Consider the following 55,795-nt stretch of genomic DNA (forward strand, 5'->3'; position numbering starts at 1 on the left):
AGAATATTGTACCGACATGATTTCTGATTCGGGAAATCAGTCTGATTGAAAGAATATGTTGACATGTTTTCCGAAAAACATGCTATTGCTATTAATTTGTTATTCAAACAAGAAACAATGACCAGCCTCACATAAAATTGATTTCTGAATATGTAAGAGAGCCCAAAATCAAACTTATTTTGCTTTCTCTGTAGATTCGATACAAAATTTATTTATTAACAAACTTATTTATTAATTAATTTATTTGTTTATTTACGTAACGTTATCAATTCAAGGATAAACTCGTAAGTGTCAACTTAAACTATGCATGTAATCGCCTAACTTAAGATAATAATTAACAATTTAAGAAGTAATTAAAGTAAAGAACCCAGATTGGCGATATCGCGGTCAAACACCGGGGGATCTAATGGCCGTTAATGAGAACATGGTCTACATCTTAAGTAGTGGACGCAAGGTTCCACTGACGGGCACAAATTCTCTCCGTCGTTGTCGACTTGTATAAAACATTGCCCACTTCCTTTGCCCGAAGCAGAACCGGGGTCGTAAAGCCGGGTGTCGCAGCGTAACTTGTGGAGTACTTGCATTCGGTCGCATTCACAACAACTGAATAACAGATCCGCGGATCAAATATGACGACCCACTTAAAAGGTTGCCGCTTAATCCCCTAAAAGATACTGAATAGATTCCCCGCGGGGATTTCGCGACAAACTTTCAATTGGGTCGGGCATAATTGATCCGCGGATCTGTTAGTTCGCAGTTGTGAATGCGGCCTTTGCCTCGACGTCGTCTTTCACACGTAGATAAATGAATCGTTGTCGACGCGGTCATGCAAGGTCGTTGGCACAGATCTTGTTGCGTTCGCGCACTGCGTTCGTGGGAAGTGGGTGGTGCGTCCACACGGTGAGAAACGGGCTAATCGTCCTTGTTGTAGTTAGTGTACAGCAAAATGGAATGGTTTTGCTGCGCTGGATAGATGCTGCAATAGAGACTTTTGTGATCAGACACAGAAAAAAAGGATGCTTTGTTTCGCTCACAAAGAGTAAAACAGATAATCGTTGATTCACTGGAAGTTACTTTATCAGCATCGCTGTGTTCAGAGATTCCAGTGTTATGATGCTTCAGTTTTGAATTCATTATATTGTTAATGTCAAATTCATCAATCCATCTTCGTGCATGCTGTTCGTCTTTAAGATGATAAACAAACACATTTTGTTTTAATTCTAGACTAAATGCTTTGTCAATAAATAGTTACTCGGATTTCGACTATGATGGTGATGTCGTGTCTACCTTACTTTGCAATAGTAGCCTTTGACATTTTAGAAAGTTTGGGGCAAGGAAAATTATTGGGACGCTGAGATTTAAACTCTTTGGGTACGACAATCACAATTTAGGCAAGTGCATGCATTTAAGACCCACAGAAACGAGGCTAGCAGATTTTTTTTCTGAAACAATGCTTATTAGACTTAGTCTCGGTAGGTTAACATGACTTTAGACATGAAAAAAAAAATTAAACTTGTGTATTTGTGATAACAGCCGGAGGTCCAAACATCTATCTCATCTTTTTACGATTCACGTAAACGGAGTGAAGAGATACAAAAGACAGCAGCACGCGAATCTTTTATCACACCTACAATTTATTACACATTTACATACAGTTTAGCATGTACAGCGCATGAGGCTTAGATCAACTACTACTTCCACTGTGATAATCCATTCGCAATTCAATGAAGACCCTTCTCTCCACCCCAAAACCTCATTCTCAGCTGCCACTGAATGTCTGGGAATGGTAACACTTGCATCGAGGATGAGGTTCCTGGTTGGAGGGCGTGGGAGGACTCTCTTGTTTGTAACTACCTATCTACCTAAGTTACATACTAGATTCTGCATTACACTTTACAGTTTTAACATTTATATATAACAAAACTAAACGTCGCCCCTCTTAATAGCGGAGACTTAATTTTTGAAGCATTTTGTCTTCCGAGCAGTACGTCTTTTACCCGATTCAAAATTTAAATACCTTCCATGATTTTAAGCACAAAAAAAATCGATTCTGTTAATGCGTCTAAAATGACACTGCTTTAAAACTACATTAAAGGTTCCAAAAAGCTGCAAGTAAGCGCTTACAAAATTACTGTGACTTACAAAATAAAAATGTACTGTGATTTAGAACTATTTGCCAAGCGTTGGACAATTCTAAAGTCGTTTTCAAACCACTGTTCCTTATACTACACGAATACACCTGTGATGCTAGCGATGGTAAATATATTCATATATATTAAGCATGGCTAATTCTAAAGTAAGTTCAATAACCAACATAAAGATATACGAAAATATTTTCAATTTCTTGAACACTCCACACCTTGACACATGAAAGCATTCACAAAGGCCAATTTTTAGAGTACACACAATCTTGATACTGTACAAAATTTAGACTAGCTCTTTCCGTACAAAACAAAACACATTTGATTTGGCATGGCATTCCGCATACGAAACGGCAAAACGATATTTCGTATACGAATATAGCAGCAAAATATAAGTTCAAAAACGTTGAGCATGTCGAACATACAGGGTTATAGTATTACGCCAGAGAGCAACTTGTCTTCAACTTGTATAGATGCAAACTACACTTACAGCGCGTCCAGATCAGATAATCTTCGGTCTAACAGATCCGCGGACTAAATATGGCGAACTCCACTTAAAAGCAAGCCACCTTAGCCTTTGATAGTCTCCCCACCTCCGCACGCGCCATTAAACGGATTAAATCTCAGCTATGAGGTTAAATTGCTAGACCCCTGCACGGACGGCGTGTATGGTGGCGGGGAGACCATCAGGGGATTTAACGGATTGCTTTTAAGTGGACCGGCCTTATATGATCCGCAAATTAGTTAGTCCGCAGATCAGTTTGTTCTCAATACGCTCTTATATATATACATGGAACTAATTCAAGCACCACTTGACTTTTTGCTGACAAAATATTGAGCAAAATTGTACTACTGGTATTCCACCTAGAGCTAGATTTCTCTGGACTGCCATTTTTAGTCTGATGATCTGAGTGCAAGGTGGGTGTCTTAAAAAAGGCCGCTAGGCTTGCTTATCGTTTTAATGCATAAAATTTTTTATACTTAGTCTGTTGAATATGTCCTGTCAGAATATTTGTTATTTATTTTTGATTCGAGATCGATTTTTACTCTTTAAATCTACCGTGAACGCTTCAGTTGCTACACACGCTGTCAAAGAACTTGAAATACAGAAAGTAATCTGCTCATGGCTGCGATTCTTTTGAATGCGACTCCTTTTCAACTAAAACTAACATTTCCATCAGTTTGTTTATTTGTAAATCATAAATACCATTTTAACCTACGAATCTACTTTAAATGTCCACAAAATAGTTTACAAAATGCTGCAAATAACATAAATGCCCCGATCATTCTACTTTGTAACTATAATGTGATATATGCCCAAATAAACATGAATACTGTCTTCATCCAATACATAACGAGCATTAATTCAATAAATCCACAAAGAAAAAATTACATTTGGGGTACGTATATTTCACTTTTTACACTTATGAGTATACATGGGTGAAATACATGTTGCTACGTTAGGGTAATAATTATCTAAACTAAATTAGACAACCGGTGCGAATTTGTTCAATCAGCACCATAAGACGTAAAATAATAATTAATAATAAGGATGATAATAACAATAATGGTCACAAATGATGCAGTTAATATTATATTCAATTATTACAGTCCCGGGACTTAATTCACTGTTTTGAACGTATATATATATATACCAAGCAGTTGTTGCGCATGCGTGTTTGCAGGGTACCCTGGTAGTCAAAGAGCAGAACAAACCAATCTTCTTGCTAGTAGATGGATGGAGAGTTGTCAACGGCTCCCAGACGCCCAGGGTGTTCCGTGGAAGCTCTCAATTGTAATCAGCACGATAGAACGCACAGCATGTCAAAGCCACGCATCTTGGTCCACAGTTGTTTTTGCCAAGCATTGCATTGTATTACACGAAATAATAACCCCCCCCCCCCCCACCCCCACCCCACCCCACCCGCCCGTTTCTATTCGAAATCTATAACCCAGATCTACATACGGTATTTATCAGCTGAAAACCATTTGGACAGTCGCTGTAACATTAAACTGTACGAATAAAATTATGAATCTCGCTAAAGACAGAAGACTTGAAATGTCACATCTAATCTAAACTCTTCTCCTCTTTCAAAAAGTTTCTTTTTTTTTTTTTTTTGCTTTTTCATATTTACTGATAAACCAAATTTGATGAAATGCACATTATCTTCAACGATGCGCAACATTAGTTCATCTCTCAGTCACTGAGCTAACTACTAGCGATACTGATATACATATACATTGATTTTTTTTCTTCAAAACGACATGCTTTGTCATATACTTGTGGTCTTCATGACGTCATATGTGGCCTTCATGACGTCATATAAGAGACGTGACATCATATACACGAATTCATCATTACATAAGCCTCTGATTGGGTCCCGACGTGGATAACTCTTTCATAGTCTGAAATAGTATTTTTCCCCAAGTGAATAACTTTTAGTCTTTTGAAATATTTTCAGTGTTATGACTCTATTTACTCTCCTCCGTCGCGGCGGGTGCTTCTTCTGCTGGTTTTTCTGCTTCAGCTGCGGGCGCTTCGGCGGCATCTTCTTTAGCCTCACCCTCGGCTGCCTCTTCTTTCTTTTCCTCTGGCTTCTCCTCGCCATCCTTCTTCTCCTCCTCCGCCTCCTTCTTTTCTTCCTTCTTGTCTTCCTTTTTCTCTTCCTCCTGTTTCTGTTGCTCCTCGGCAATCGTGTCGTCCACCTCGACTTTCTCGTCAGCAGCTTTCTCCGGGGACATCAGCACCTTGCCCACGTTCTTCCTCTCGTGCATACGGGACATGGCATTGGCTGCCTGTAAACACAAATAAATAAATAAATAAATAAATAAATAAATAATGTACATTATGTCGCGGTCAATTCGTAATTGACCTTTTTGCACTGACTTTACATACACCAGAGCAACTTAAACATTATCTGTATGACACGTCTTAACACTTTGTCATATCAATAAATAAATAAATAAATAAACTAGAAGAAAACACTTTCGTTTACAGGACCATTGCGAAAAAGGAACCAAATACTGGAGATTATAGATAATCAAATACATTAACAAATCTTACCTGTTCAAAAGGCCACACAGAGTCAATCTTCGGCTTAATCTTGCCGTCTTTGAACAGCTGCATCAGCTGTCCCATGGTCTCCCGAAGCAGCTCCTTCTCGCTGAACAAGTGTCCCAGGTGGAAGCCGCACACGCTCTTGTTCTGGGCCATCAGGTGTGTTGGGCTGATGCTGCTCGACTGCCACCAGGTTTTGGCGACCTTCAGAAGATTCCTTCCCTCGCCTTGGACTGCGTTGGCTGTACCTGTCACGAAAATAAAGAAGGTTTGAGTTCAGTGGGGAGTTTTGGCGACTGTCGGTAGGGTTTTATCCTCGACTTGGAGGGCATTGGCTGTACTGATCACGAAAGTGAAGGATGTTTAAGGTCAGTGGGTAGTGTTGGTTCCTCTCCTCGCCTTGAACTGCACTGGCGTCAGAAACGAAGAAAGTTTTAGTCCAGAAGATAGCTTTGGCGACCGTCACTTGTTCTTTCCCTAGCCACGGATTGCCCGTAACTGTCGCGGTATTCTTCTGGTATAGTCCCATCGCTCTACTGGCGCCTTTCAACACTTGTGTTGCTAGATTAGCATCAAGTTTTGGAGACAGAGAATGTCTCTACTCTCATAACAGGCCAAGCTGCCTTCGTTTTGCGGGCAAATAGATATTTATTTTATTATTATTTATTGCCCCCAAGGGTACTGCTCCTCGTCTTGGGCTGCATTGGCTTTACATGTCTGAAAATTGAATTCTTCCTAAAATAGTCACCGCTGGCTTCTTTTAAATGATGATGTTTTGTTTGCACCAAACATCATGGAATAAATTAGCACCTTCTTCTATTTTTTTGATCATGGTGAAAGTATTTGCTGAAATCAAACCCAGCTAAGTACTGCTTTTCATTTCAATATTCCAACATGGGATTGGCTTGTTTGCTTGTCTCCTCTTCTTTAACTGATGCTTTAAATGAAATAATAAATGCTAGGCGTATTTTGTCGGACATATTTGTTTGGAGATCCACGTATAGATACTTTATTTTTTTCTTTTTATTTAGGTTCTATAATCTAAAATACTACATCAGTTGCCACATCGAAATGGAAGTAGAATGTGCCCGGAATGCAATAAACTAATGGCAGGAAGCAAACGAGCCTCATCAAATCATAAGCTATCCCTCTCAGGACTAATTTCCCTGAATGTTAAAAATAGCGAAGAGCATGTTTTTTTCTAAATCACAATACAGTGCCATACACAGAACGCTTGCGAATTTCATTTTCCGTTTCATAAGACTACAGGATGACGTAATTCCTTTGTGAATTTCCGAAATCACAAACGCTGACTTTAAAGAAACTGTCGTCTGATTCTTCGTATGAGATGTATCCAGTGGTTTTAATAACACTTGCGCGATGATATGAATGATATCTTTTTCAAACGTCCTCCGGGATCCATTATTAATAAAATGCAACGTTTCTACAAAACAACTACTCTCTCTCTCTCTCTCTCTCTCTCTCTCTCTGTCTCTCTCTCTCTCGCATAAATATGTCATGACACTATCATCCTTCTACTGGTCAAACCCTGCAGCCCTCACGTATCAGAGAGCAATTGATTTGTACAGATACGCCCCGTCCTAAAATGAAATCAATGTCACGCTAACCCTAACCAGTATGAATCTAATGCAGGGCGGACACTCTGTGGAGCGAGATTTAAGACCCCATTCCCAGAGATTAGATCGATCCAAACTAGATCGACCTAACTCCCTGGGATTTCACGCTAAATAGCTGTCAGCCGAGCGGGCACGAAAGTTAATTACCCCCTTACAGCTTGTAGTAGGCGGGACGGACATTTAAGCCGGATTATCTGACAGTAATCTAGTGACACTTCCCACGGGGATAGATCGATCTTAAATCTATGGGAATACGCCCCAAGTTTCATGACACCTCAATAGAAATACTCTTCTGTCACAAACTCTTTACCAACGTTTTATCACCCACTCGCGTGTGGTAAAAATTTGTACTGAATTTCTGACAAACGAGTATTTTATTTTTATTGTCATTTTGTACCAAAAATAATGAATTTTTAACACAAATTATTTACGCCGGTTTAGAGCGAAGGTTCTATAAAGTATAGAAGTACAGTCAACACCTAATAGCTGTGTGAACGCATCCGATCGATTCTGAACCAGTTCAAAGCCGTCCCATAGTCTATACATTTTCATACACCAAATGGCAATCTTGGCGCTTTTATATCACTTACCGTAATGGATGATTTTCCCCAATGGTTTCAGCAGTCCGAAGCCCTTGGCTGAGTCATTGCCCGACAGCGGATCCAAGACGATATCGACACCTAAAATATGATGAATCGTTAAGAATACTTCACTTAGCAGTCAACCTTGCTCGTCAAGGAACATATCGACGCACTGGGCTGTGCTTACGACTATGACTCATGGATTTAATCAATATGAAGATGGATATATCAGTGATTATTGCATTGATAGCATTTGTTGTTTTATTTTTCTCAATATTTAGACCTTACGAATATATTCTGCATGACAAATAAAGAATATACACAATTATGTCGGGGTAAATGAGTGTAATTAGGACGCCAGTTGGACCAAAATCCGTTCCAAATTAGTCAAGTCTACACAGGTCTAAATCTCAAACTACTATCTTGGGAATCGGGGTTTTTCTGCTGTGAAAACGTGAAGAAATCACGCAAAGAAGAACGCTTAACGATGTTAATCATTCACAAGTACCCCAGTCTGTGTCGGAACAGAATTTCTCAACGATCGATACGATCACCTATGTCCAAAGAATCGGGCACCAGGCAAGAAGAAGAGCTTTGGCCGTTTTTCCCCCTACCTTTTGGCGACTCCTTCAAGATCTCCTCGACGTAGTCTTTGGACCTGTAGTCAATTGGGTGTGTGACGCCGTTCTCTTTAATGGTCTCATGCTTGTGGGCAGACGCTGTGCCGAAAATTGTCACGTCAGGCACTGTCATGGCCAACTGCGTGGCGGCGATTCCAACGCCTCCTGGAGGAATTCAAGCGGAATTGAGTTAGAATAGTTTTGAATCTTATCGACAATAAATTAAAAAAATTGATAAGTTTAATTATGCATATTAAGTATGCGTTTATTTGTTTGTTTTCCTATTGATTTATTCAAACATTCATGTGTCTGTCCGTCTAAATGTGTGTGCATTATTCATTCATTTATCTTTTATTTTTTCTAGATTTCCTCCTAAGAACGATCATTTTCTCGTTCCAAAAAGAAAAAGAAAGGTCTAAAACAGAACGAGAGAGAGAAAGAGAGAGAGAGAGAGGGGGGGGGACTTACACGTACAAAAAAGCTTAACAAACAGACTCACCGGCAGCCATATGGATCAGCACGCTCTTGCCGGACCTCAGATTACCGAACTCGAACAGCATCAGGTAGGCGGTGATATAGTTGACTGGAATGGCGGCGCCCTCCTCAAAACTCATCTCCTCGGGCATCAGGAAACACTGGTCAGCCGGGACATTGGCCAGCTCCGTCCACAGTCCGAATTCCTTGTAACAAATGACCCTGTCGCCGACCTGTAGAAGATGTAAAAGCAAAGAGTTAGGCACGCTGTTTGTTATATGCATTGAATTATGTAAAAAAACTGGCTGTCCTTAAAAAAAAGTTGATTAGACTGAAAAGTATAAAGGATTCTTACAAGGACTTGTCCCTGTGATAACAGTAAAAACAATTCAACAAAAAAGTTATTTTTTTAAATAGGGAATTCGACTAGCACTATATTAAGTTAAAATATCGAAGCAAAAAAGAAATGTTTTTCAAATCACTCTTACATGAAAATTATTACGACAGCTAAACCAGGCAACATATATTTATTTTGCACTGGTATAAGCGATTCAATTTTAATATCGCAAATCGGATAATCTTTTCCTTCGAACTCAACGTGTATATATGAAATGTATAATAATTATAAACAAGAGAAGACTCGCATTAGTTGTCAACGGGTCAGAAGCCTTCCTCTATTCATATATTAGAGTAACTTATCCCGTTACAGTTTTATATTTACGCACTGAAGCAAAAAAGGAAATAATACTCCCCCCCCCCTCCCCGAAAAATCCTCCATGCGCCATTGAATGGACGATCTACTAATAGGAGTGCTCGTCTAAAATGTGTGATGCATAGATATTGCTCTAAAATAACATCGGTAAGAAAAGCAATAAACGGGTGCTCCGAAAGAATAAGCAGATTAGAATAAGTGCATGACTCCTCTGTGGTCATATGGTCTGATGGAGGATTTTTTATATTTGATTATCGTGTTTACACGGAGCTCTTTGACGGGGCTAAATAAATATTTGCGTATTAAAGAGTAAACACATTGCTTATTTTAAGTCACAGCGTTGTGGAAATTAATATTGATAATTTTTGTTTTCGCTGAAAACACAAGTTTAATATTGTTTTTTAAGGTGGTAAGGTACTGATTTGTCCTTTATTAATGAAGAATATTTTGAAATTCATCAAATAATGAATTTCTGACAGACACGAGGGGAGCAGAAACGGTAATATAAGCTAGATAATACAAGTGTATCGCAAATTATCGTCTGCTGTTGTGATTGCATTATCGTCTGCTCCTGGCGGTGTCAAATCGAGTTAACTGAGATAGATTCCCCCGTTATCGCTGGTATTAGATATAATTTCGATTAACACGGCGACCTTGCAGCACTGATACAGGATAAAATGATTTCTGTGACAACCGACTTGGAAACAATGGTTCTACAATATACAAACACCGCCTGGTTTTGAGGGAATAAGGTCGCATTCACAAAAGTGGACTAACTAGTCCGAGGATCAATTACGGCAGACCCACTTGAATAATCCCCCAAAGGGGAATCTATTCAGTGTCTATTTTTATAAGTTAATTGTCTTACTCATTGTGATTGTTTAATAACACATTCACAAAAATTATATTTATTTATATTGTCATTTTCATCCACCCAGGTGGATGCATATGTTACAGTGCAATAAACTAAACTAAACATTAAAAAAAACTATTAGCGGATTAGACGGCAAGTTTTTTAGTGGGTCGCCATATTTGACCCGCGGACTAGTTAGTCCACTGTTCTGAATGCGACCTTAGAGGATTTGCAGCCCTGAGGGAATATTTATTCACCAGTTCAAATCCCGATGCTTGCCATATTTTCTTCACGTCACTTGAACCTTATTTAGTTAATGAGCAAGCTCAGCTCATGAAAGGTTTAAAACAAAGAGGAAAATCAACAGTTCCAGAAACATCGATAGCATTACTTTGTTTTCGTGACGTTCCTTTTTCTAGCTTGTTTTACAACGCGCTGAAGGGTAAAGACTTAACCTTATAAGAGCCGCACGATTAAGTTACATTTGAAAGGTCAGTCTAGTAAATTGAAGTTTTACTTTTCTCGTGCGCTTTAAGCATTGGTACAACTAAACCAGACGGCTTTTAAAACAAATGTTACCTATCAGACTCTAGAGACTTTATAACTAAAAAATGCACCCATTTCTTTCGCTTAAGTCCATGGTTCTTCGTTATCACAATTTTTTGGCGAGACGGGTTTTAAACAAGGCTTAAGCCTTATATTATTTTCCGTTCTATCATCACAATCTCTTAACACGGCTGAACATCGTAAAAATATCCTTAAATATGTTTGACAATGACGATCAACGTGCGCATGCGTAGCTTCTCTCATTTCCCCTTATACAATAAATGTGTGTTGTCTTAACATTTCGTTTTGATATATCTCGATAATTATAATACATAAACCCGACACGTTTAAGTGGGTTTTCATGTTCTTCTCCATCTTAATGTGACGAGAGATATTGCCGATCGAAGCTTCGGTCCCTATAATCAGTCTTGTTTGTTTAATGGCGCATGAAAATGAGGTGTAGCAGATATTCATTTCTTTTCTCCGACAACGTTCTGAGAGCTGAGCGAACAACATCAAGAGACTGAATATTTCATATATTCGCATTTTCCACTTTTATGCATCGCTATATATTCAAGGGGAAATACCGCTGTTTAAAAATCTGACCTACGCCGCAGACCCAATGGAAATATAGACCTATATTGGTAAACTAACAACAACATTGTGTTAAGACATGGGACAAGCTGCCACCGTAACATATGTCGAGTAAATCAACAAGCAAAGGAAATATTTGTCTCATTGATTCCTCATTGATTGAATCATAGTAACTCGGATAACGCAGAACAATGCTCAAAAAGGATTAACCTACATGTACACTAAGGGCAAGCTATCTATCAAAATGTTTTATTATTTAAATATTGCTTGAACTGTATTAAAATACATCATATGTTGTTTACGCTAATGTTATGATAAAAATAATAACAAAATACCTATAATAATATTGTGCTTATCATAATAACCACCATGCTTTAATATTCTTATCATCATCTGCAGTCTTATCAAATAGGGCGTGTGTTGAGAGTTCCAATGACAAATTCATCACATAACAATGCCTGTCACTAGAGATACTGCAGCAATGACAGAAACGGCCTACGCATCCTGTCATGCGCCGGTGAAGTGCCATATCTAATGATGAAATGCAATTCTTCTGTTGATAACAGGACGCGAAGACGCTGTAAGTGTACGTGTGGGTGTGTGTTTGCTCGAGTGCGTGCGTGCGTGCGTGCGTGCGTGCGTGCGAGAGAGAGAGAGAGAGAGAGAGGCGTACGCAACATTATTTGAATTAGTACCTTTGCTTTCATAAATATTTTTAACGTTCTAGGAAACCACCCTGATGCTATTTTGGAAAGACCTCTAACCCCCTCCTCTCTACTCTACTCCCCCTTTCAACCACGAACATAAAACATTGCGGTTTCAGCACAGCTGCGTTCCCGTTGATCAAAGGAGTCTTCACTTGTTTAAAGCTTAACGCCATTTTGTCCTTATGATTCAGATCCAACACACATCAAGATCGATGTACGTGCTCAACATGAAGTTAACACTGAGGAGAGTTATTTGCAGTTACAGACCGGTTTCTGTAAAATATTGAATTTGGCAATCAACTCAAGTCATTATCTGTGCACTGCGAAATCAGAAAGACGGCCGTCGTCCTCTAAGATTAACTTTTCCATGCACAGACAGCAACAAATTTCCTCTTAATTGTGCGTAATGAAATGGCATTTATGTCAAGGGGAGAAATAATGTAGAGCAATTTCAATACATAAACGCAGGTCATTTGTTGACAGCAAGGCGCTAAGATATGAGAAAACCTCACTGAAATAAGAGACCGATTTATGACATTTGCGCCAGGCAATATGGAAGTGAAATATTATAAATCACTTTCATACTACTTGCTTATCGGTCTTCAGAGACAATATACGGGGAGTATTTTTTCCTAGAAGCCAACAGACTTAACGGCATTTCAACATAGCCTCTCTCTACTGTTAACAACGAAGCCAGCTCGCTGGAACGCGGATATACGTGATTTATATTTCTTTGACATAAGAGTCCCTTATTAAAGATGTAAAACTACGTTTTTTTTCATACCTGTTTCTAACCTTATGGCATAAATCTCCCACGATTACCTAATGCCTTCATATTAAATAACTCAATCTAAAGACTGTTGAAAGGCGTACAAGTAAGGGGCCGGCAACGCACGCGCTCGCGCGCACACACACTTACACACACACACGGGAGTTTCATGCCTTAGCATTTCTATGAACGTTTTCTCATATGTACTAGATGTGTTCATATCAGAAAAACGTATATGTTAGTGCAAACACGAGAGAGAGAGAGAGAGAGAGAGAGAGAGAGAGAGAGAGAGAGAGAGAGACGGGGGGCACCAGCTTATAACGCCATTCAAAGAAAATCCACAGGCCTACTTAAATCACCTTTCCTTCTCTTTAACATAATTACACACAACCTTGTAGGCCTACGTGCATAACAACAAATGTGTTTTTAAATCACGGGGCGAGAATGAGATTTAACACCGTTTGTGACTAGTACCTGAAGGCTGGTGACCTGCTCCCCAATCTTCTCCACCACACCAGCGGCCTCGTAACCCAGAACACACGGAAGCTTCGGCAAGATCTCATAACTCCCCTGTCTCCTCATTAACTCGTTAAAATTAAGTCCAGTCGCTTTGACGCGAACCAAAACCTGAGCCGGCTCTAAGGGCAGAGGTTTCTCTTGCCTGACTTTTAAGTTCCTGTACCCCCCATGCCCCGTAAGGACGATGCTCTTCCGCGTCGGCGCCGGGGTCGGGGTCTCTTTGGCTTGGGCCGCGGACGCTGCTGCTGCGCCGTCTGTCACGGCGGGGCCCTGGGCTTTATCGTCCGACATTGGTGGAAAGAGTGTAACTAACCCTCGATGCTACAGATTGCAGGTTACTGCTGTGGTAACCGCCTAGCCTCGCCTGACAGAGAGTAAATGAGATTACATTTTTCACTGGATCGATAAATGAGTCAAGTGTTTGTAATATTTAATGTGTTTCGTTGAAGGGACGCGAGCTGGATTGTGTTAGTTGCGCTGAGCAGTAAGGTGGAACACTCGTCGCAATGACGCTAACTTCTCTACTGTAAACTGAACTTGGGATTGTGTTATTCATCCAGCAGCGAGCAGGCTAAGTTGATTAACCTGCATTACAGCTCGTAGTCTTATTTTGATCTGCGTTTATTTATTTGTTTGCTTTTGTAGGCGTCATTCAAACACACAAAACGTGGTTTTGTGTGTGTGCTCCACTGCTGAGAGCAGCGTTTCAGACCTCTATCTAATCTAAGTCAACATGGGCCTATAATTATATACGACACCTCTTCCACTATAAAAAGTGCGTATGTCTTGTCACGTGCGCGACACTAGATGACCTTTCAGGTTTCCAATACCACGATGTTTATGTTATGCTTAGTGAATTTGAAACGTTTTTTGTTCTGATTATCTAACATCGATGCTGACTTTGCAGTGTGGGATTAAACCGAATGACACCTGCATAAAAATTAACAAGGAAAAGCTTTTCAGCTCGGGTTTTATAGTTATCGCCATTGTTTATGAGGAAACTGTGAATTCATCTTTTTTACATATTTTTCTACTACTCCCTCGCTCTCTTTCTCTTTTGCAAACACTCATGGTTTTCTCCCATTTCTCTTTCTCCTTTCTCTCTCTCTTCATTCCTTCCTCCTTATTTATCCTACTCCATTACTCCTTTCTCTCTCTCTCTCTTTCCCTCTATCTCTCTCACTCTCTCACTCTCTCCATCACTCACTCACTCACTCCCACTCTCTCTCTCTCTCTCCCTCCACCGCCCCCCCCCTTTCTCTCTCTTTCTCTCAAATATTTTACCCCTTTAACAGAACCGAAATCGGACTTATCAAGACCTAGACCTAGACGTATTAGGTAGGACCCAGACCTTAACCACACAAACCTTATCGTTCCCCTCACTTTCCCATACGACATTAGCCCCGCTAGAAAGGACTTTCGCCACAAAAATAGATTACACGAGATCAGATATATGGAAAATCCCCCCTCGAACCTTAAATGCACCTAATATCTCTACGTGCATGTATGTGAAGAGTGTGTCACTGAATCATCATGAAATTTAGAAACTGATGACAGAGAAACGTTGTGACACCGGCCCTGCTAGTGACCCACTCCTTCCGTTATTGTTTTCCCATATTTTCTGGCATACCTAGGTCCATGGGAATGTCTACAGTCGCTAGCTTAATCATGCCAGACATCAAATTATCAACAAACTTTTATTTTCAGGTTTGACCACAACTGAAATAGTTTATCATTATGTCATATCATATCTTGTTGTATTATATAATTATTTATACTAGTATATTATATCAAATGTTTACAAAAATATGTTTGAAGTCGCAAATCAAACACCTTTCATATTATAAAATTTCACAGTCGACCGCGAGAGTATCATAATGCTGTGAGAGAATTCCCTAGCGGGATGTTTCACAGCCACTGCGCTGATACCGTAAATTACAATATGGAGAGCGCTATCAGTATAGTAGCTTCATCCAAGCCACTAAATATCGCAGTTCGCATAATGCAGTGCTCTATCAATATATCCCTCCCTAAGGCAAGGCTGTCTGATCGAACACTGCAAAAACCGCATCCAACTGTCAGACAACGTTACGTGTTATTAACATGCCAGCCAGACAATATGAGGACATTCATATCGATTTTTTTGCAGCAGAACTTCTCAACCTGATTTCGAAGGGCTTCTGTTTTTTCTCCCATGGCGGGGTAGTTTGCTGATGACTAATGAGAGAGATATACAGTTGTTTTTTTTTTTTTTTTTTTTCTTTTCTTAAGATGTGTCATCGGTTTGATTTTTGTAAAGGTCAATTTTAGTAAGAATGTGATGATATATGTTTATTAAATACAGCGGAAATGTTGGCGTATAAACAGAACAATGTGCTGTATTAAGAATATTTTATTATTACAAAATTAGATCTGTCTGATTTCTACACAATTTGCAGGAGCCTACCAAGAGCTTTTCTATCAGAATCGTATATTTTATATCTATTTTATCCAAGCATCAAAATAAATGAAGATTTGGGACTGATCAGCGTACTATACCATAACACACAATAACATTACGTACATTATGATATTAAGATTCAAGAGAACGAACCATCCCTTAAAACAATGCCGATTTCTTACAATGTAAAGAAATCAGTTAATCTGTAACGGCATGCTTCTTTACGTCAGTTTACTGTAAACAGTGGGGTCAAAAGTTTCGACTTTTTCAACAATGAGTAAGACAGTGAGTAAGAATCAGTTGAAAATGCACATGTTCACTTGCTTCAGACAGCTGACAGGAAGAAATGTCGAGAAAAATCCAACAAAATGGCAAACCGCAGTGCCAAGAGGAGGCGGCCTGTTCAATTATGCCTTCTAAATCATGCGCACGCGCCTTAGGTCGCAATACATACATGGAGAAAAAAATTGAAGATTAGATGGCATTTTTAAAGAGGCACACATTTGCACACGTGAGCCTTAGGAATTGAGACCGCGTGCTGTCAAATAACGCCATATTTAGTATCTGACACACGATATCTTAGCACGACTTCCATGTATTTCAGTTTATGAATAGGAATTGATGGAATAAAATATGATACCTAACAGAAATGGACAAACACAATTTGTTGATTGTTGTTGCTTGATATATTCAGGGTTGTTGTTGCTTGTCAGGAAGGGGAAATTATCAACTCTGCGTCGTCTTTATTCATTTACGCTACTTCATATACCAAAAAGTCTGGACCTTCACCCCATTCCCACCTCTCTCTCTCTCTCTCTCACACACACACACACACACACACACACACACATATCTGCTTTATGACAACGCCCCGAACCTATCTCTTCTAAATAATTCGTTCATATTCTTTAAAACGTTCCTGAAAGAAGCTGTTTGTTCGATTCCGTTGCTTCTGTGAACAATTCGGAACCAGGATTCACAAGGCAACCTCCACGTCTCTTAAGAAAATACAAATACCAAAATTATTGTTATGTTCATACGCCATAGAGCTCCCATGGGTAATGTGGTTTAATCTGTGCACATATTATCCATAAATTCGTTCATTTTCCAGTTATCTTCCATTGAAACGGACATTTACTATGATTTAGAACTGGTGCTGAAACGGGATGCGTCAAAAAGATCATGTAACATATGCATATGGAGCATATTTTTTTCTGAGCAACTTTAAATAAACACTGACTGCATTGTCAATTATTCTGCACATCACTTAGCGCTGTGCAAAGCGTGAAGAACAGAGCAAGACGCCATTAGCCATTTCACAGGAAAAAAGGCAATACAACCCTTATTACAGTCTGTTCCCATGGCAACGTGTTATTGTTCGTGATCGCGAGTTGATAAATGTTAACATTCAGTCTATATGGAAATCGGTTTAATGGAATTACAATACCTCATTGCAGCAGTAATATACAGCGGCCAGTGTACAAAAATAGCAAGAAATAAAGAGAAGAGCTTGGTTTAAACGATGCAATATTTGTAGATTCAATATTTGTCGTTCAGAACTGTTTCACAGATTTTTTAACCTATCCCCTACACTCAAGAACATTCACACCAAACCACTACCGAAGCACTGCTGGAGAAAAATTACGATCTTATGCAGTATTTCACCCTCTACCCATTCCCGTTCAAAAGTTAAACAAAGGGCTAGAGAGATAGAGGGGTAAGAAAAAAGCAGGACATAAGTCCTTTCCCTTCCAAAGCCCTGACTGTGTTATTAATACAAAGAAATGACTTACAGACACAAACCTTTTCTATGACATGTAATGGATATTTTCTCGCAATTCTGAAAATGTCAAACCACAATGGCATTGCAACATGTCAATTTTAGAATAGTTTCATTGGAAAATATGCACAACACGCAATATGCAATTTAACTCTGCTCCTCTCTCGCCAGATGGCGCGCGTGGCAGCGTTTCTTCGATGAACTGATCTATCTAGCTGTTTCTGTCGGAAGGCGGTTTTGGCTGGTTTTTATCATCTCGTATTTTCTCTGGGGTATTTGATGTGCTTTAGTGACTGATATGCTGGGTTTTAGTTACCAACAGGGCTGTTTTGTAGAGATGAAATCGTTTGCTCGGAAGTTCAATGAGAGAGAGAGAGAGAGAGAGAGAGAGAGAGAGAGAGGAGGGAGGGAGAGAGAGACAGAGGGTGGGAGGAAGGAAGGGAGGGACGGGATCAAATTATTTTGGCAAAGCACTGACTTAATCTAGCCAATTAAAAATCCCACATACTACAACCAAAAAAGGCAAAAACACTAAATTTGTCCCTAATTTGACGTGAGAACCGAATCGGACACCTGAAACCTTCAGAGACAGTAAAAATGTATATCGGTCTGCAGAATGCAGCTGTCCACTATCCCACAGGCACACTGGGTCAATACTTGACCGCTGGTCATACACGTCCACCATCTGCTGCCGTAAAGCAGAACCACTATCTCCCTGCCTTACCATAGGCCAATTGGCAACGCCACAAAGAAACGGCATTGGCCACAATTCAAGATCCCCTTGTAAAAAACTGACCCCTAAATTCTTAAGTTGACCGCGACTTCTGTACTGCGGTGGTGGTATGAGGAAAATCGCACTGTGCATAAGAACAAAACACTTGAAGCACTGCTGAAAGATTCGACAGTTCTTGACAAGTCCCTGCGTCTACGTGCACTTCGCCATGTAAAACACTTGACTTTGGGATGTTGATGAGTTGTTCGCAAATGCAGATATCCTTGCACTTTTTACTACCCTTTTCTATCATTTGCCTTCTTATTCCAACCTGAACGCGGTAAAATTGAAGACAAAAATGACTTGACTTCAAAATAATTCAAGCTTGTCTTAATTAATAGTCTAGAACACAAGTGTGATCTATTTTATTCCCGAATTAAATTATTTTTGACAGAGTTGTGTCGATCAAGCTCCCGTTTTTACACAGACATGCCTGGATATATGATTGATGTCTTTGCCGATCACAAACCCCGATATCAACGCCATCAATGATGCCAGCGCCGTATGAAACCATAGATAGAAATCGGATAGAAAATTGGACAGAAATTATCCTGTGGACAATGCTTCTGATGTTCGATACCTGACTACAAGTTTACAGTTACAATAATGACATTGCGCACGGTAAGTAAAACACGGGTCCGTTCACACTCAACAAACCAAGACCGATCCCAATGCTTCAGATGCTAACGTTGTATATTAAAGACACGTGTAATTTTTGTAGGGGTGGACTTCAATCGTCAAATATGTAGTAAAGATATATGCCTTTGTCAGTGATTTGCCTTACGCTTGATTGCACTCAGTTTTCCCAATCCATACACCGCTTTATTCAAGCGCCCTATGTGCGGTTTATAAGAATGCGATTAGCCCACCTAATGAACGTCCTAATATTTTGGGCATAGTACCTTACACTATCCCCTCCTTCTATCGCATAGTTGTGGGAACTCGCACTCGGACGGTCTGTCCATCCTTCGACCAACTGTACAGGGTTTGACCATCATTACGTGAACAGGAATGTTGGCAAAGAGCCAAGAATGACCATCTTACTATGATTACGTGCCTACAGCAGGGATCCGTGTTGTATTGATTTTAAACCGCTGGCGATCAATTACAGGCCAGAGGGTGGGTGGCTAGGGGAACTGACCAGTGACTGAAGGAACTAACCAGCGGTCAGTGGAATGAAAGGGGGGGGCGTGCAGATCACATGAATGACTAAGGGATGGAAGGATAGGAAAAGGGAAGGGTTAAGGGTTCAGAGCAATATGATAAATGCAGACCAAAAAGACGTGCTGAATGTTTGAAATACAGGAAATATTTCATTTTTGTCATTTTTTTCTTTTAATTGGTATGAAGACAAAATTAAAAACCTGCATAGAAGAGTTTCTCTGCAAACACACCTCTGTGCACTCCTAGAGCAAAACATGCATTCAGTTGCATCAAATCTTACTGGAACATAAAAAGCAAATTACGCAAATTTGCTACATTCATTTTACAGATTTATATGCAACAACTTCAGATGCATGTCAGTCAAACGACTTGGAGGGAATTTCAGACCTAAAAGATTGCCAACACAAGGAAATATACATCCGCAGAAGTAAAGAACACACGTGGCGCAATGATTTGATTACCTGGGCTGATAACAGCGTCAACACAGGTCTCCATTCATACAGTAAGCTACATTTCAAAACAAACAACACAAGTTTCTTCCCCCTCTGCATGTCCGAGTCGATTTGGCAATTCCCGTATAACCAACGTCATGGCGTGTGCTGTTGTTATGGGGGGGGGGGGGGCACTATTCGAGCTCAGAATCTCTGATTGCATTTTGGCAAGCGTTTTACAAACCAAGTACTACGAGATGTCTTATGCCCGATGTTGGGATGCCAGATCAGACAATCGGCGATTATATAGCGTCATTTTCGGTAAAATTGGGGAGAGAGAATAACGCAGTATTATAGCACATGTAGTAATACTTGTAAATAGCTTTTTCTGCTTTTGGGGTCTGCACGAATGATGGTCGCAACTTTGTTTTTGCAACCAGTCAGTCAAACACAAATCCACCACATTTCATCTGCTCGTTTGTTTTGTTTTATTTGCCCAACAACCCGCACGTGCTGTTATGTTTTTACAACTGAATTTTTGGGAAGGTTGACAGGAGATGCAAGATTTGTATAAACCGCTTCCCATCTGCACTGTTTTCCGCATTCCACAATATATGCCCTCTCAAAAATCCGCTGCCCAAGCTCCGGTCCCCAAAATAATTTCAACCCCATAATTGGTCTAACCGTTTAGTCTACATTTTTGTCCACTTTAGTAAAAGAAGCATCCTAAATACTTCACTTTAAAACTAAGAACTGTCTCAAACATCAGCCTAGTATTTCTCGTTCTTAAACTAGGCACAACATTTTAATTCACGGAACCATTAATTCACTGATATTACTTCAGCTAATTTTTTTTTTTTTTTTATAAAAGTTTAGACCATTTTTCCAGGCTAAAGATCCTTTGTATATCAGACCCTATAGTTTGTAGACATCTGTGTGTACGTATGCCGGGGTCGTAGCTATAGTAAGAAAACACACAGTACATAAAGCCAAACACACACCAGAAAAGCACCCACGCTGTTCCTACACCTGTAAAAGCCGCACGATACTGAAACATCTGGGAGTTATTGTGCCGATACCTGATCATTAGCCTATTTATCTCTTTAAACCTGTCTGCTTGAACGCTAGGTGGCCTCGGACGCGTTCAGACGGGCGAAATATGGAACGGTCTGAATGAGCCACCACAGGAACGCATTTTAATCAATATCCGAGAAAGGCAAAACGTTTTCATTTATGATATATCCACATATTTGGTTTACCTGTTGACTGTTTCGTCTGTTCACTCTGACTTTAGGTAAAATCTGTTCAGGTAAATCAAACATGTGGATCTATCATAAATGAAAACTTTTTTTTACTATCAAAACTGAGGTCCAATGAAACTATTTTCGTATTCACAAATATCCACGAAAGTTTAAGACGTAAGCGACACAATGGGGTCCCTCTGGAGAATCAATCTCCGAACAATACACTTCCATAAGAGCTAGTAAGGTCGGAGAGGAATGGAGATTGATTTGGACTTCACCTCCCGTGCACCCGCAGAAACTATTTTACACACACCATATGCTTGTTGTCATTAGCTCTGACCTCTTTTGGTAGGGTGTCATAATTCTTTTTACACTCATAACATAATAGACTTGATGAGGTCTGCGAGGTTAACAGAGCTACATTAATAATCGACGAAATTTAAAACTTTTCCCTCTTTAAATACCATTACAGGAAATTGCGCTCAAAACGCCGATGAAGGTTCCCCCGCCTTTAACACACCCCTGAGCAATAAAATTTTTCTCGAGGATTACGGCAGTTAGGAGCTCTGTCATCTAAATCTACAAGAAGCTTTCACATGCAGAGTATATTTACGAATAGGTCTTCTAATGCACTCATAAGTAACGAAGTAGTTTACAAAAATGGCAATGAAGAAAAACATGCACAGCAAGAGCTTGGAAAAGATACTATACTTTGGCAGATTTACTGTTACCATAAGTTTCAGAGTGCCTACATGTTTATGTTAGTTTTTTTCTCCTTCCAGTAATTTTCGGATATTTTGCCTTTTTAAAGAAAATGCGCTACATTGAAACGTTTTCCTGTTCATTGAATTGATGGTCACATTCAGTTTCTGAGTATTTAGGTTGGTAACTCACATTACGTCATAACTACGTCACTGTCTTTACAAGTGACGTCTGGTGCAAAAGATCGAAAGAAAGACTCGTTTTCCTTTCTGACACAAATCTCCAGTGCATCCCAGATCAGGGACGGACCCAGAGATATTTTCTGACAGTCTTTCACATTATCTTTGTTTATCCATCGTCCATTTTTTGACCGTCTTCCGACAGAAAAAATTAGGTACTCATCAATGTAAACTTAGAAATTTGACCGTCTTCCGGAAGACCCAGAAGGCCGCCTCAATCTGCCCTTGAAGATAATATTAAGGGACATAGCACTTGGCAGTGACCCATAAAGGGTATTTCCCCTTGGTGTGTGAAAAAAACTGTGCGAAGAGTTGAACCCGCTACTGTAACACGCAAGTGACATAAGACTTTGATATGCAGTGACCAAAGACTGTGACATGTAAGTGACGTAAGAGCACCATACAAGAATCTCTTTCAGCGCATCCCTACACTGCAACTAACCACAGATGGTACTTCATTAATGAGAAAATCGCTGCTGGCCACGCATCCCGCTGCATTACGCACAAGGAGGAGATGAAAAGGAATTCTTCCATTATCGTCTGGCCTGTTAGCAGCTTTTACCCTCTTCCAGGGCTGCAGATTAATTATGTACACGTTTCTCCTACGCAGAACAGTTCCATCAATTTATCCAGAGACATATCTGTGAATATAGAGTGAGAAGTCAATCTGTGGCCCTCGTAAACGGCAATCTTCTATGACCTGGCTCCAAGGAGCGAAACATGACTGGTTGACTAGACCCCCCCCCCAAACCCACCCCCTTCCATGTTATTTCTTTTGTAATCCCTGATCTGATTGATCAAAATAATATGTGGTTGAAGGGATATCAAACGTGGAAATGACGTAAAAAGGATTGCAATCAAGCGCACAAGTACGCACTAGTTTCAGGTAACATAATAATTTAATTCGATTGCATCTTGGGACTGTTTCGTAATAGAACAATATGGTCGCTGTTCCCAATTGGTTTTCGGGGATACTAATGTCAGTTTAACATCTTGCATCAAATTGAAGCCCTTATAAGCATAAACATTTTTCTCGTTTATGGAGTAAGTAAAGTAAACGGTGACTATTCAAAACGGCCCTGCGTTTCAAAAACTGGCCAACAAAACATTAGATGACTCACACACACTATAAGAAGAAGTAGTAGTAGAAGTAATAGAAGAAGTAGTAGTAGTAGTAGTAGTAGTGGTATTCTTTCACTCACTTGACGCTTTTTATATTTGACTAGCTTTTGATATTTGACACCACAAACCGAATCTTACGCTTCACATCCAGCTACTTTTTTTATTCAGGCACAGTGCAATATATCAGTTATGAGATAGCACAAAAAGTTTATTTTTATATACAAGGTCACTAAAGCAGAAAGCAGACGGTATCAGAAGAAAAGATAAAGTGATTTATCAAACGACCTTGACCGGAACACACAAACAACTTCATTATCACAGGAGATGAAATTTTGGACCTAGCACGCATACCGCTTCATACATATGTAGTGCGAATAGAGTGTCCATTGTATTCTAGAATTTTAGAAAGCTTTTTTATTGGTGTTTTCAAATGGTTATGTAACGCACGGCAATGGCGAATTTGTCATATCAAATATGATTTCGGGAAATTATGAATAAATTAAATGTTTGAATAAAAGGATGTTAGGCTATCTGAGCAGAATAACAATGCAATACTACTCATGTTATGTGAATTGGAAGTGAACATGAAAAATTAAATACCCTTAGAGGGGTTTTGAAATTTGCAGAAGGGTCTCGTCGAAAGAATTACTTTAATCCTATTTTCGCAACGAAAGTAATTTATATGCCTCTTCAAATTGAAGTGCATGTTGACAGAAAAAAATGGCATCAAAATAAAACTGTTCCTCCCGAATGCCTGAGTCTACAAAACAATACTGATGTTCCGTAGTGGAAACAGTATCTGACAGTCAGTGTTGGAATGTGACCTTTTGACCTTTCACCGCGACCCCGTGACCTGACACCGCAGCGCAGCACTTATTCGCATGAAACCAGCCTGTTGCCCGTAACGAATGAAGTGTTGAATGAAAACAGAAGGAGAAGCTGATTAAATATGAGTTCTCCTCCCTTTATTGACACGTCCCGTCATCACACAGCAAATATGGGGCAATGAGCCTTATTTTTTTACCATTGTCGATCAGTGTGTGTGAGTGAGAGAATGAGAGAAAGAGTAGAAAACTTTACCATTTTGTTTGACTGCGAGTGTAAGTGCGTGCTCGTACGTGTGTACGTGTGTACGTGCGTGAGTGTGTGAGAAAATAAGTGAGTTTCTACCAATACGTGTGTACATGTAACAGTCTGCACGTGTGTAAAACTAGGCATGTGTGTATGTGCGTGTGGTCGTGTGAGTCTGTGTGTGTGTACGAGCGAGCATGTGTGTGTTTGAACGTGTGTGTGTGTGTGTCTGTGTGTGTGTGTGTGTGTGTAAGAAAGAGAGGGAAGAATAAGAGGGAGCATGTCTAGCAAGAAGGAAGAAAGGAAGAAGAAATGACAAGGGTGGAAGGAAAACAACACGGAAAGATGAGTACAAGAATGCCAAAAGTATTTCACTCGGTCGTCTCTCAACGTGAAACCGCATTCTTTCCCATGGGACATCAAAGCCCGAATGCACTCGCGTTCCACCATCAAAGCCCTGGTCTCTCTGCCTAACTGACGTCTACATTTCCTAGCAAGTTTTATGCCCTTTTTTAAGTCGAAGAAGTTCACTCGTAAAAGTGTCTTGTCCATTACAACAAGCACCTGTTAACACTATCCAAATACACGAAAGAGATGCCTGTGTCTTGCCCATTAATATATATCCAAATAGGAATTTTATCTTCTGTGATGATGGTGATTTGTGACACATTAAAGTATAGGAGGGGTTATAATTCTTAGTTATATCTGTTGTTGAAAGAACATATTTTCTTATCCATTGAATAGTTTAAATACAGCAGAGAAGGATAACTGTGTAACATGTATACTTTGTCGAATCATTTCGATTTTGCCATGAATTAATTTTGACAATCTTAAGAGCAGCGAAAATAGACATTGCAGTCCAAATCTCTCTCTCTCTCTCTCTCTCTCTCTCTCTCTCTCTCACACACACACACACACACACACACACACACACAATCAGGATGCAGAATAATATCGGTACCCTGTTAAACCCAGGCACGCCGAATCCAAACAGACACCGGGTAAGCTAAGAAACCCAGGGTGCAAGCATACAAGTCTTGCATACTTTGGTGACACCCTGTATCATATAACTGACCAACATTCTCAGTGATTCACCCATAGGATCATCCCCACTCCTTGTCCACTACACGGTCGTTTTCTTATTAATACCAGACGTGTCGTGTTCACGCGCTATCAAGTGACACAGGGTACAATGACAATGGCATTCCTGAAATATGTGTGTCACCTGGAAAGTTTTAATTGTGACAATCACATACTTGTGACGACATTTAATGTGTAGCTACTGACGGAAACGGGGTTTTGCTTAGGGGAGGTAAGGGGTGGGGGGGCTAGGAGGACGAGATTGGGACAGTCTCATTGCAATTAATGGGCTTAGGGATAGGAATTTTCTCTCTTCATTTAGCTTGTTCTACTGTTGTTTGGGAGGGGTGTGTGTGTGTGGGGGGGGGGGGAGCTTGACCCACTGTGCCCCCTCTTAACCTGTCATTTAACAATTACAGTATCAAGCCAAGGCATCACTTTTTCACCTCAGACTACATCCGAGTAAATGCTAATCTTTCTCACACTAAATACACTGTAAACGTGGTAAATGGTAGGCGATTATGTATATCTTTTCATCTGACCGCAGCAGTTTAACGACAACACCGTGATAAGTGTAATGATTAAGAAACAATGTGCTTCCTTGACCTTAGCTTAACCCGCACCCAGGTACACATGTATACCCTCTAAGTAGTACAATTTTCTTGTTAAATGATTACCATAGGTCAGCTTAAGTTTACCATGGGGTTAACATGGAATTCATTGTTTTTGCATTCCTCTCCAAAAAGTGGATCAAAGTTGGCCTAGAGTCTTGTATTAAGGGTAACATCGAATACTTTGACCCACCCTGTATCTTGAGAATTTTGATCACGTAATATTAAACAGTGTTTAGCTTTAGTTTTGTAAGTCTCGAAATAACAATTCTGTCACATCTTTTAGTTATAATTGGGCATTGTTATTTCTCATAAATTATAAATATCCTAATCTTTATGTGCCTAAAACTGGCTCACAATAATCCTGTGTAATCTGGATTCTCAGAAATGTGGCAAGATCATAAAATGCCCAGTATTCCTACCAATTACGAAATCTCACACATTTTCGGAAGACTTCCAAACAATGCTACGACAAGAAGCTCTGGTATCTACGAATTCGTGTGAATCATCAGAAGAAAAAAGGCTACCACTTCATAATAGCATAAGTATACAGTCTGATGGTTTTCTCGGAAGATTACTCAACCTGTGCACTGTATCCAAGCATTTCCAGGAATATTATTCATTTAGTGTATTACCCATTCCAGGTAAACAATGCCAGAAACTCGTGCAGTTATGTATATGCACCAATAACTGCTCCTTTGGGGTGCAGACTGCTATTCAACGTATGGGGGAAATTTGGCAAATCCTGGTAGACTGGTTGTACTGGGCTAGATTTGCAACTCGGTTCGCAAATTACCAGGCATTGTATAATGCATTCCCTTAGGTGCTTAGGAGGTTGGAATGAGATAGGAACCGCAAAAAAATTACCTAGAATCATCGAGTGCGATTTCTGCAAATTAGGAAAAGTGCCTGATTACATTAATAGATTGTTCGACCACGTGTGCGATCTCTCGGAAACGAAGTATATTTCCACATCTTATTGGCATATTTTTGGTCAAGAAGATTTTTTCATTATGAATACACTGAGCACGTGTGAAAGATGCAGAGTGTAAGCATGCATGGCTTAGTTGTTCTGTACACTATCAAACGGAAATAAAAATGGGCATGTCTTACATAAATTACGTGAAGGGGTACAGAAAATATCATACGCGTGTACATGTGCACGTACGCGCGCACGCACACATCCACACACACGGCTGCACAGTAGGCCTTATGAACGAAAAATCCAACAATATGCATGATGGACTTAACATCGTGATTACGACTCTCGTCCTTCTTTTAAAATAACGAAGCACTGAACATGGAAAAAATCGGTGTCAATGCCCTCAGCAATGAAAACCAACAGTTGCTCTGCAACAAGTTCCATTTTTACTATATTTACTTATTAACTGCAAACATTCACCAAAATCTTTCCACGCCACCCACTAAGAGCATTTCATCAGAGCAAAGAAAAGGGGGGTCAATATCAAAGAGGGCTAAAATATGGCGTGTACTTAACGATAACAAAATTAGATTAATAATAGCCCCAAAAATGTGATGGCTAAACATCCAGGCCACCTACGCGTGGACCTGGTATTTTTGCAGGAAAATACATTATGGTTTTCACTCTAGATCTCCGTGTTGAGAGGTTAAGAAATTGTTTTATTTGTCGGTGCTTAACTGGCTTTGTTAGACGGCTTGTTTTGAATGACTGCATTCTTTTGGGGAAAAAAAGATCCCACTTTTTTTTTCAAGAAAGTAAATGTCAAGATATTCAAGTAGACGGTCTCTTTTATCAGCTCTATAGCGCCAAGGGTGGTTTATACTTTTACTGGGGTAACATAATTTAATCTAACCAACTTAACCCTATACCACTACCGCTGACCACAAAAATGTTCTGGCGATTAAAGTACTTGACCATGTAACAGAGGCAATTCATTTGTTGCCCACGAGTTCAAACTTCAGTATTTTTTTTTTTCAAACGGGACCCTGATTTGAGCTCAAAGTGGGGAATCCAAACCTCTTGCCATCACCACCAGCTTAGGGCTTGACCATTCTCTAATTTCTGTAAAACCGATTAAACGTCGAAAGGACCAAATACTATGTTTGCCGGCCAATACACGGCAAAAATAATGCTGAAGGACTACTGGAAACTGACCCCTCCCGAAATTCCAAAAAAAAAATTTCAAAAGCCAGATAAACTGAATAGGACACTTTTCGGTGATCACCAGGGCGTCGCCAACAATTAAGACACAAAACCTCTCTGAAACTCAGGGTACTTGCTTTAGATTCTAAGAAGAAAGGAATTCCTCGTCATGCAAATCCCCGAGGAAAACAGCAATAATGTCAGTTATCTTTCCGAACGCGGCGCCTTCCAATCTCTGCCACCATTAAGTGTCCATCTCTTTGCAATAAACAACGCGGAATGATTCCATCAGTGGAATGCTTAATGGCGAATAAGAGTCCTTAAGTTGGCACAAAAAGACGCGCGGTGGCCATGCCGATCAATACGGTAGCACATAGCTTTGTACATCGGCTTTGCACATGGGGGAAATAGGCCCGTGATAATTGTACCATAAATTAGGGATTCCTATCACCAAAAGTGTTCTATACTACATTCTGTATGGACTCAAATGGTATGTTCCATGACACACGGATGATGTAGTGGCCGGCCTATCGGTATGATGATGGTAGATGTGCCCACGGGAATTGGAAAGGGAGAGGTGAATGGCCAGAGTTTGAGTACATCGTTACAAAGAGACAAGTGAATCGTAATTGCGGGAGGTGGATTTGGGGGGAGGATGATATGATCCAAAGCCTAATAATAAGACCTACCGCACGTATTCGGGCCGTCTTGAAAAAAATACGTCTCTCCAGCATTTTTGAATATGTTGAATACTTTGCCACTTAACAATTAGCCACTATATTGTGAGTTATTTTTGTGCCAGCTATTCTGTCTATGATGATATTAAAATTTTATGATATGCGTGACAATCTATCATTCTTATCATTCATTGATATCATTATCCTTCACTTTTTTCTTTTTTCCCCCTTCTGTACTTATGAACTCGTGCAAACTAGTGCATGGTACCCATCATAAATTCTCTGGGCTCTGATAGCATTGCTATATGTATTCCCAAATGCATTAAGTGACGAAAATAACCACCGATACAGCATTCACAAGCTATTGGTATTGGATTCCTGGAAGTTCTGGTATATTGTGTCTGGTAATGGCCCGATATTTGTCCTCCACTCACCTCTGACCGAATGTGCGTTCACATTCCAGATAGGACGATCTTTCTTTAGACTGGGTTCCCATAAACATATCGCACTAGCAGGATAGGTCCAACTCTCAGGGGATTCTTGATAAAATTGCATTCAGTTTAAGTGGCTTAAATGTCTGTCACGCCCACTGAAGCTGCTGGGGAATGAGGGGGTAAATAACTTTCGTGCACGCTTAAATAGAAGGAAATTTAACTGAAACTCCTCGGAGATGGATCGATCTTGATAGTGCGCTAGGGTTATGGGAATGGTCCCTTTTTACCTTTTCGTATGTCATAGGAGGGCACTAAGCAAAACATAAGCAGCATGAATTTACTTGTAGATTTAAGGCTTTTGTCGAGTGCAGTTATGAGGTCGGGGGTGGTGGGGTTGGCGAAGAAAGAAACGGAGAACTATCTGATTGTCTAAATGGGAGACAAATGCGATGGGCAATGCAGAATAACGGTCATTTCCAACTGTGCATTTCCGACAGAAATAGCTCCACATAAAATACACCGTACATATCATCGTCATCACCGCCGCCGCCGACCGTCGCTGCTACTATCGGCACCATCAACCTTCTCACACTTATAGTACGCAGTGGCCAGTTCCTATAAGAAGTCATTTGACATGACTTTTGGTCACATCTTCCAACATTGAATGTACAGATACTGTTATAAAGACACTTAATATTCACCACTTTTTTCTCATAAAGGTTGCAGAAAGGCTTAATTCCTAACATGGGAGTTGAATTAACCCTGGGGTGCTAAGGGTCAAAAGGGGGCGGTGAACTACTGATTCCAACGCAGATATTTCTACGGAATATGTGTACATGGGGAGAAGACATCGTAGCTCTGTTGGAATCAGGAAAATGTGGAGACAGGCGCATGGTTTTCGGTCATAGTTCGGCTGTTGCACTTAATCCGTGTCACCACTAGAAACTGAAGTTGTTCTCATGCATGGACTTAAAATCAAAGAAACGCGTGACGCGATCGACCAATCGCAGTGCTCTACTGATGGTTTTGGCCTTTGGGAAGAGCAAATGGGTAATTCGTAATTTTGACTCTAGCGCTCAGTTCATATGCAGATCGATGCTCCACCTCTTATCTTTTGACGAAAATACTTGCATAAAAGATTTAGAAACCCACCAGGAAATACCAACGTCCCTAACCATCAGCGCAATGGGCAATTTAGCCTAACAAATAATTCAAGAGCCGTTTTAGTTCTTTCTCTCTTTTCTGATGTGATTAAAATGGTTTCATTATTTTCTATTCGTTACTTCATTCGCTTCTTTCCATTTCACTGATTTTATTACATTTGTTGACAATCATGCAAAGGTAAAATAGGATTTTACTTTGTGTTAGGTCCTGCAACAAGGCGACTTCAAAGGTTCCAAATGTTGCACATGGACAACGCACGTGAACAGATGAAGCACGTAGAATGCTAATTACCAATGACCGAGTTATTCCTGAATTTGTTTTTCCTAGAAATTACACGCAGGAACATATTACATAAGTGTAATCATACGTTACGTCCGTTTACGTCCAATTACGGCATTCAGGTACGGAAGCAATTTTAAAAGAGAACGTTTCCGCTTCCAATAATCGCGCCTTGTTCTCTCACAATCCTAAATTGTTTCCCCAATGATTGGATTGTCCGCCTAACGAAATGAAGAGGGAAACGTGATGGAGGAAATAAGACGCTTTTCCAGTCCTTCTTGGAAATACTTATCTTAATGTGTTTATCGCTGAGCTTTCCAAATTCAAAGAATCTATGCATTTTGCTTTGCGTCTCTGCCATGACGATTTGGGTAAAATTTCTATCACAAGGTTTCAGCTTCCAAATTAAACAGTATCTACTTCTTAAATATAGATATTTCTCTGCCAATTTTGCTCGAATGGTGATGTTATTTAGACCCAAACCAGTCCAAGTTAAAAATATGTCTGAACAAAAAACATCTAATCATTGGTTCATTACTAAACAACACACTTGTACCATCAGCTTCTAAATTACCCACAATTCAAATTTTATAAATGCTTCAGAGCAACAGAACCCAGGAGCTACAACTGAGCTTCATCTTTCAAAAGAATCATCCCCACTTGCTCTCTACACATCCGTCCCTCATACATATTCCCATTAATAAACCACTTAGCGTCTGTCTAGGCGTATTGATCTTGTGACGCATGACCATGGGACAATAATGGCCGCCTTGGCGACCGAAGATGGTGTCATCCTGCTTCTGGGAGATTGTTTTTTAAAATCAAATAGGCGTGTTTTCGGGCATAAAAGGTTATTCCATCTCTTAAATTGAGGTGCAGACCGTACGCATTCATTTCTAACAAGAATGTATATAGTAATTAAAAAAAGGCAACGGGTTTTTTATACTTAGATGATAGCTAAGCGTGATAGCTAGAAGCAATCTTTGTCACATTCCTTTGCATTTTCACATTTCATTCTTTCTCTACAGAGACAACTGCCATATTGTTGAATCAATTGTATTTTTCAAGAAGACATATGATCGAGTCTGACCAAGGATTTAGATGGCCGACATACTGACCAGACAATTCTTGGCACAAACTGCAGCAGTTTCAACGTCCGCCATGTTTTATTGTATTTACAAACTGTCTGGCAAGAGTGTCTGGGAAAAGCTAGTTTTCAGGAAAACATCAAATCAATATCGCTCCAATTTCATCCCAGATATGACAGATTATTTACCATGTTGGGCATTATTACATGGGTTTGAGTGAAGCATTAATTTAATTAGATCTGCTGAGTGCAGAAGCAAGAAACCCATATAAAGCTTGCTCACGGAATCACTACCTCTTCCCTAATCAGAAATTTATGAATCCCAAGCAGTACGATTTATATCAATTTCGAACGACCTCCATGATTTCTGCAAACACACGCACGGTAGCACTACTAGAATGACAGCATTAAAAAACATTCTACATATTTGTGTTGAAAATAAGGTCACCATAATGATATCCTGCTTTATTGTACGATATCCATTCAAGCGATAACCATTTTCAGGGGAATCACGAAATCCATACTACGAAACAACCAACGTCTATTATATGCGCCTGCCTACAGATATAGGCTACACAAGTGATTTTAATAATGTCGACTACCAATCCTCGGCATCCCTCTCCCCAGAGAGCCCGACTCTGAAATTTCTGTCTGATGAAAAATCGATATCGTCTATACGGAACCGATTGCCAGCGTTTTATTCACAGAGCGATCATACAAATTCTCTCCACTGATCAAGGCAGTGAGACATGCGCACAATTTGTCAGAATATCTGTCTCTTCAACGCACACGCGCGCGCGTGCAGGTGCAAACGCATACGCATGCTCACAAACACCAACAGCTAAACGGGCAAGCACACACAGACACTCAGGCATACATGCCCAAACATACTTGCAAACGCGCACAGGTAGATACATTGTGAGCAAAGGGCTTACTGACAACAAACAACACCCAAGTCGCGACCACATATCACCCAGAATTTCACTGCGAGGTTGTCAGTTTCTATTCTTTCCATCAAATACTTTTATTCTAAGGCATTGGGCACAAGAGTTTTTTGCAATGTTACCCTCACTCCCAGTGGTTAGTGGTGTATGCTAACGCGGAAGAGATTCTCAATCGGGGCATTGGAACCGCAGGGTGCAAAGCAGAACCTGCAGATGTGCTCTTGGTATTTGTTAAGTCTTCTTTTGACACTTATAAGACAGATAGGAAAGCTCAGAGGCTTTTTCATTTGCATGATGTACAAATTTGCTGCATTTATATTCAAGATTCATTTTCATTATATCCTTACGAGTGCCAAAAAGTTATGTTTATCGAAAACTTATGGCCTCATTTAACCTTAAATATGGCTTGCATTGTCGTTGGCCATCTTTTGATTCATGTTCGTTATAAATATTTAGAAATCTGAAAATAACATAGCTTAGAAAACTGTAAATGTACAGTAACTGAGCATGCATTCACTGCTTAACAAATTTATCACACATAGAATAAAGAAAAGAAAACCCGCGTTAGAATGCACCACTATAAGGACACGCACGGGCCTTTGATCTGCCCTGACCTTAACCGTTTTCAAGTGTTGAGGTTTGTTATAGTAATCTGTCTAGCGTAAAACATTAATTGTTTTGATTCCTGTCACGGTTAGAGCAGTGCCACCTCATCTTTGCATTCCAGGCATACCCGGCATTCTCTTGGCCTGGGCGCATACCGGGGACTGAGGATGGGGCACCGCGTTGTGCGCGGAAGAGACGTAATGGGGAAATTATAACAGTTTTATAGATAAACGCACGATATTTGGAAATATTTTGTTATCTAATTTATAGGGCGTGTTCTGGTGTGGATGTGTTAGGGTAGTGTGAGGAGAATTAAGACGGTGTGCTTAGTGGATGTGTGTAAGTGTGTGTGTGTGTGTGTGTGTGTGTGTGTGTGTGCGTGATTGTGTGTGTGTGTTTTTTTTTGCGTGTGTGCGTGTGCGAATATTTGTGTGTGTGCGTGTGGTTGTTAGTGCGCGCGTACGTGCGTGTGTGTGTGCGGAGTGCGATAAAGAGAGATAAAGAGAGTAGCACATCCCTCCTCAAAATATTTTCATTAATTTTATAATTTCTGCGAACTAGGTGGAAACACACAATGGCACGATGCCACGGTCCTTTACACTACATCTTGTCAACCCCTTCTGGCAGAAATGACATCATCATCCATCACCAACAACACGTAAAAAACACAGTATAAACAAACAAAAGTTAAGCACCTCGCTGATGGCGTCTGATCTGAAGGATTAGTGACGTCAAGATTCGTCTAACAAACCAATCGCTTGCCCTTTTATGAGCTAATTGTGATTAGAGGCTCAGAAAAAAACAGACGCCTTCTTGTAATGCACAATGTTACGAGTCGATAATGTGTAAAAAATTGGGTTCCATTTTAGCACGCACGTGCTCTTACTCCACGATAAAAGCACACATACTGTAACTGAGTACATGTGTATCACCAATACGTCACGAAGATTTTAAGGCATCGTTCCTAATGAATTTATATATCGTTCTATGCAGAACGATCCAACTCCGTGAGGACTATCGCCGAATGCAATCAGATTAACACGCTTCCTCTTGTTTCCAACGTAACCGTATAATCACCAGTTTGCCTGTAGCCACTCAACGCCAGGAGAAAGCGTGTTTGTCTGTTAATCCGATTGCATTCAACAGGAGTCCGCGCGGAGTTGAATCGATCTAGGTAGAACCATTGTTTCATTGGGAATGAACCTTAAAACACGAACATGGGAACAAAAATGTATTTAGAAAATGAAAAAACACGCACACAGACACAAACATGCACACACAAACACATTAACATGCACATATTGACACAGAGGTACGCAAGCGCAGGCAGAGACAAATACTCAAGCGTACACACACTTACGATGTACACACCCATGCCCAAATACCCACACTTGTTTAAGCAAATGCTAAATACACAAAATGTCTGGAAAATGTACAAAATATAAACTTCGATCGTCAGACACTTCCATGTGACCCAGCAATGTTAACTGGGAATGCTTTCAACCATTCCACTATGATATCGGTAAAAAGAAAATTGCCTAGCCCTTAACTGCAATGAGACGACAGAGATCCAGATGGCGTTTTACTTGACCTTCCTATAATATTTTACCAGGTTACGGTGGGGTGGGGTGGGGGAGCAACAAAAAGATGCACAGTCGTAGATGTGAAGCAAGAATCTTAACATGAGCTACTCAGTGGCATCTCGTAACACCCCACAATCCTTCAGTCAGTGACTCGTCTACTTCGTCGTTAAAATCTATTTATACTGCTACAGTATATCCCTCCCATTTTCAATTGCAAAAGAGTTAACGAGAAGTCCAATTGCTCATTTTTTTCTCTCTGAAGTCGAATAAGGGGAGATGATGAAAAAATTGCGTGGAATAGGAGACTTTCTTAGAGGAACGCTTGTCGCTTGGGAATGGTTTATCACTGGAGCTGTAGACTGAGGGATCGTTTTGATGAAAATATTGAAAAGGTTCATAATTTACATCCGTCCGTCAAATAGCTTGTTGGAGATTCACAGATTTTCTCTCAACGCGATGTTACTGTGCATGACTCAAAACAATTAATAATGCAATGGTGAGTCTCCCTAAAACGTATCGATAGACGAACGAAATAAAAGAAACGTCGCCTAGCAGCACAAAGAAACTTAAATGTCATTTAAGACTGCGATATTGTACAACGCAAAATCCAGTATTAGTCTATACTTCAGAGAATGGTTCGTGGCAAATAACAGCTTCGACGCAACATTACTTGAATCAATAGAAAAGGCATGAAAGGCAGCTATTTATTTTGCTAAATGCCAGCGGTGACATTTTAGCTGTACAGATAGCTGTGAGCAGGTTATTTCTTCATCATCCCCATAATCTTTATCATTTGAAAATGTTTCCAATCTTTAATTATCAATAATTTCTCATTGCAATAAAAACACGAATACGTCACCAATTCCTCTTTACTTATATCCAAGATTTTTACCCCCCCCCCCCTGCCCCACTCGCCCTACTTAATATGGTTCGTTTTTTTAAATTAGATCACTCCTCTCCTACCCCAGCCTCAATCTCGATTCGGACCCGCTTCTGAACTGGTCTGCTTTGTCTCTGACCCCTCCCCCCCCGCCCACCCCACCCCACCCCATCCACTGCCCTACAGCATCCGGCAACCTTTTGGGATACCAGATTAACATAAGCCTTGCAAGCATCATTACCACTAGGGTCCTTTAAACCATCTACTAATACAGCACCACTATGTAACTGCTTAGCAGCTTATCGCAACGAACTGTGAACGATCGATGCGCCATCCCGTGGGGACATGAGCGTTAAAGCTTCCACAATGTTCATAATACAAATGATCAATAAGTATGAATCGGATTTTAGCCTCCAACACCAAGATGTACCTGTCACATGTACCTGACTCAATGAGACGGGACTATATTAGAATGTTATATGAACAAACCCGAGATATTAACTCTCTCAGACACCAGTTGGACCGACTTTTTCGGTCGGAAGTAAATCTGTGTGAACGGGGTTGGGATCACGACGCAATCTGCACATAACTTGTGTAAGAAAGTTACAAAAGAATAAATGTGACTATGAAGTTTAATCCCTCATAATAATAGGGGAACAGTTGACGCGTTAAAAGACCACGGCGTCGTAAGCCCTTACTTATTGCATTATTGTGACGTAACGCGTTATTGTGACGTAACATATATCAATACCAATGCCTTGGGTCTTAATACAAAACGACATATGCACAAATAGACCGCACATCTGTTTCGGATCCACTGAATGCCAATGATACTGCTCATTATCCTAAATGGTCCTATGTCATGATTATAAAGCTCGCTTCCAGTTAATAATAGCTAAGAGGATGTGGTGTTCAGTTTGTGGAGTTAATTTTGGTATCTCGTGACAGCCGGGACAGAGTTAATTTGCAATTTTCGAATGCTCCAGCAGCTTTAATTTGACGGATTCATAACAAGTTCGATTTAATGTATATATCCAGTGTAATTTACTTTCTATTATTTCGGGCTTATTTGGTTATGCAATACAGCATGACACGGATCACTTTAAAAAATATATTAAAAATTCAAACGATTCCTGGGACTTCATTCTGTGCACCTGATTATCTGGACAACCTCCTCTTCTGAAAATGTGTTTCGTTATCAAAAACCACACAGACAACGCAGTTCCCATTACGCTCATCGGCCCAAGACAAAACTCACTTGTCTTAAAGAGTTGACTCTTTACCCCCCCCCCCCCCCGCCCCCTTGATGCCCTTATTTAGATAGCGGTGAAGGAATTTATTTATCTAAACAGGTAAACACATTCAACATCTTTGTAAACATTATCAAAGGTAAGTTTGGGTCAATGCATCCCCCCCCCCCACACACACACACACACACTGCCTGAAGAGACCGCACATGGTACATCATTTAAGAACAAAAAGGACCTAAAATCAGAAAAAAGCCGATAATTCATCTCTCGCTTAAATAAAGAAGATGAAGAAAGAGGTGGTGCGAAAATACGCGAAGCCATGTTTTATGTATCATCCTGACTAGCTCCCATAAAATCATTCAGACACACACAAGTTTTGCCTAGTGGTATGTCAGGTCGCAACAAAAAAGAGGAATAAACAGTGGGATCCATCTAGCAAATAAACTGAAAAGCAACACTTCCAAGGTTCCTCTTTTTATCTGAGGCACTTGAACTTAAAAGAGGATCGAGAACGATAACCTCCAAGGAAGAAACAACCCAAAAAGATAATGACCTTTAAAGGGCTGCAATTTTTTTCCATTTACACGCTGGAAATCAATAGAAGTGAGCTCTGTTCAGCTAATTTGGGTAGAGGCATTCTGTTGAAGTTAAGTTTTCTGTTGGCTTTGCAAAGAATGGTTTTGCAACATATTTTTATCTAAAACATTATGCACTGGATTTAATGTACTGTATTTAACAAAACGCATCTAAAGGCAGACTTACTGACCACATACACATACACATAAACACGCACACAAACACCCACACACAAATGCACACACAATATCGCTTGTTATTATCTTTCCATCTGTACCCAACCCCCAACCTAACAACCCAAAATTACAGCCTAACCCCCCAAGCACACACACACACACACACACACACACACGCATGCACACGCACACACAAACACACACCCACACACACCTCCACCACCACCACCAACAACAACAACAACGTCCGCGAACTACCTCCTAGCATTAATTCACTCATCCCTCCCTTCTTTTCCAAACTCCATGTCAACTGTTTGACAACAAATGGCCAAAGATTCCAAAATGACTCAATAACAGTAAACATGATATACTGACTTTGTATCCCCGGTTATTCAAGTTACAAAGCCATGTTTAAAAAGAATGCGGCCAGTTCATAGAGGTCATTTTATACGCAAGGACTGCCTCGCATCTCTTGTGCTTGGACCCATTTGTGAAAAGTGCATAATACTATGACTTTAAAATGCATTTACTTAGATACGCTATCTCAAAAACAGAAACCAAGAGCTTACACACACACACACACACACTCACACACACACACACACACACACACAGTTTAAACAAAACACACAAGCACACGCAAATAGACGCACGCCCGCATAGATTTACACACACAAGTTAAAATCCGCTTGATAACAGGCTGACCTTCAACCACTGTTTAATTTCCCAATTTCGCTTTCAGGTTTAACCAACATTTAAAATCACACATCCACAGCCGCAAGCACGTGCATTCTCCCTCAAGGTCATCCCACCGCCTGTCAAAACTCGCCAGTTGTTTATTTTTGTGGCTTTCTCTGGTACTTTTTATCTGTGCCTCGATCAGCAATCTGCACGTGAATCAAAAATCCCGACGCACGCAAAATCTGCGTTCTGGTTAAGTGAATCATATGAAATAGAATGATAATTAGGGTATAGACCGAGTGGGTGACTGAGTCAGATCGGACTCCTATCCCTCCCCCTCCCACAAAAACACCCACGTCTCCCACGCACACGCGAAAGGCACATACTCTAACAAAGAAAGATTTTTTTCTCGTGTAGAGAGATGCATTGACAGCGAACCCTCCCCCCCTTTTTAAACCCCCTGCACACGCACGCGCAACGCTTATACGCAAGCCAGCACGCACGCCGTGTTTTCTCCTTTCACTCGCTCCTCTCGTGTGCCAGTCAGTCTGTAACTGTCATGCAAGGGTCAAGTTGTTTTTGTCTTGTGAAGTGGACAGGCTGACCTAACAATGATAAATTGAAACCAAGTGTCCATGCATTTCTATTATTTAGAGAGAAAATTGAATTAAGTTGGAACACCTGACTTCAACAACTGTTGCACTGACACAAAGAAAGACTGCAGCAGAAGCAAATGTAAATTTACAATAAAATGTCTCATCTAAGGACTGAAAGTCCTACATCAAATATACCTATGTCAATTGTGTCATTTTGAAAAACACAATGTGTACTCGCCAAATATCATGCACGGTTTCGGCACTAATCCAAAACAACTGCGACGACAGAGACATAAGAGATAGACGTTTCAAAGTGCAAAACAACAATAACATGTTGAAGATTTTATCGCTACTCATTTGCGGCGGCATACCGCGATCGTTTTCCGTAACGAGGAAGACGTGAATAGGTATATACCGTGCTGTCACACGTTTGTGTGTCTCTTTTTCTTTTTATATGAGACTGTACATTGTAGCGTTTTTACTCCAACTGTTTTAATGCCTACTACAGGAAGTGGGCAGTTTAAAAGTCAATATGAAAGTGAATATATGGTATTGCATAATTTTAATGTTTCCTTCCGCTATTTGCGAAGCCCAGGTGACCCTGCAGTTTTTCTTCGAGTTAATTAATGCAAACCGGTCTTTACTACACCTGGTCTGGTCCTGAACCCCCCTCCCCCCTCCACCGTTCATCAAAATCTTATTTTCCCTTCTTGGCAATCCACACAAACACTTGTCATACAAGAATACCTACTTAACCTTAGATCTTATCAATATAATACCTCAAGTACGTTTTCAACAAACAAATACGTGTCGCTAAATTTTAACTCATTATCAGATGAGGGGGTACTCTTGTATCACGACCATGTCCTGTCAACATATAAAACGGCGTGTTACTTTTGAAACTACACAACTTTAAATGTATGTTTAAGAAGCAGTCACGGGACTGGTGCGTAAAACCGAAATTATTTATTATTTCAACCATGAGGTCAGTAAATAAATGTCGGTCGGTTAACCACAAGCGTTCTGTTTAATAAGCACACCAGTGATACAGTCTTGGGGAACGTCTAGATACAGAACAACATTTGCTTTATTAGTGGTCAGATATGAGTACTGAGTTTGGAGATGGCTGTATTTAAACCCTAAGAGCTTCACCGTGGGATAAAATACACACTGAGAACTTCCCTCTTCTATCAGTATGCCTTTCTGCCTGTATTTGGAGAGAAGAGTTCCCTCTAAAATACTAAACTTTCAGGCCCCACTAAAATACTATACAACATTTTTGTAACAGGCTACTAGAGCATCCTGAGGCCAGAGTGTGTGTGTGTGTGTGGGGGGGGGGGGGGGGGGATTCAGTAGCTTCTCAAACTCAGGGTGCATGCCTATGACGTAATGACTAATCGAGATATTACTCCGGATTCCTTTGAAATTCCATCGCACTTCGCCAGGCCCGGCTAATTTACTATAGTATGTACTTCGTTCACAACGATTAGAGTATCGGCTTCCAAATCTAGCCAGGTATATTACGGTCTATCATAACAGTATCTCCTAACAAACATTGTGTGTCATTCAACGAGTACGGGACATAAATAATGACCGAGCAAAGATCTACACCTGATACTTAAACAACCCCTGCGTTGCGTAACGAGGAAGATGATTTAATCAGTCACCGGCGTCTTTTCGGGACGCACCTTGAAGATGACCCGTTAACGAGCGAAATCACGAGAAATGAGCCTGCTCTTTAAGAGAGAGGGAGACGCGCCCATTTGGTCTGGAGACGCTGTCGTAATGACAGAGTACGTTGATAAACCTGAAATGCCCGTGAAACATCCTCCCAAAACCATTGTCTATCTTGCTTCCACAGGCTATGTTTTGTTCCCCTTTTCCTATTATATATATTATGAACAACACGTGATTTGGGTACAAAACAAGTGGAGATGTTTTAAACCGCATGTTTCCTGCTTGCAGGGAACTAAGACAATTTAATTTCTTTACGCGCAGCTGTATTTTCAGACTCCGTTGGAATGAGATAAAAAAGGTCGATGTGACCTTTTTAGAATAACAAAATGGCAATAGGGATGAGGAATATTTGATATCTGATATAATGCATTATGTTTTCATCATGTGTGTAATCAGGATGTAACCATAGATCTAATAAATACAGTCATTGTAAAAAGGGTCTCGATTTCCAAAGAGTAAATACAAGGAACGTCTGTTAACAGGGAACAAGCAACTTAAAATAACACTTATTTACTTAGCTAATGATCAATCCGTTAATATGAAACACAGAGAGCTAATCTAAACTAATTATAACGATCGGTTGGAACAAAGTTCAGGCAGATGACAGAAATAAGTGAATGAATCATCGCCATAACAATGCGGATATGTCGATTTCGGAGTTGTCGTTTACATCGAGCTTGTCGATTTCCGCACGCTTGTTGATTTCGTCGCATGGAGATCGCTGCACTCGTGCTTTTGTCTTTTTCGTCTCATCCCCCAATGCAGCGTATCCCGTTTCGTTAATCACGAATTAGTAATATAACAGAGTGGTAAATGTATGTGTACAACACTACTTGCTTATTAAGCAGATGTTGTTGACCCGATTGCATTCATCTGACAGTTTTCTTTTTGACTGAAATCGTCAGCAAGCCATCACTCGCCAAAAATATTGACCTTTTCATTTCACTTTGTTAAAAATAAACAATCACTTTGTTATCGTAGCTTACACATTTAAATTTAGCAGGTTAATCTGTGAAGATAATGGATGTACCAATGAATAAATATATAACATCACAGAAAAGCTTCTATTTATATCATTCTATTTATATTAAAACGAATCCCATATTCAATCACAAGAAACATGCCGCATTATTCTCTAACACATAAATACGCATTGGCACCCCAGCCCCGAACCTGGATCATCAAATACGCGTGACCTTGGTTATTTTGTCACTGAGGAAAAAAGTTGACAACGAAATCGAACGCAAATGAAGTGATGTCATGCGGGAGTTAGTCACAAGGCAAACAATATGAATCCCGCTGTCTTTCCACATGATGGAGGCGACGGAAAATTTGTGGGTCGGAACGTGGATAATTACATCGCTCCCTTGATGATGGGGACTGAAATTATTCTGATTGCCCAGAAGCATATAGAAAGCTACAATTGAAAGCAAGCATGGCTCAGATACAAGAGAACATGCGACAATAATGTCTCTCTGGTGTCTATATATATAGTGGTCTAATGGAAAAGAAGGAGATTCGTTACTTTGATCGGTGCATCGCATGCTTTGGGGGGGGGGGGGGGGGTCGTCGTAGGTAAAATAGCAAGGGGGTAAAGCAAAAGAGGAACTGCAGGAAGTGGGTGGGTGGGGTGGGGTGGGGTGGGGGTGGAGAGGATCATATTTGTTGTCAATGATATTGAGAGGGGGGCGGGAAACAATACTCTAAATATGTTGCTAGATATATGTCAACTGACGTTGATCTTTTTCAGATTACTTATATTCAAATAGACTCAAGCAAAGAGATGGATATGCATCTCTTTCACTCAATATACAGTGACTATGGGCCTTAATAAAATTTGAAGTCAGTCATGTATTCATGTCTTTATTCTCCCTGCAGAAAGTTTTAGATATTCTTCCATCTGTGTTTAATGCTAAGATGTTTTACAGCTATACTTCCACCATCTCTCTCTCTCTCTCTCTCTTTCTCTCTCTCTCTCTCTTATTCGGTGCACACGCGCGCGCAACCCGTCAGGATTGAGTGGCGGGGGGTGCAGCAATTTATCTTTAATCATGTGACATGTGCACAGAAAAAAAGGAGAGGGGTGCAAATGAGTCATAAACAAAAAGTCCCTATCTCTCTCTCTCTCTCTCTCCACTTACTCAATACAAACCGCTCTGGCCATGGATGAGTGGCTAGTCAGTATATGAATTTGACCCATAATGAGTCCGAGGGTATGACCAACTGGACCAGCGTTAAGCCTAGATGGACATCCAACACGCAGTGCCGTGCGCTATCCGATGTCCAGTCATTGTTTTTACTCACAACAAGATGACCAAGCCTCTAGTAAACGTGCTGGGCGCTATATTGTAATAGGTGGGCAGTAATTCCCCTATCAACCGTATTTGACTGAGTCAGCTGTTCAGATGGTTTTGAGTGTTAGAATTTTAAATAGACAAACATCAAATGAGCTTTAAAAACAAAATCGCCTCTTTTTTGTTTTGTTTTGTTTTGTTTTTTTTTTGTTTTTTTTTTTTTTTTTGTTTTTGTTTTTGTTTTTTCGGTATTCTTTTTTTATCAATTTTAGGTCTATTAATACGTGGGTCGTATAAAACATGACCTTTGAATGGGACAGAAACTGTGTCGACAGATAAGATCTTTAAGAGCTACAAAAGTTATTTCAGATTTTAATCTACATGACCCTAGTCGGTGGAATATTAACGCGAAGCATTGTCTTAACATTCTGTATGTTTAATTCGGGAATAATATGGGTCAAGTTGCATTCCACACATAACTTAAACAGACAATTGCACACTGAATAAAATAATAATCATAATAAAAAGAGAGTGAGAGTTTGTTTTACATAGCACACATGCCTTATTTGCAAAACACATTAAAGCAATGATAGAGAACCACAGCGTGATACGGGATAACATATCAATAGCATTACACTCGTATGCTTACGATGCTGGAAGAAAAACACATCACAAACCGAACAGGGTAAAGAGATTCTCAAAAACCATGACACACTTATCACCGTAAATCTAAATAAGCAGTCAATAACTGCATGTGTCATCCACATACATAAACGATTAAAATACAGTGGGAACTCTGCATACATAAATGTTATGTCGACGCCAGTTGGACCGAATTTTGCTCCAACGTGTCCCCGTCTGAACGGACCCGAAAGAATTATAAAAAATTACTGCATCATCCCGGCATTCAGAGAACACTGAACATAATCACACTAACATAATATATCTCGTCGCGTAAGAACAGCTTTCTATTGATCCCCAAGCAACCTCCCTGGAATGAAATCCCGTTTTTCCTGCAGACTCGCATAACCAGGCCTAATTATCATTCTCACAAGAAGAAAGGGAGAAAAACATATAAATTTACACCAGTCCCGGGGGCTTAATTTATGAAATTCATTTAATAATAGTGTTTGTTAAAAGGGGGAATGGTCAGCGTGGTCAGTTTGGACAGATTCCTCCGCCCAGTGACGGGGAGATAATGAGAAAAAGCTGCCCGTCCGGAGCCTGGTTGTAAGCGTCAGATCCGCTGATTCGGACTGCGAGAGAGGCGTGGCAGGAAAGGGCCGCATCAACAACGAAAACGTCCAGCTCTCTCCAGCGGCGCTGAGGCCAGATTTGATTTTGTCTGAGCAATATCAGTGCGGCATATTTCTGAACACATTTTAGATAAGATATCTCTAACTGGTTACGCATTTATGATACAACAAGCCTTGGTTTTGCTAATTTGGAATAAATTATTGCGTCGAAAAATCGAGGAGATCGCTACGTGAAGAGTGAGGTTTTCTGGATTTAGGAATAACGTCGAAGTGTAAATCAAGTTTCATAGAATAGTTTAAATAAATAAAATTCAAGTCCTCGTTTCATTTGGCTTGAAGATGTAGCATAAAATCAAAACCAAGCTGTTGTTTTCTACCATGAATCAATAGCGCAGTTTCTGAAAACTATGTAGAGCGGAACAGTAAGAAAATAAACATCAGGTGTAACAGTAAAACGTGTCTTACCTTGAAATCGTCTACTTCTTCCCCGACTGCCTCGATAACTCCAGTTGCCTCCCAGCCCAGAGGTGTGGGCAGCTTGAGATGGGGCTTGTAGAGGCCGCATTTGGCCATCAAATCATTGAAGTTAACACCGACAACTTTGACGCGGACCTGGACATGCTTGGCCGGGGGAGTGACCTCGTATTCCTTTTGTCTGATCTTCAACTTGTGCTTTCCGTGAAGAAACACATGACGGACCGTCGGCTTGGCGGGCTCCTCGACTTTTTCCTCCTTCTCCTTCACTGCTTCTCCGTCTTTTTTCTCGGTGCCGTTCGTCTCAGCGGCAGCATCTTCGATCTTGGTCGAAGTTTCCCCGTTCTCCTTCTTCTCCTCGGCGGCCGTGGTGTTGTTAGCTTCGTTCTTCTCCACGTTGCCCTCGGTCTTCACTGGGGCATCCTGGCCATTTTGTTCTGCAGGGGGTGCGGCTGGCTTCTGCTCTGTTTGTTCCTTGTTGTCGCTGTCTGATGCCATTTTTATAATGAGAACTGACCACACAGTGCAGAGAATGTACAGTACTAGCAATGCTCTTAGCAGTGATGATCAACCGAGTGATATGCGCTCGCTTGGTTCTATACGACCGGGCCAACGTAAGCTCCGCTTGAGTGAACTAAATACGACTGTGATGATACAGCGACGCTGTCAGTAAGATCTCTTCCTTGCGTTTTAATCTATATGTCCTACACTAACGCCTGCCTTGAACCGTGCCTACTTGCTTTCTCTCTTCGGATGACTCGAATCTCCGCTGCTTACTGCTCTGCCCTACGCTCTTCGTCACAGGAATGTTGAACACTCAGATGCTATGCCAGAAATCTCAGTGGGCTACCCAGGGTGAACTCCGCGGGCAGATGTGTCATCCGCTGCACAAAGAGCGTTTTCATATCACCGAGTTGTCCTGAGGGGAAGAGGGTGAAATGCGCAACGCGACAATGAGTTTTTTTTCTGATAAGGCTTGAATTAGGGCGTGTAGAATGAAATGTGCCTTGTAGCGAAATGTGTACGCGATATGTCAGTTTATAATAGTTTGAGGGGATGTTGAGAGAGAGAGAGAGAGAGAGAGAGAGAGAGAGAGAGAGAGAGGGAGGGAGGAAGGAAGGGGGGATCCTGTTTACAGGGCTGAGGAAGGAGGCAAAGGGGAAGAAAGTTAATATTTGCAGGTATATAGTAGAAAGAAAGACCCTGTTTGCACTATGGAGAAAGTATTGTGGGGGAGAGGAGGGGGGGTGGAAGGAATCCTTCGTGTAGAGTGAACTCTAAAAATGTATTAATTCTCATTCCATTTATATTTTAAGAACCGGCGAAAAATAGCGGACCTGAGAAATAATTAGTCCTGGCAGTAACACAAAGAAAAAGCCAATGTTACTATTTCAAATACTCCCTACTCCAAGCGTCTAAGCAAGCGAATTCTTCTTTCCTGCAGTTTTTAAATTACGAGCATTTTAAAATTTAATATATAGGTGTCCCTTTTCATCACCGGTGCCTTTTTTGTGATGATGGCTCTCACGCAAACAGCAACTGTCACATTAGGAGTAAAAATAACTCAAAACATATTTGGGGATATTTAAATTCAGAACATATTTCCACGATGGTGAGAAACGGAGGGCTTTCACGGTAAACATCGGTGTTAAAATCGTACTTGGTAACTTCCGTTGTGCTATACAAAAGCAAATGAATGCCGCTCACACACATGCATACTGAAAAAAAAACATACGAAAATCCCGGTATAAAATTTGAAATTATATAAAAACAAGATGCAAACTCCCCTCTCTTTCTCTCTCTCTCTCTCTCTCTCTCCCTCTCTTTCTCTCTCTCTCTCTCTCTTTCTCTTCAAATCAAGTCTTAACCTTTGTCCTCACGAGAACAAAAAAAGCCCCAGAGTTATCTATCCTGTTTGTAGAGTACGTAGTATTTAATTATCTCCGTAATAAAAGAAGCATCCAGTAAGCTATGTCGGGTTGCAAAGGTGAAAGCTCGCTCCAGGTGTCTCGGGGCCGTTTTCACAATTAAAAGTTTGGCACGGAACTTGGTCCAAACGTTTTACATGTACGTCGCGGATTTCATTTAGAAAATGAAATAAGTTTTGGGCTTAAACACTGGCCATGCATTTTTCCTTTTAAAAAGACAAAATATCTGAATATTTGAATCCGATTAACCTACCACTGATCTAACTTGACTCAAAGTACCTTTCTCTAAGTTAAGACCTATTTTCGAGCTAAATTAATTTTGTGGAACGGGCAAAAGGTATCAAGGTATTGTATTTGGCAAGTGACAAAAAGAGCGCTAGAGGCGGCCGGGGTCACCTTTGCGAGCCTCACTATGGGATGAGTTATTGACAACTTGGAGGTCGGAGTCACCGATAATGTAGATTACAAATGCAATAAGCTGGGCTCATTTTAACCGAGGCGCGAGACGAAAACCCCCGTCTTAACCCTCTAGATATTTTTTCTAGGTATCATTCCAGCATAGTGATGACGTAATGCCTACATAAAGAATATGGGATTAGATATTGAGAGAGAGAGAGAGATGGGGAAGAAAGAGAGATTCAGATATATCAAGTTAAATAGTTGTGTTTTGGGGAGGGAAAGAAACACACTGATGTAGCTTGGGTGCAATCACTCTGTTGGCTCTAATTTTTTTGTCGCCGCTCATCGCTATTTGAACTCCATTTATTTTCAAGAGAGTACCACAGACTTATCTTTGCTCCAGTAAAAGATGTTTTCCGGTTTTGCTGTTATGTCAACGAACACACCTTCTGAAAATAATAACATTCAAACTTCTGAGGGAATTCTGGATGCATTACTTTAGGCAGAGACAACACCAAATTAAACCACCACCGCAAATGTCAAAAAGAAAGTCATCCGAACTTTAAAGGGTAATTTGATTGCATTACGCTTTGCGGAAACAACAGCGACCCAATCCTAGAATGTCTGTTGTATCAAGGAGGTATATGATTTCCTTGGTTGAAGGGCTTTTCATATTTTTCAAATACGTTAAAAGGCACTGGGAACACTTAATAAAACTATTAAAGAACAGAGCAGGTACGATTTGAAAATTCGGCGTTCGTTAGAATCGCATTAAGGACCCGCTGAGAGCGAGGCTTCTTTCCGCTGTGAAAGGATGACAACAGGAAAGAACCGCCGCTGTATTTAGGCATAATAAGAGAACTTGCCATAAATCTTAACACCACGGGATAGAACGCTACAGCTGCTAGGATAGTCTAGACAAATTAATTACTCACCTTGTGTGATAACGGTGAACGCAGACACAAATAAAGACAACAATAATAATAAAGGGATAAATAAGAATAAAAAAAAAGAATAAACGCCAAGCTCCTTACTGCGTACTGCAGAATGGAAAAGAACCTGGAACAATGAAAACCCAAAAGTGTGTGGTTTCCAGATTTTTTTCTAATTTACATAATTACACCACAAAGTCAATTTTATTATTATCCTGTGTGCGTGCTTGCGAGTTGTACTGGGATGTACGCCGAAGCCTTCATTTTATTGTATTATCTATTTGTAATAGTCTGGAATTTTTTTAGACTTTAGCAGTTGGATGTCTCTGATATCTGCCCCGAGTGTAATAGATAAAATTCCTATCATCCTTATCTTTATATATAAGGTAATACGTATCTCTCGTTAATGGGACTAGGTCATAATCGGGGAACTCTCATAGACTAGTCAGTAAAGTGAACAACATTGAACATGCTATGCTACATATATCACTCAGTACAATTTTTTAAAATCTTAATTTCTGATTTTGATTTTGAGCGAAGTTATGCATTTTTTCCAGAGAGTGTATTCGTAAGTGGGTGTGAGGGAGTGTGTGTGTGTGTGTGTGTGTGTGTGTGGGGGGGGGGGGGGGGGACAGAGCCATGTGCTCGTTTTGAGTAAATACAGCGTTGTTATTTCAATTTACTTATTACAGACATAGAACAGCGGGAAAGTAGTAGAGAATGAGATGCAGATTATTTCAATATGATATCGATATGGCAGGTACAGCGTGTTGTCTTGTAAGCAACAGAAAACAGATGCTTGCAATTTTTTTTAACTAAATCGTTTATGAAAGAGGAGTGATATTGGTAATTCGTTTCTCAGCAATGTAAGACCGCATTCAGAACAGTGGACTAACTGGTTCGCGGGTCAAATATGGCGACCCACTAAAAAGCTTGCCATCTAATCCGCTAAAAGACACTGAATATAGATTCCCCGTGGAGAAATATTTTAAGTGGGTCGGCCATATTTGAACCCTCGGACTCGTTAGTTCACTGTTCGTGCGGCCTTATTGGCAATTCGTTTCTTAACAATGTCATTTGAACTGGGGCACATTTATTCAAACGTGTGAGCCCGTACACCGAGGTTTGAGACCCAGATCTGAAAAAGAATGGAAAAGATGCGGGTATTTTTTTCTTTCTATACTAGCACTGTGACTCATAGGACAAATACGATAAAATAGCAATTGAGTGCTTGTGAAAAAATATAAATACACATCTCTCTCTCTCTCTCTTTGTGTGTGTGTGTGTGTGTGTGTGTGTGTGTGTGTGAGAGAGAGCGAGAGAGAGAGAGAGAGAGAGCGTGTGCACCCTCTCGCTCATTAGGCTCCAGGGCCGTAGCCTCCGGGGGGGCAAGGGGGGCAGCTGCCCCCCCTGGGATTTAGAATTTTCCACACTGGTAGGGGGACACCCCCTCCCCCTTCGGGGGCTTCGCCCCCTCGTGTCCGCTTACTGCCCCCCCTGGCATTTTGCTCAGGCTACGGCCCTGGGCTCTGTACATTAAAGCAGCTAATATTCTTAAGCAACTCAGGCCTTAGATGTTTGTGGTGAAATAATGTCATTTACGATGACTCCTCCTGTAACTGAATAAATAATCAAAATTGACCATGTTTGGCCAAATGCCCCACCTGTGGTTATACTAGGACGACTCACATCGATTCTCGGTCTCAATATGCGCCGTTCATTACGAGACATACAATTTTAATTAATTAATTTTTGCTGTATTGTGTCTGTCAGACGACGCCAGTTGGACCGATTTTCGGCCGAAATCAGTCTTGTCTTAATAAACCTTAACAACGCATATTCTTGATATCGTCCCTAAGGAAGAGAAAAGTCACTGATCCACCCGTCTCGACCCCCCCCCCCCCCTTTGCAACCTCCATACCTCAAATGAATTGAGTTTCTATTGTTTTCTGTTTTATTAATTCATGGTTCTTTTACACCGCCAAGGCCGAAAATCACCCAACCGCGCCGATCACTGACCGCTTTATTCCCGTTGAGTCTCCCTAGATTCCAATAACCCGCTAGAACACGCGTGCATATATAGCAATGAGAGAATTCGTTCAACAGAATTAATCCAGTTCACCGAAACTGCCAGTACTGGGATCCCTGGTAGACTGATCGATTAGCTGCTGATGATTCAACATAACGATGAGTCGTTTAACTCTGATGTATTGTATTTTAAGTGCATGCGATAAGGCTCCGTCCGCGTTGCGTTTTTCTGGGGTGGCGCTGAATCGGATAGAATTTTGGACTCCATGCCCCTAACCGCGTGGATTGAAATAAATCCGAGGGGACTCTCGCTGAATGCAGTCAGTTTAAGAGGTAACACTCCTCCTCTTGGCGTTAAGTAAAATACAGAAAAGCTGGTGACTTTACGTGTACATTGTAACCAAGAGGAGGCGTGTCTCTCAGTTAAGCTGATTGCACTCAGCAAGAGTCCCCGCAGAGTTGGATCGATCCACTTAGACCGATTATGTCTATGGAAATTAGGGTCTTAATGCTGCCACTTACAACAGACTCGGCATTCCACGGACGATTTTGGACCGAGGCGTGTTGGATTTATGAGAAAATGGACCATAATTTGAGTTGTAAAGTTACGAGTTCGGAGGAGTCAACTGTACTTTTTTTCTTCTCAGAAACATATAGTGAGGAGTCAACTGTACTTTTTTTCTTTTCAGAAACAAATAGGGAGACATCTGTACTCTTTTTCTTGTCAGGAACAAATAGAATGACATTTAAACATTGACGAGAATCAATACTGAAAACAAGCAGGCTGCTTGCAATTAATAAGACTCGACAACACCAAATCTAGGCACGTTGGAAATTATTCTGTTTAAACAGTACTGATTGTAATTAAGTTGGTGGATATACAGCGAGAACAAGATGAAAAATGAATTTGTTTCCTATTTCTTTCTTTTCTGGTTCTATTCTCGAAACACTGCCTCGAGATCTATTCGAAACTAGGTGAGTGCTTTGACACAATGAAAAGTTCGGATCAGAAACGTTGATTGCAATTAATCTTCGGGGTGCAGAGTTTGTGTTCACATTACACGGCAAAAATTGTTTACAATCATCATTAAATACGACCATGTCGATGTCTGAATACCGTCGATTGTACAGCAGTTGATTGTAGTACTATGCTATGAACCCAGTTTGGGTGCCTTGCTTTAGCACAAAAACATCTACATATTTACAACCGCTGGGATAAAGAGATTTGGAAATACCATTTAAACACATCCGTGATAGGAGCACACAATATAGGTACCTAGGGATCCGAATCAGTTTTGCCAGGCTATATGCGCCAGTATTGGATTTGTCAAATATCTAATAGCACATTTCAATAGCGAAGATGTATTGTACAACGAGGAAATTGTGTGCTATTTGGATATATTAATTATGTGAAATGTAATGTCCTGTTAGTGCAATGTTTCAAGGGCGTACGTTATTTTCAGTGTGTCAGGTGTGTGTGTGCGTGTCTGTGTGCACGTGCGTGCGTGCGTGCACGTGTGCTTGTTTATTGTGTGTCTTTACGCGTGCATGTGCACTCACGTGTCAACCCGTATTTATACACTTGTAAGTGTATCAATACATAATAGGGCGCGCGTGTGCGTGTGTTTGCACGCGCGCTGGTGGGCAGGTCATCCTATATAAAGATATATAGATGAAATTTTCACATCCCATAAGATGACTAAGTATTGTTTGACTCTGTGTGGAATAACAACTTACAATCGACATGAAATGCCTCCGGATGATTCATAGTTCCTCTATGGCCAGGCGCAGTGGACGATCGAGATATTCTATAATTCACTTAAATTATATATTATAGACAACATATTAATATCTGACACTGAGAACTGAGCAGTAGTGTGTATAGAACAAAACTGACTGATTAATGGGCTTAATTCTAACCCTTAAGATAGTCATAACCAGTAGAGCTGTTTCTTATGAATAGCAAATGAAAAATCAACGTGAATAATTATTGCAGCTCGAATCCTTCAAGGACGTTATGGTGATATTCTTCCCGCCAACAAGTCGGTTTCTTTCTCCCTAATTAGTTTTAATTGGTAGTGATACATAAATGGAAAATGTGGCAATGTGTTAAGAGTAGTTATTTAAGAACAGGTTGCTTTTATCAACTCAGTGCATTAAGAAATTATTTACTATTTCATCTTAATCTATTAATTTTAACGGTACAGCGAGTACTTAACTGGACGTAGCGGGCCTCCGATGGAGACTTTTCTAGTGGACTTGACCATGATAAAAATCTCATGAGACGTCCTGACTGCAGATGATGACCATGGTCAATTGTTAGGAATTTGATCAACTCCGATAACGCGGGTTGTTTTGGGACTATCTTCTCTTTATAACTTAGGCCAAAATTTGTCTTGGTTTTAAAACATAATGTATTGACTTTTTTGTCGATTCAGACATTATCCAATGCTAGATAGTCCAGTAGAAAAAAAGTAACTATTGGTAAAGGGCAGTGTTTTTTTTTTTCAATGCCCGATTACTTCAATTTAGGACCCATCAACATTTTGGGTCTAAGAAGGCTCCCCATGGTCTTACATAGTCCCGACACTACACAAAGATGAGGTTAACTTTAGACAGCGGATCCTCGCTTGCAATCAAAATACCTTTGGAGATTTTAATCATTCATTGAAAAACCCTGTGCGTTCATGAGCTCGTTCGGGACAGATAAAAACTTCATGAAATCAATAAAGTTATCTTGGCGCTTAGTATACTTAATAAAAGCCCATCTAAATTTAGTAATTTAAGAGATGCAAAGTGACGGGTCGCCAATATTTTTCTATTTTGATGATAATCGTATATTTATAAGTGCAACCAGAAGTTCAAACATTTACATTCATAGCGTACATGCAGCAGAAAGTTGAAAGCCATGATGATGATATATGTCAAAATTATATTCACAATAAAATTACTTGAACTTAAAAGTATAAGGTAACGGTGTTAAGGTGAAGATCTAGAACGTACATTTTACAGATTGCGTGAACTCAGTTTCTTATTGCTGTAACCACTAAAAACCCTTGCTCAAACTGATCTTATCAGCACTTAATCAATGGCCATGTTTTCCAAACAGACCGATCTCAAGGATTAAAAGAGATTCATTGACTAATAGATGTGGAGTAATTTAAAGAGAGTTTGATGATAAGGTCTAAGCTAACTGCATTATTGAAAAGGAAGTAAAAGAAAACATGGGTTAGATAAAACATTTGATTAACGATTTAAAACAACATTCAGGTGCTTGCCGACCAACATATTAACGAGTTCGATCTCATTGATTTTCTTTTAATAAATAACCCTACACCTGTACCTGTAAAACATTTTTACATGGATAAAATCGAGTGGATGGTTAAATTTATTTTAACTTCGCTTTATTTGTATTCGAGGCGAAAGTGTTCCTCTTCTTACTAGCTCAAAGGAATATACAGGAAGATATAAAGACAAAATTTGTTTCGTCGGTATAGTACGTAACCTGTGAAACGTGTCCTGTCCTCTACTTTATTAATTTTAATTAATCTTAAAAGATGCGTTTTAAACGAGATTAATGTCCAGTAAAATTGACAAGGAGATATTGAGATAACCCCATTATAATATAATAACCTATTGTGTATTCATTGTATTAACCACTGTGGTCAGTTTGCGGTCAGTTAGTGGTCAGTATGTGAAGTGGTCTTTTCAACCAGGGCCACTGAGGTTTTTTTTTTTTACATTCACAGATAATTTTTGGGCTGCTTCTGGTCGCATAATGTATTGTGAATTTCTGAAAGAATTTATTATCATTATTTTTTTTTTGCTCAGAAATGACGTCATCACCCAGTTGACCGGCGATGATAATAATAATAATAATAATAATAATAATAATAATAATAATAATAATAATAATGAAGTTTATCCACCCATTATATGAAGTATAATATATAAAAAGATAAAACCATCTCAGGTTTGAAAAATGACTGCCCAATATTCCATATGTCCAGTACTGTCCACAGTGTCCAGTGAGTGTGTTCCATATGTTGGACATGTGTCCAGGGCAGGTCAGCTTCAGGAATGTTGACAGGTCATCCATCCAGGTCCGTTGCCGAGCAGTATTACACACGACACACGTCTTTTTTAATGTTGACCAAAGGTCAGGATAGAGCGTGACTGAAATCATTAACAATGGAGTGAAAGGGGAATATATAGATGTGCGTTCTCTCTCTCTGTCTCACTTTCTCTCCCTGTCCCCTTTTCTCTCTCTCTCTCTCTCTCTCTCTCTCTCTTTCTCTCTCTCTCTCTCTCAGCCCCCTTCTTCCAAATTCTGCAAACTGCAAGTGCCGATGGCACGGGAATTCATCTCAACACTCACATCTTGAAATTGCATCACAGGAATAGAGATATTTTGATATTAAAAAAACTCTCATTTTATAAAAAGAACTCAAGGCCAGCTAATTATATAACTTGGACTTTTCTTCCTGTTGCCTTTTTCCTCTCTATAATAGAAAATCAAGTCATTTCTTATCCTGCTTTCTAATTTCCCTTGATTGTCAGTCATCGTTTTCGTGCACTTATTACAATTTGCTTTAAAGAAGAATGGGTCTAAATATCATTTATGACGTGTTGCTTATCAATAACGATGTCAATGGCAAAACAAGAATATTGACGTGAAAAAAAATTGGGGAAAATATTATGAGGTATTTTGCAATATTTCTGAGATCGGGGAGGGGGTGTTTTTTAACTCAAGCCCCCACCCCCCATTCACAAACACACACACACACACACACACACACACACACCACAAGGGGGTGAGAAAGGGAGATAGGTTGTCACCTCCTTCACTTGTATCTGCCTAGGACAGTCACGTGTTCTAGGACGGATCCAGTGATAGGCTGAAATATCCCCTTCTTCCTCTTTTCTCTCTGTCTCTCTCCCCCCCCTCTCTCTCCCTCTCTCTCTCTCTCTCAAGGGTTGACCAAACAACCTTCTATCCCCATTATCCAACATGCTATCGTAAAATTCCCTCCATCTACCAGTTATATATTATTTTCCCTAACTCATACCGGTGTTGTAACCTCCCTTCCACATAAGCAACCCCCTGGATGCACCACTCAGACCACTGGTATTTAACGACATTTTCCATCCATGCTATCGAGTACGCAAGTTGGGTAAACAGTCATCGTAGTTACACAATGTTTTTGTTATCTGAAGGCACCTCCTCTAGACATAACAAAAACTGGAAGTAAAAGTTCAGCAGGACAGAGATATTATACAGCAAGAGGTGGGGGGGGGGGGATATTCCACCCTCCTCCCCAACAACCACTCGCTACCTTCCCCAAAACAAAATGGTGGTAGCAGCAAACGTTTTAAATTAAGCAAACAGGGGAAAAATATTAAAAGAGCGATCTGAGTGAGATCTATGGATGGGCTGCAAAATGTCCAAGATTGCAAATGTTTGTAACCATTTATCCAAAGCACTCCCACCCTCACCAATCTCCGTTCGATATTCTGATTTTCCTCACTGAGCAGCATATCCCTAAAACTTCCGCTGTCTCTTTCAAGTTAGAAATACCAAGGCATATATTGGTCTACAAAGTGATTTTGTTCTGAAGATATACGTAAATACACATCTGTTCCAAGACTTGGCAACACACGCTGGCAGATTAAAATTGTGCCCCAAATACACCGTGGCTAATTTGGGGCGGAGTAGAGTTTTTACTTCATACAAGGGAAGCATTGAAAATTTAAAAAAATCTTTATGGATGAACTGCAAAATGTAAAAGATTGTCATGTTTATAACTACACGTATTTATTCA

At 40.3% G+C, this 55,795-nt stretch overlaps 1 protein-coding gene across 2 annotated transcripts; it reads right to left on the reverse strand.

Annotated features, from left to right (window-relative positions):
* Positions 1–1,614: 1,614 nt before the first annotated feature.
* On the reverse strand, positions 1,615–45,560 carry LOC106181391 (NADPH-dependent quinone oxidoreductase VAT1). 2 transcript variants are annotated; one of them, XM_013565761.3, is made up of 6 exons: positions 44,678–45,560; positions 8,537–8,744; positions 8,032–8,202; positions 7,427–7,516; positions 5,206–5,447; positions 1,615–4,937 (listed from the first exon to the last, which is right to left on the reverse strand). In XM_013565761.3, the coding sequence occupies exons 1-6, from the start codon at positions 45,182–45,184 to the stop codon at positions 4,614–4,616; spliced, it is 1,542 nt and encodes a 513-aa protein (XP_013421215.2). In that variant the 5' UTR covers positions 45,185–45,560; the 3' UTR covers positions 1,615–4,613. The 2 variants fall into 2 exon arrangements, with proteins under 2 accessions (XP_013421215.2, XP_086868854.1); XM_087012728.1 differs by lacking the exon at positions 44,678–45,560 and adding an exon at positions 13,167–13,517.
* Positions 45,561–55,795: the final 10,235 nt, after the last annotated feature.

The sequence above is a fragment of the Lingula anatina genome, chromosome 5 (genome assembly GCF_051362555.1).
Source record: "Lingula anatina isolate TDL-2025a chromosome 5, LinAna3.0, whole genome shotgun sequence".
NCBI classification, from domain to species: Eukaryota; Metazoa; Brachiopoda; class Lingulata; order Lingulida; family Lingulidae; genus Lingula; species Lingula anatina.

Bases quoted from the DNA above. Each gene is read 5' to 3' on its own strand.
- LOC106181391 (XM_013565761.3), bottom strand. From the start codon at position 45,184: ATGGCATCAGACAGCGACAACAAGGAACAAACAGAGCAGAAGCCAGCC. The intron at 8,745-44,677 runs GTAAGACACGTT...CATCTTCTACAG, and splicing joins AAGAAGTAGACGATTTCAAG to GTCGGCGACAGGGTCATTTG. The intron at 8,203-8,536 runs GTGAGTCTGTTT...GAATTCCTCCAG, and splicing joins GCTGATCCATATGGCTGCCG to GAGGCGTTGGAATCGCCGCC.